The sequence below is a fragment of the Pristiophorus japonicus genome, chromosome 20 (genome assembly GCF_044704955.1).
Source record: "Pristiophorus japonicus isolate sPriJap1 chromosome 20, sPriJap1.hap1, whole genome shotgun sequence".
Taxonomy (NCBI): Eukaryota; Metazoa; Chordata; class Chondrichthyes; family Pristiophoridae; genus Pristiophorus; species Pristiophorus japonicus.
The window spans coordinates 90,786,664-90,858,298 of record NC_091996.1 but is presented as its reverse complement, the minus strand read 5'-3'; the positions used below and the strand labels follow the sequence as shown (position 1 = coordinate 90,858,298).

Genomic DNA, 71,635 nt, shown 5'->3' with positions numbered 1-71,635 from the left:
GGAGACCTAAGGGTCGCCTGCACACTGCAGGTAACCCAGTATAAAAGGGAGCTCACCTCATTGTGTCCGCACTCAGGGAGCTACAATAAATGGACTAAGGTCACAACAGTTCAAGTACAATACCCTATCTCGTGGAGTCTTTACTAGAGGGCTTGCATACGTTTTGGTTGTCGTCTTTGCTGGGGTTAGCAGGTCCCTGACGAGGCCATGGGTGTTGGGCCCACAACTGCTGAGCAGGATGGCTCTGCACTTATCAGCCAGCGAGGTCGGTGTGTCTCCAGCCAGGTTGTTCTTGATGAAGAAGTGTTCAAGCCTTTCCACAAAGGCATCCCAATCTTCCCCATCAGCGAATTGTTGAAAGTTGCTTAGGTTAGCCATGTTGCATGTGGAAATTCGTAATCTCGTCGCCAGTTGTTATATATGTAAGCACTCTCGTAATGACTCCACAAGGTAGGGTATTGTACTTGAACTGTTGTGACCTTAGTCCATTTATTGTAGCTCCCTGAGTGCGGACACAATGAGGTGAGCTCCCTTTTATACTGGGTTACCTGCAGTGTGCAGGCGACCCTTAGGTCTCCACCAGTAGCGCCCTCTGGTGGTACAGGTATGGTGTATACAGAGTGAAGATACATTCAGTGGTTTAATGTTACAGTACATACATTATACATATACGACACTAACGTTGGTGCATCTGTCCACCCAGGGGATTTGTAGGGGATTAACATCTCAGCTGAATATATGGCACCTCTGACCGTACAGCACTCCGGGACTGTCAGCCAGGATTTACATGCTCAAGTCTCTGGAGTGGAACTCGAACCCACAACCTTCTAACTCAGAAGACGAGAATGCTGCCCACTGAGCCACAGCTGACACTTGAGATGGGCTTGCTATAAGTGGGTGGCCAAAATGAGATTCATTGCCTCCTCAACTCATTCATTGAGCCTGTGAAGTGATGGGTTTCTTTAAATGATGAAAGGGTCCTCAATCTCTATGGCTGTTAATTTTTTAGTGAAAAGTAGATGTATTTTTGGACAATAAACATCAAAAGGGTCCTTTAGAAGTGTGTGGGTGTGTGTGTGTGTGTGAGTAAGAATATGTAACCATTCCTAATCGCCAATCACTGTATAACCCTCATCATCATAGGCAGTCCCTTGGAATCGAGGAAGACTTGCTTGCACTCCTGAAGTGAGTTCTTTGGTAGCTGAACAGTCCAATATGAGAGCCACAGACCCTGTCACAGGTGGGACAGATAGTGGTTGAGGGAAGGGGTGGTTGGAACAGGTTTGCCGCACACTCCTTCCGCTGCCTGCGCTTGGTTTCTGCATGCTCTCGGCGACGAGACTCGAGGTGCTCAGCACCCTCCCGGATGCACTTCCTCCACTTAGGGCAGACTGGTCTTTGGCCAGGGACTCCCAGGTGTCAGTGGGGATGTTGCATTTTATCAGGAAGGCTTTGAGGGTGTCCTTGTAACGTTTCCTCTGCCCATCTTTGGCTCGTTTGCCGTGAGGGATCTCCGAGTAGAGCACTTGCTTTGGGAGTCTCGTGTCAGGCATGAGGACTATGTGGCCTGCCCAGCGGAGCTGATCGAGTGTGGTCAGTGCTTCGACGCTGGGGATGTTGGCCTGAATGAGGACGCTGATGTTGGTGCACCTGTCCTCCCAGGGGATTTGTAGGATCTTGCTGAGACATCGTTGGTTTATAACCCAACTACCACTTGTGAGCGGTGTCTCAGTGGGCAGCTCTCTCGCCTCAGAGTCAGAAGGTCGTGGGTTCAAGTCCCACTCCAGAGACTTGAGCACATAAATCCAGGCTGTTGTAATGTAAGAAACATGGCAGCCAATTTGCGCACAGCAAGCTCCCACAAACAGCAATGTGATAATGACCAGATAATGACCAAAAAAGTTAGTTTGCAGGTGCAGCAGGTAATCAGGAAGGCGAATGGAATGTTGGCCTTCATTGTGAGAGGGATGGAGTACAAAAGCAGGGAGGTCCTGCTGCAACTGTACAGGGTATTGGTGAGGCTGCACCTGGAGTACTGCGTGCAGTTTTGGTCACCTTACTTAAGGAAGGACATACTGGCTTTGGAGGGGGTACAGAGACGATTCACTAGGCTGATTCCGGAGATGAGGGGGTTACCTTATGATGATAGATTGAGTAGACTGGGTCTTTACTCGTTGGAGTTCAGAAGGATGAGGGGTGATCTTATAGAAACATTTAAAATCATGAAAAGGATAGACAAGATAGAGGCAGAGAGGTTGTTTCCACTGGTAGGGGAGACTAGAACTAGGGGGCACAGCCTCAAAATACGGGGGAGCCAATTTAAAATCGAGTTGAGAAGGAATTTCTTCTCCCAGAGGGTTGTGAATCTGTGGAATTCTCTGCCTAAGGAAGCAGTTGAGGCTGGCTCATTGAATGTATTCAAGTCACAGATAGATAGATTTTTAACCAATAAGGGAATTAAGGGTTACGGGGAGCGGGCGGGTAAGTGGAACTGAGTCCACGGCCAGATCAGCCATGATCTTATTGAATGGCGGAGCAGGCTCGAGGGGCTAGATGGCCTACTCCTGTTCCTAATTCTTATGTTCTTATAATCTACTGTTTTTAGCGATGTTGATTGAGGGATAATTATTGGCCCCTGGACACTGGAGCGAACTCCCTCAATTAGCATCACGAAAAGCAGATTATCTGGTCGTTGCAGTATGTGGCAACATACGAAATAGGAGCAGGAGTAGGCCATACGGCCCCTCGAGCCTGCTCCGCCATTCAATACGATCATGGCTGATCCGATCCTGGACTCAGGTCCACTTCCCGCCCGCTCCCAATAACCCCTGAATCCCTTATCGTTTAAGATACACAGGGAGCTGTTACTCCTTATTGGGAGCTTGCTGTGCGCAAATTGGCTGCCGCGTTTCCCGCGTCACAACAATGACTACACTTCAGGAAAGTACTTCATTGGCTGTAAAGTGCTTTGAGACCTCCGGTGGTCATGAAAGGTGCTATATAAATGCAAGTCTTTCTCTCGGGGGTGGGGGGGGGCTGGTAACCCACAGACAGGGGGTCTGTGCGTTTCACAGACTGACTCAAATACCCCACAAAGAGATTTACTCAGGAACCCATCAGAGTCATCAGCGGAAGAGGACGGGGCCCACAGCAGCGGCAGACACAGAGAGGGAGATAAGGACGGACGGTCAATGAGCAAGGCGACTCACTGCACAAGTGTTCTCAGATGTGACAATCTAATCACTTGTCTCTCACTGTTTCCTCACTGGCTTCTGTTGATAATGTTTTCCAAAGCAGCCTCGTGCCCCAAGTGCCCTCGACTTCCCTCTTTACCAGAGCATACAGAGCCTTACTGTCCTGTGTATACACTTCCCCTGTATATACACCTCCCCTGTGTATACACCTCCCCTGTGTACTTGTGCATGAAACACAAAAGGATAGTATGCAGGTACAGCAAGTGATCAGGAAGGCCAATGGAATCTTGGCCTTTATTGCAAAGGGGATGGAGTATAAAAGCAGGGAAATCTTGCTGCAGTTATACAAGGTATTGGTGAGGCCACACCTGGAATACTGCGTGCAGTTTTGGTTTCCATATTTACGAAAGGATATACTTGCTTTGGAGGCAGTTCAGAGAAGGTTCACTCGGTTGATTCTGGGGATGAGGAACTTGATTAATGAGGAAAGGTTGAGGAGGTTGGGCCTCTACTCATTGGAATTCAGAAGAATGAGAGGTGATCTTTTCAAAACGTATAAGATTATGAGGGGGCTTGACAAGGTGGATGCAGAGAGGATGTTTCCACTGATGGGGGAGACTAGGACTAGGGGACATAATCTTAGAATAAGGGGCCGCCCATTTAAAACTGAGATGAGGAGAAATTTCTTCTCTCAGAGGGTTATGGATCTGTGGAATTCGCTGCCTCAGAGAGCTGTGGAAGCTGGGACATTGAATAAATTTAAGACAGAGCAGGCATTGACGACGAGATTCAACATTGCTGCCAGTGCAGCCTTTGGCCGCCTGAGGAAAAGAGTGTTTGAAGACCAGACCCTCCAAACTGCCACCAAGCTCATGGTCTACAGGGCTGTAGTAATACCCGCCCTCCTGTGTGGCTCAAAGACATGGACCATGTACAGCAGACATCTCAAGTCGCTGGAGAGATACCATCAATGATGCCTCCGCAAAATCCTACAAATCCCCTGGGAGGACAGACGCATCAACATCAGCGTCCTCGCCCAGGCCAACATCCCCAGCATTGAAGCACTGACCACACTCGATCAGCTCCGCTGGGCAGGTCACATTGTCCACATGCCAGACACGAGACTCCCAAAGCAAGCGCTCTACTCGGAACTCCTTCATGGCAAATGAGCCAAAGGTGGGCAGCGGAAACGTTACAAGGACACCCTCAAAGCCTCCCTGATAAAGTGCGACATCCCCACCGACAACTGGGAGTCCCTGGGCCAAAGACCAGTCTGCCCTAAGTGGAGGAAGTGCATCCGGGAGGGCGCTGAGCACCTCGAGTCTCGTCGCCGAGAGCGTGCAGAAAGTAAGCGCAGGCAGCGGAAGGAGCGTGCGGCAAACCACTCCCACCCACCCTTTCCCTCAACCACTGTCTGTCCCACCTGTGACAGGGACTGTGGTTCCTGTATTGGACTGTTCAGCCACCTGAGGACTCATTGTATGAGTGGAATCGAGTCTTCCTCGATTCCGAGGGACTGCCTATGATAATGAGACCTGAGTTCATGATTGGATCAGCCATGATCTTATTGAATGGCGGAGCAGGCTCGAGGGGCCGTATGGCCTACTCCTGCTCCTATTTCTTATGTTCTTATGGAACAGCAGCACAAGCTAAATAATAGAGACCAAAAGAGCTTTGGGATTATTCTAAATGCAATGAGATGCCTGAATGGGAGAGTTAATGGGCTGGAGGGATTTGTCTTTGATGGTGAGAGTAAGCCTCCTGAGATTGACGCCCCCCCCGGTCTGCGAGCGCTGTCAGGTCGGGCCGGGGAACGGAGGGAGCAGTGTGGAGGCCCACTGCTCCAGGAAGCAGCACGAGCTGGAGCAGGAGAGCAACGGCAGTGAAGAGGGACCTCACCAAGATCCAGGTCGGTGATTGGAGCGTGGGCAGACACAGCCGGAGCGGCGAGGTCGGGGCGAAGGAGCGGCGAGAGATTGTAGTGGGACGTGATCGGGGCCCAGGAGAGGCGAGAGTTCGGGGGCCCAAAAGAGGCGAGGGGCCCAGGGGCAGCACGGGCCCAGCCCACACTGTGCGATATGTGCGCGCACTAGGGTCCGTGCAGCAGAGCTGGTCTTCAGTCGTCCTGGTTAACCCTTGCCACTGGACCAAGACCTAGCTCTGTCAAGCCCGTGTGGTGGCTGGTGTGCAACGGCCACCCCACGGTAAAAAAATCCACGCACAGGCATCTTCCACCCTTCAGGATCTAGTTTGGGATCTGGAATATCCAGTCCCTCATTGAACCATCTGTGAACGTTTTGACATGGAAGCAAGTCATCCTCGCTTCGAGGGCCTGCCTGTGATGATGATTGATTGTGGTGCAGAGTACAAAATATTCATTGTAATGCAGGATGACACTTTTAATCCTTAAGATCTTGTAATTGCAAAGACGAAAGGAGTTGGAAAGAAACCAGGTGATATGCCCGATACACACGAGCAGAGCCCATTAGAAAATCGGAATAAATTAAATGCACTTGACTCGAGGCATGCTGCATGTTGACCAGGGGAGATAGCAACTCCCCCCCACTTTTAAATAAAAGCAAGGGCTTTGGTACAGGGAACACAGAAACCTGTATGGATAAAGAGACGATGACATCGAAAGCACACAAACAGGCCATTTGGCCCGCCCAGTCAATGCCGACATTTATACCCCACACCAGGCACCTCGCATCATAATTAACTCTCCCCCCCCTTCCTCCCCAGGCTCGCTCACTATCCCATAGTCCTCTATTCCCTGCCCCTAAGTATCAGTGGATATCTCTCTCACCTCAGAAGGTCATGGGTTCACTAATGTCCTTCACTGTCCTTACCCAGTCTGGGGCCTTCTTGAAAAGAGAAGGCTGAGGGGGTGAGCTAACAGAGGTCATCAAAATGATGAAAGGTTTTGATCGAGTGGATACAGAGAGAGTGTTTCCACTTGTGGGGAAGAGCATAACTAGAGGCCATTAATACAAGATAGTCACCCAGAAATCCAATGGGGAATTCAGGAGAAACTTCTTTACCCAGAGAGGGGTGAGAATGTGGCACTCGCTGCCACAGGGAGGGGTTGAGGCGAATAGTATCGATGCATTTAAGGGGAGGCTGGATAAACAGATGGGGGAGAAGGGAATAGAGGGTTATGCTGATAGAGTTAGATGAGGAAAGACGGGAGGAGGCTCGAGTGGAGCATAAACTCCGGCATGGACTGGTTGGGCCCAATGGCCTGTTTCTGTACCGTACGTCCCATGTGAAAAAAAAAACCCGAAGGCAGAATTATTGATTAAACGCTGAATAATGGAGACATTTCATTAGAACGCTGCCTCTGCACTGGGGTGGCTGGAGGAGCCTGCTGTAATCAGAGTGGCAGTGTTCAAAGAAGCTCGTTTCTTGATAGCAAGCTAATTACATTGATTAGAAAATAGCATCAAAGTGACACAAGGGTTTCTCCGAGAAATCATAACTCGATTTCTGTGAGTGCTGCCAAGACGCAACTCCACTGAGAGTGTCTTAATTGTTGAAGTAGGAATATTGAAAACTATCATCGAATACTAAACGTGAGCCCCTTGACATACAAATGTCGCAGGAATCTAATGAGGTACAAATACAGTCAGGTGCTTTCTGCTGCCTGACAGACTGAAGCTTTGTATTTCGTGGACTGCGTTCGCTGCTCACGATGTGCTCTCCTCTACGGCGGGAAGACATAATGCCGATTGGGTGCCCACTTTGCGGAACACCTCCGCAAAGCGGGACCCCCCCCCCCATCCCCCACTCCGCCCTGCTCCCACTCTGACCTCTCCCTCCTCGGCCTCCTACCATCAGAGGCAGTCCCTCAGAAATCGAGGAAGACTTGCTTCCACTCTTAAAATGAGTCCTTAGGTGGCTGAATAGTCCAATTCGGGAATTACAGTCCCTGTCACAGGTGGGACAGACAGTGGTTGAAGGAAAGGGGTGGGTGGGACTGGTTTGCCGCACGCTCCTTCCGCTGCCTGCGCTTGCTTTCTGCGCGCTCTCGGCGACGAGACTCGAGGTGCTCAGCGCCCCTCCCGGATGCACTTCCTCCACTTAGGGCGGACTGGTCTTTGGCCAGGGACTCCCAGATGTCGGTGGGGATGTTGCACTGTAACAGGGAGGCTTTGAGGGTGGTCCCTGTAACGTTTCCTCTGCCCACCTTTGGCTCGTTTGCCGTGACGGAGTTCCCAATAGAGCGCTTGCTTTGGGAGTCTCGTGTCTGGCATGCGGACAATGTGGCCCGCCTGTGATGGTAGGAAACCGAGGACGGAGAGGTCGGAATGGGAATGGGACAGAGAATTAAAGCGACAGGCGACTGGAAGCTCTGGGGGGGTGGGGGGTGGTGTCACGCTTGCGGACTGAACGGAGACCTACACTGTTCCAACGACGCTCAACGCCAGCTCGAGGAACAGCAGCTCATCTTTCGATGACGCACTCTACCATCTTCTGGACTCAACATCGAGTGCAACAATTTCAGACCATAACCTCTGCCTATCTTTTGTTCCCTTAAATCTCTTTTTTTTACAACCCCCCCCCTCCACTTTCTGTTTCCCACGGCAACTGGTGATGATTCCGCCACTCACACCCTCTCTAGACACATCTTTTGTTTCCTAACTTGTGCCGTTAACATCTCAATCCGGCCCATCGTCCCCTTTTGTCTCTCTAACCTCTCCTGCCTTCCCCCCTATCACCGACCTTCCCTTTTGTTCTCCCCTGCCACTCCCCCTTTCACTGCCCCTGCACTTCCTTAACAATCTGTTACATTTCCGACTTTTGCCAGTTCTGACGAAGGGTCATCAACCTGAAACATTATCTCTGTTTCTCTCTTCACAGATGCTGCCTGACCTGTGGAGTATCTCCAGCATTTTCTGCTTTGAGTTCAGATTCCAGCATCCGCAGTATTTTGCTTTTGTATTGAAGATTTGTGGTCTGTCTAACTGCGATGTTCCAGTGCGTTATATTTTTGAATGAGGGGTGTAATTTTAGATAGACAACAAGCGAGAGCTTTAGTCCAGGGGAACCTGGCCATTGTATACCTTGGCTGTCCTTGATAGTGTCAGCCGTGGCTCAGTGGGTGGCACTCTCTCACCTCTGGGTCAGAAGGTTGTGGGTTCGAGTCCCACTCCAGGTACTTGAGCCCATAAACCCAGGCTGACACTCCCAGTGCAGTGCTGAGGGAGCGCCGCACTGTCGGAGGGGCAGTGCTGAGGGGGCGCCGCACTGTCGGAGGGGCAGTGCTGAGGGAGCGCCGCACTGTCGGAGGGGCAGTGCTGAGGGAGCGCTGCACTGTCGGAGGGGCAGTGCTGAGGGGGCGCCGCACTGTCGGAGGGGCAGTGCTGAGGGAGCGCCGCACTGTCGGAGGGGCAGTGCTGAGGGAGCGCTGCACTGTCGGAGGGGCAGTACTGAGGGAGTGCCGCACTGTCGGAGGGGCAGTGCTGAGGGAGCGCTGCACTGTCGGAGGGGCAGTGCTGAGGGGGCGCCGCACTGTCGGAGGGGCAGTGCTGAGGGAGCGCCGCACTGTCGGAGGGGCAGTGCTGAGGGAGCGCTGCACTGTCGGAGGGGCAGTACTGAGGGAGTGCCGCACTGTCGGAGGGGCAGTGCTGAGGGAGCGCTGCACTGTCGGAGGGGCAGTGCTGAGGGGGCGCCGCACTGTCGGAGGGGCAGTGCTGAGGGAGCGCCGCACTGTCGGAGGGGCAGTGCTGAGGGAGCGCTGCACTGTCGGAGGGGCAGTGCTGAGGGAGCGCCGCACTGCTGGAGGGGCAGTACTGAGGGAATGCCGCACTGTCTGAGGTGACGTCTTTCGGATGAAACATTAAACCGAGGCCCCGTCTGCCCTCTCAGGCATACTTAAAAGATCCCAGGGCGCTATTTCGAAGAAGGGCAGGGGGTGGGCGTTCTCCTCGATGTCCTGGCCCATATTTTTCCCTCAACCAACGCTCGCTTGTTGGAGATGGTCATTGCCCGGCATTTGTGTGGCGCGAATGTTACTTGCCACTTATCAGCCCAAGCCTGGATGTCGGCCAGGTCTTGATGCATGAGGGCATGGACTGCTTCATTATCTGAGGAGTTGTGAATGGAACTGAACACTGTGCAGTCATCAGCGAACATCTCCACTTCTGACCTTATGAAGGAGGGAAGGTCATAGAATCATAGAAGTTTACAGCATGGAAGGAGGCCATTTCTGCCCATCGTGTCCGCGCCGGCCGACAAAGAGCCATCCAGCCTAATCCCACTTTCCAGCTCTCGGTCTGTAGCCCTGTAGGTTACGGCACTTGCGAGAGGGATGGAGTACAAAAGCAGGGAGGTTCATTGCGAGAGGGTTGGAGTACAAAAACAGGGAGGTTCATTGCGAGAGGGATGGAGTACAAAAGCAGGGAGGTCCTGCTGCAACTGTACAGGGTATTGGTGAGGCCGCACCTGGAGTACTGCGTGCAGTTTTGGTCACCTTACTTAAGGAAGGATATACTAGCTTTGGAGGGGGTACAGAGACGATTCACTAGGCTGATTCCGGAGATGAGGGGGTTACCTTATGATGATAGATTGAGTAGACTGGGTCTTTACTCGTTGGAGTTCAGAAGGATGAGGGGTGATCTTATAGAAGCATTTAAAATCATGAAAGGGCACCGAGTTGATAAGGAATTTCTTCTCCCAGAGGGTTGTGAATCTGTGGAATTCTCTGCCCAAGGAAGCAGTTGAGGCTAGCTCATTGAATGTATTCAAGTCACAGATAGATAGATTTTTAACCAATAAGGGAATTAAGGGTTGCAGGGAGAGGGCGGGTAAGTGGAGCTGAGTCCACGGCCAGATCAGCCATGATCTTGTTGAATGGCGGAGCAGGCTCGAGGGGCTAGATGGCCTACTCCTGTTCCTAATTCTTATGTTCTTCGGTTATGTATGTTCTTATAGCACTTCAGGTGCACATCCAAGTACTGTTTAAATGTGTTGAGGGTTTCTGCCTCTACCACCCTTTCAGGCCGTGAGTTCCAGACCCCCACCACCCTCTGGGTGAAGAAATTTCCCCTCAAATCCTCTCTAAGCCTGCTACCAATTACTTTAAATCTATGCCTCCTGGTTGTTGACCCCTCTGCTAAGGGAAATAGACCCTTCCTATCCACCCTATCCAGGCACCTCATAATTTTATACACCTCAATAAAGGACTCCCCTCAGCCTCCTCTGTTCCAATGAAAACAAATCCAGCCTATCCAATCTTTTTCCTCAAAGCTTATTGATGGAGCAGCTGAAGATGGTTGGGCGTAGGACACTGCCCTGAGGAACTCCTGCAGCGATGTCCTGGGGCTGGGATGATTGGCCTCCAACTACCACAGCCAACTTCTGTCATCCGATGGTGCTCGCCGGGAGCAGGCGGGGCAGCGGAAGGAGCAGCGTGGCTGCACATGCTGGAGGCAGTGACGAGGGCGACTGGGATTGGACGTTACCATAACCCAGGTTGGTGATTGGAGCGTGGGCAGGTACAGCAGGAGCGGCGAGGTCGGGACAAAGGAGCGGCGAGAGATTGTAGACGGACGTGTTCGGGGCCCCAGGAGAGGCGTGAGTTCGGGGCCCAGGAGAGGCGGGGGCCCAGGAGAGGCGAGGGCCCAGGGGCAGCACGGGCCCAGCCCACACTGTGCGATATGTGCGCGCACTAGGTCCGTGCAGCAGAGCTGGTCTCCAGTCGTCCTGGTTAACCCTTGCCACTGGACCAAGACCTCGCTCTGTCAAGCCCCGTGTGGTGGCTGGTGTGCAACGGTCACCCCACGTTAAAAAAATCCACCCACAGGCATCTTCCACCCTTCAGGATGCAGTTCGGGATCTTGAATATTAGGTCCTTCATTGAAACACCTGTGAACTTTTTGGCGTGGAAGCAAATCATCCTCGATTCGAGGGACCGCTTATGATGATGATGATTCCGTCATGTTGAGCCCTCAAACATAGAAACATAGAAACATAGAAAATAGGTGCAGGAGCAGGCCATTCGGCCCTTCGAGCCTGCACCGCCATTCAATATGATCATGGCTAATCATGCAACTTCAGTACCCCATTCCTGCTTTCTCTCCATACCCCTTGATCCCTTTAGCCATAAGCGCCACATCTAACTCCCTTTTGAATATATCTAACGAACTGGTCTCAATAACTTTCTGTGGTAGAGAATTCCACAGGTTCACAATTCTCTGAGTGAAGAAGTTTCTCCTCATCTCGGTCCTAAATGACTTACCCCTTATCCTTAGACTGTGATCCCTGGTTCTGGACTTCCCCAACCTCGGGAACATTCTTCCTGCATCTAACCTGTCCAATCCTGTCAGAATTTTACATGTTTCTATGAGATCCCCTCTCATTCTTACAAATTCCACTGAATATAAGCCTAGTCGATCCAGTTTTTCTTCATTTGTCAGTCCTGTTATCCCGGGAATCAGTCTGGTGAACCTTTGCTGCACTCCTTCAATAGCAAGAATGTCCATCCTCAGATTAGGAGACCAAAACTGTACACAATATTCAAGGTGTGGCCTCACCAAGGCCCTGTACAACTGTAGTAAGACCTCCCTGCTCCTATACTCAAATCCTCTCGCTATGAAGGCCAACATGCCATTTGCCTTCTTCACCGCCTGCTGTACCTGTATGCCCACTTACAGTGACTGATGTACCATGACACCCAGGTCTTGTTGCACCTCCCCTTTTACTAATCTGTCACCATTCAGATAATAATCTGCCTTCCTGTTTTGACCACCAAAGTGGATAACCTCACAATTATCCACATTATATTGCATCTACCATGCATTTGCCCACTCACCTAACCTGTCCAAGTCACCCTGCAGCCTCTTAGCATCCTCCTCACAGCTCACGCCGCCACTCAGCTTTGTGTCATCTGCAAACTTGGAGATATTACACTCAATTCCTTCATCTAAATCATTGATGTATATTGTAAATAGCTGGGGTCCCAGCACTGAACCTTGCAGTACCCCACTAGTCACTGCCTGCCATTCTGTAAAGGACCCGTTTATTCCTACTCTTTGCTTCCTGTCTGCCAGCCAGTTCTCTATCCATGTCAGTACATTACCCCCATACCATGTGCTTTAATTTTGCACACTAATCTCTTGTGTGGGACCTTGTCAACCTGAACAATGCATTCATTCCCTGTCAGCCTGACTAAACGTCAAGCAGTCAGACCTGCAACGCGCTCTCTGGCTCTTTGCAAACGCCACTGAGATTTGCATAAGGTCTCAATGTAGGCCTGGGTTAGGCAGCACGTAGCCCGTTGGTTTGATGAAGAGGAAGCTGAAAGAAGTCATTCATGCGCAAGGTTCTCCCTGCGTGGTCTTTGTGCTGTGCCAGCTGAAATATCACTTGGCCACACTCCAGGTTCTCCTTCCATCAAGAGCCCATCATCCTGTATAGCTGCAGCATTCGCTCCTGGTGTGTCTCCACACAGTGCTGCTTCTCCAGCTCGCATGGCCACTTAGTGCACATTAACTCTCCCGGTCCTGGGCTGCATTTTCCATGTAAGAGTGGGTTATTCATTCATTAGGATGTGGTCGGCTTTTATCGTCCGTCTCTGAATCGCCCCGACTGAGTTACCCGCTGGGCCACTGCAGAGGGGCAGTTAACGGCCAACCACGTTGGTGTGGGACTGGAGTCACTTGTAGGCCCAGAAACATAGAAAGGTAGAAAATAGGAGCAGTAGTAGGCCATTCAGCCTGCACCACCATTCAATATGATCGTGGCTGATCCTCTCTCTCAACACCATATTCCCGCTTTCTCACCATACCCCTTGATGCCTTTTGTGTCTAGACATCTATCTATCTCCCTCTTAAATATATTCAGTGACTTGGCCTCCACAGCCTTCTGTGGTAGAGAACTCCACGGGTTCACCACCCTCTGAGTGAAAACATTTCTCCTCATCTCGGTCCGAAATGGCCGACCCCTTATCCTGAGACTGTGACCCCTGGTTCTAGACTCCCCAGCCAGAGGGAAACATCCTCCCCGCATCCAGTCTATCCAACCCCGTCAGAATTTTATACGTTTCAATGAGATCCCCTCTCATTCTCCTAAACTCTAGTGAATACAGGCCTAGTTGACCCAATCTGTCCTCATACGACAGTCCTGCCATCCCAGAATCAGTCTGGTGAACCTTCGCTGCACTCCCTCTACGGCAAGTATATCCTTCCTAAGGTAAGGAGACCAAAACTGCACACAATACTCCAGGTGTGGTCTCACCAAGGCCCTGTATAACTGTAGTAAGACATCCTTGATCCTGTACTCAAATCCTCTTGCAATGAAGGACAACATACCATTTGTCTTCCTCTACGCATAAGGACAGCAGGATTCCTCCCCAAAAGGACAATGGGAAATCCCACCCCAGATGTGGAATAGGGCCATGCACCCCTCAAAGGGAGCAGAACACTGGCGAGTCCTCCTCCTTCTTCTTAGGCAGTCCCTCGGAGTCGCAGAAGAAGTCCACACAAATAAAGGAGTTCTCAGGTGGCTGATGAGTCCAATGCGGGACCTACAGTCTCTGTCACAGGTGGGGCAGAGGGTGGTTGGAGGGACGGGTGGGTGGGGTGCTTGATTTGCCGTGTGCTCCTTCCGCTTGGCCTCCGCACGTTCTCAGCGACGAGACTCGAGGTGCTCAGCGCCCTCCCGGATGCACTTCCTCCACTTAGGGCAGACTGGTCTTTGGTCAGGGACTCCCAGGTGTCAGTGGGGATGTTGCACTTTATCAAGGGAGGCTTTGAGGGTGGTCCTTGAAGCGTTTCCTCTGCCCACCCGGGGCTCGCTTGCCGTGAAGGAGTTCCGAGTAGAGCGCTTGCTTTGGGAGTCTCGTGTCGGGCATGCGGACAATGTGGCCCGCCCAGCGGAGCTGATCGAGTGTGGTCAGTGCTTCGATGCTGGGGATGTTGGCCTGGAGAACACTGACGTTGGTACGCCTGTCCTGCCAATGGGGATTTGCAGGATCTTGTAGAGGCAGCGTTGGCGGTACCTCTCTGAGTGCAGTGTAGAGCAGACGCACTACAATGCCCCTCCCCTTCCATTAGTTTGGTGAGTTCACATCCCACCGAGGCAGCTGGGGGAATTTAAATTCAGTTAATTAAATAAATCTGTTATTAAAAAGCTAGTATCAGTAACGGTGACCATGAAACTACCGGATTGTCGGAAAAACCCATCGGGTTCACTAATGTCCTTCAGGGAAGGAAATCTGCCGCCCTTACCCGGTCTGGCCGATATGTGACTCCAGACCCACAGCAATGTGGTTGACCCTTAACTGCCCTCTGAAATGGCCCAGCGAGGCACTCAGTTGTACTAAATCGCTACGACAAAGTCAACACTGTGGGAGCACCTTCACCACACGGACTGCAGCGGTTCAAGAAGGCGGCTCACCACCACCTTCTCAAGGGGCAATTAGGGATGGGCAATAAATGCCGGCCTTGCCAGCGACGCACACATCCCAGGAACGAATAACCGAAATAAAAGCCAGACCTGGTGAGGGCTGAGGCAGGATTTAGAACTCAAGTTCGACTTGAATAACCAATCCAGTAAGGCCCTTGCTGCGTGGCAGTGCCCGAAATGGGTGGCAGAACCTAGTCTTCTGCGGTAACCTGCAAGGGAATAATTGGCCTCTGTCTACCAGCTGGTCCGGTGCGGTGAGATACCTACAGCATTTCTACAGCACTGTTCCCACACCTCAAGACGTCCCAAAGTGCTTCTCAGCCGATGAAGCACTTTTGAAGTGTAGTTACTGTTGCAACATAGGAAACGCGGCAGCCAATTTGCGCACAGCAAGCTCCCACAAACAACCCTGAGATAAATGACCAGGCTTATATTCACTGGAAATTAGAAGAATGAGAGGGGATCTCATAGAAACATATAGAATTCTAACGGGATTAGACAGGTTAGATGCAGGAAGAATGTTCCCGATGTTGGGGAAGTCCAGAACCAGGGGTCACAGTCTAAGGATCAGGGGTAAGCCATTTAGGTCCGAGATGAGGAGAAACTTCTTCACTCAGAGTTTTGTGAACCTGTGGAATTCTCTACCACAGAAGGTTGTTGAGGCCAGTTCGTTAGATATATTCAAAAGGGAGTTAGATGTGGTCCTCACGGCTAAAGGGATCAAGGGGTATGGAGAGAAAGCAGGAATGGGGTACTGAAGTTGCATGATCAGCCATGATCATATTGAATGGTGGTGCAGGCTCGAAGGGCTGAATGGCCTACTCCTGCACCTATTTTCTATGTTTCTATGTTTCTATCATCTGTTTTAGAGATGTTGTATGAGGGATAAATATTGGTCCAGGATACCGGGTGCAATCTATTTGCTTCACGGGTTTTTTGCTTAAGAATTCATAGCAACACATTGCTATTAAGAACTAGTTGGTTTATTAACAAAGGTTTAACAATCACGTTGCACATTACCAGTTCATCCACCAGGCTCACAACTGCATACCTCATCGTGGATCCCCCGAACCCAACTGGCTGGGGTTTTATTGAGTCTTGTGAACATCACCTGACTGGCTAAGCCACTCCCAATGCAACAGCTCTACAACTATTTGAGTAGAAACTTTAAATCAAGTGTCTGGAACAGCTCCACAATTATTTTTGTGAACCTATAAATCAAGTGCCCCCTTGTTAAAGGGGCATTAAAATCGGCAAATTAAACAAATTGACTTTTAAATCTTAACGATCAAATTAAAATTTGGTTGCCGGGGGTGATGATGCACTCCAGTCCCTCCGGCGCCCACCTCTCGCGGAAGGCCGCGAGCATACCAATGGACACCGCGTGCTCCATCTCCAGGGACACCCTGGCTTGGATGTAACCGCGGAAGAGAGGCAGGCAGTCGGGCTGAACGACCCGCTCGACCGCCCGCTGCCTGGTCCGGCTGATGGCCACCTTGGCCAGGCCCAGGAGCAGTCCCACGAGGAGGCCCTCTGACCTGCCCGCTCCGCAACAGCTCTACAAACCTGTGATCACCCTCACGGGTGCAGACGTTACACATGGGATCTTTTACGTCTCCTGAGAGGTCAGATTCGGTTCAAAATCCCATCCGAATGATGACGCGCCCAACAGCTTCCTCCTTATGTGGGCTCGGCGTCAAACTTTGTTTGGTAATCGCTCCTGTGGAACGCCTTGGGACGTTTTACTATGTCAAAGGCGCTATACAAACGCAAGTTGTTGTTGAATTGGATTCTGCTGACGGGTTGGGCCCATTGGTGGTCTTGAGGCTTAACTGCAACAGGATTGAATGGAAAGGGTTGGTAGGCCAGGTGATCTCATTCAGTAGAGTGGGTACAGAGGAGATTTGCCAGGATGTTGCCTGGACTGGAGAATGTTGGCTATGAGGAAAGATTGGATAGGCTGGGCTCTGTTTTCTTCGGAACAGCGGAGGCTGAGGGGAGACCTTATTGAGGTGTATAAAATTATGAGGGGCCTGGATAGGGTGGATAGGAAGGACCTGTTTCCCTTGGCAGAGGAGTCAACAGCCAGGGGGGCAGAGATTTAATGTAAGTGGGGGGAGGTTTAGAGGAGATTTGAGGGGAAATGTCTTCACCCAGAAGGTGGTGGGGGTCTGGAACTCACTGCCTGAAAGGACGGTAGAGGCAGAAACCCTCACCTCATTGAAGTGCCGTAACGCACAGGGCTACGGACCCAGAGCTGGAAAGTGGAATTAGGCTGGGTGGCTCTTTGTCGGCTGGCGAGGACACGATGGGCCGAAATGACCTCCTTCCATGCTGTAAACGTCTATGATCCTACGGTTCAGCCCCTCAGTTTCCGACAGCGGTATGAGATCGGGCGCCGGCCCCTTTTGTTTGAGGACGTTGCAGGCGCCATAGAAATGCAAGCTGCCGTTGCTGGCGGCAGACATCTGCCGGGTCCGTGGTGACTCAGCTCTGGCCTGCCGCGCCGTGCCATCAGTTTCCTGCGTCTGTTTCACTTACAGTTCTTGCACTAATCATTAACTTGCACGCGCTCTTCCTAAATGAAGGAGGTGTCTCTCGGTAATTTCACAGCTCCGCTTCCTTTGGCTGCGGCTCCGATTATTTCAACATGCCCTCTCCGTGTGTGTTGTCCCAGTCTGCCCCGTGCTCCCTCTCATTATCACATATCTGAGCTTGAGCCACTACACCCCAGTGCGTATTCCATTAGCAGCACTGTTCGCTCCGACAGTGCTATTTCAGTCGAAGTGTTACCGACTGATGCTTTGCTCTTCAAAGTGAGTGATTTTTGTGTTGGGCACGGAACCTTTTCTGGCCCCTGTGTCGACATCAAACACTCCCAGGGCAGGTACGGCACGGGGTTAGATGCAGAGTAAAGCTCCCTCTACATTGTCCCATCAAACGTTCCCAGGGCAGGTACAGCACGGGGTTAGGTACAGAGTAAAGCTCCCTCTACACTGTCCCATCAAACACTCCCAGGGCAGGTACAGCACGGGGTTGGATACAGAGTAAAGCTCCCTCTACACTGTCCCATCAAACACTCCCAGGGCAGGTACAGCATGGAGTTAGATACAGAGTAAAGCTCCCTCTACACTGTCCCATCAAACACTCCCAGGGCAGGTACAGCACGGGGTTGGATACAGAGTAAAGCTCCCTCTACACTGTCCCATCAAACACTCCCAGGGCAGGTACAGCACGGGGTTAGATACAGAGTCAAGCTCCCTCTACACTGTCCCATCAAACACTCCCAGGGCAGGTACAGCACGGGGTTGGATACAGAGTAAAGCTCCCTCTACACTGTCCCATCAAACACTCCCAGGGCAGGTACAGCACGGGGTTGGATACAGAGTAAAGCTCCCTCTACACTGTCCCATCAAACACTCCCAAGGCAGGTACAACTTGGGTCAGTTGATAGCACTCCCACTTCTGTGTCAGAAATCTGTCGATTCAAATCGCCCCAGGATTTAAGTAGGTATCTTTTTATATTATTCAGTATTGGGATAGGAGCATCACTTGGTGAGGTCATCAATTATTGCCAATTCCTCACTGTGCTTGAGAATGTGATGGTGGACCACTACTTGACCACATGCAGTCCATGAAGACGGCGAAGAAGGAACGGCCGATATATTTCCCAGTCGGGCTGGTGTGTGACTTGAAAGGGAACGTGGAGGGGGTGGTGTTCCCATGCTCCTGCTGCCCTTGTCCTTCTAGGTGGTGGAGGTCGCGGGTTTGGGAGCTGGCTGCCGAAAATGTCTGCCCTCCTCCATTTCTGCCCTCAAGCGTCCCTGATTATAATCGCTCAACCATTGGTGGCCGTGCCTTCATGGCGAGCGGGGCAGGGAAGTGGAGCTGAGTCCATGATCGGATCAGCCATGATCGTATTAAATGGCGGAGCAGGCTCGAGGGGCCGAATGGCCGACTCCTGCTCCTTTTTTTTATGTTCTTTTGTTCATCTGCCTGGGCCCCGAGCTCTGGAACTCCCTGCCTAAACCTCTCCGCCTCTCTACCTCTCGTTCCTCCTTCAAAACGCTCCTTAAAACCGACCTCTTTGACTCAGCTTTTGGTCACCTGCCCTAATTTTTCCTTAAGCAGCCCGGTTTCAATCTTTTATCTTATAATACCCCTGTGATGCTGCCCTGGAACGTTTCACTATGTTAAAGGTGCTATATAAATGCTGGTTGATGTTGTTGTTTTTTTGCCTATCCAGGTGGGGTGCAGTGGGCGTTCTGACGTTTAACTGCAACAGGACTGAGTGGAAAGGTTTGATGGACCAGCTGGCATCTTTGGCATGCGATGTTTCGGAGAGATGTGGTCAGGCACAGCATGAGAGAAAGTCTTTATCTTAGATTCTTGCAAATGAATGGCTGCATTAGTTCTTCAATGTAGGTTGACTAATGAGTCGATCAGCCTGATATTAAAGCCTCATTAACTGTTCATCCCACTTCCTGCTCCTTCCATGCCAGCTTGTTTGAGATTTGATGTGCAAAACTTGATTCTTATTCTTTTCAAGTGAAGGTTTGTGGGGAGGTTTTCCCATGGCCTGCTCATTTAGCACACAGAGTCAGAGGGAAAGGCGGAGAGGAAGAGAGAGTCACTGAGAGAGAGCAAGGCACAGAGTGAGAGAGACATAGACAGAGAAATAGAGACAGAGCCATAGAGAGACAGAGAGAAATAGTGAGAGAGAGCACAGAGAGAGACAGAGAGAGAGAGCAAGACAGAGAGAGAGAGAGAGAAAGGCACAGAGTGAGAGACAGAGAGAAATAGAGAGTGAGAGAGAGCGAGACAGAGAAATAGAGAAAGAGACATAGAGAGACAGAGAGAAAGAGTGAGAGAGCACAGAGAGAGAGAGACAGAGAGAGAGCAAGACAGAGAGAGAGAGAGAGAGAAAGGCACAGAATGAGAGACAGAGAGAAATAGAGTGAGAGAGAGCGAGACAGAGAGACAGAGAAATAGAGAAAGAGACAAAGAGAGACAGAGAGAGAGTGAGAGAGAGCAAGACAGAGAGAGAGAGAGAAAGGCAGAGTGAGCGACAGAGAGAAATAGAGAGAGCGAGACAGAGAGACAGAGAGAGAGACAGAGAGAGAGAGACAGAAAGGAAGGACAAAGAGAAAGATAGATAGAGAGAGAGAGACGAAGAGAGATAGAGGGAGAGAGAATAGACAGAGAGAGACAAAGAGATAGCGAGAGGGAGAGAGATAGACAAAGAGAGAGAGGGAATAAACAGAAAGAGAGGGAGATAGAAACAAAGAGAAAAAGAAACAGAGAGGAACAGAAAGAGACAGAGAGACAGAAAGAGGGAGAGAATGACAAGAGGCAGGGACTCAGGCGGGCGAACGCGACATATATCGAAGGAGCAGGTGGAGGGAGATAAGGGAGAAGGAAAGTATTGGGTGCAAAAGAGAGAGAGGGAAATAAAACAGAGTGCAGGGAAGGGAGTTAAAGGTAACGGGGAGATAGAGGGGGATAAAAAGGGAGAAACAGCAGAGAGAGCGGGCTGAGAGTAAGAGAAATATTACACACACACACTAAACCGATTGTCCAAACGGTGCAGCCGGCAGTGGTCCAGACACTCGCATCTCACTGCATTGCAAACACAAGCTTCCCTTCCCCCCTCTCCTCTTCTCCCTCCCCCCCGCCCCCCACTCTGCCACCCAGCCTTCATTTCTCTCTCATTTCACTTCCACCAGCCGGAGCTTCGCAGAACTCTTCTGCCTGCCGGACAAGAAAGCGAGGGAGCGAGAGAGATCTTCGCCTTCAAACTGACCGGAGCTTCGAATTTCACCCTAGGACTGAGCACACACCTTCCATTTCACCCTGAAACTGACCACACACCTTCCATTTCACCCTGAAACTGACCACAAACCTTTCATTTCACACTGGAACTGACCACAAACTTACCAATTTCACCCTGAAACTGACCACACACCTTCCATTTCACCCTGAAACTGACCACAAACCTTTCATTTCACACTGGAACTGACCACAAACTTACCAATTTCACCCTGAAACTGACCACACACCTTACATTTCACCCTGAAACTGACCTCGCGCCTTCCATTTCACCACAAAACTGACCACAAACCTTCCATTTCATCCTGGAACTGACCAGAGGTGAAATAAGCTTCCAGGAAGATTGGTTCATCCCAATGAGAGGAGGAAGAGAGTTGCTTGCCTAATAATTGTTGGGTTTGAGGCGAGGAGCCTGCGTTGATGGGGCGGAGGCTGATGCTGTCCTTCTTCCTGATGAGGTCCACGTTACTGGCTTGACCAGGGTGTTGGGGAGGGGGGTGGCGGAGGGGGAACATGAGGCATTCGGCGAAATTCCTGTCCCACAGCTTGGCCGGGTCCAATGCGTCTGGCTTCTCCGAGGTGGACCCGTTCCCGGCTTACAGGGACTACAACGGATCCGCCTTCAGCAACTTCTCGCTCGACCTGCTCAGGAACCTGCTCGACTCGGTCAGGCACGGCACCGACGCGCAGAACCTCACCGTCCAGGCCCTGCTGGTGGTGGCCTACGCCATCATCATTGCCATCTCCCTCTTCGGCAACCTCCTGGTGTGCCAAGTGGTGGCGAAGAGCAAACGGGTGAGCACCGCGACCAGCCTCTTCATTGCCAACTTGGCCATCGCCGACCTGATGATCACCCTGCTCAACACACCCTTCACTCTGGTAGGTCCGAAGTCATTCGTCCGTTCACTGGGTGATGGGGGGGGGGGGGGATGGAGTATAAAAGCAGGGAAGTCCTGCTACAACTGTAGGTGAACCCACATCTCGATAAGATAAGGAGGTTGACTTTTGAGGAAAGGTGAGCAGGTTGGGCCTCTACTCATTGGAGTTCAGAAGAATGAGAGGCGATCTTATCGAAACGTATAAGATTATGAGGGGGCTTGACAAGGTGGATGCAGAGAGGATGTTTCCACTGATGGGGGAGACTAGAACTAGGGGGCAAAATCTTAGAATAAGGGGCCGCCCATTTAAAACTGAAATGAGGAGAAATTCGAGGGTTGTAAATCTGTGGAATTCGCTGCCTCAGAGAGCTGTGGAAGCTGGGACATTTAATGGATTTAAGACAGAGATAGACAGTTTCTTAACTGATAAGGGAATAAGGGGTTATGGGGAGCGGGCAGGGAAGTGGACCCGAGTCTATGATCGGATTAAATGGCGGAGCAGGTTCAAGGAGCCGTATGGCCTACTCCTGCTCCTATTTCTTATGTTCTTATAATGTGATATTGTGATAATGACCAGATAATCCGTTTGTTTTTGTTATGTTGATTGAGGGATAAATATTGGCCTCAGGACACCGGCGAGAACTCCCCCGCTCTTCTTCGAAATAGTGCCATGGGATCTTTTACGTCCACTTAAGAGGGCAGACGAAATCTTGGTTTAATGTTTCAACCGAAAGACGGCACCTCCGACAGTGCAGCACTCCCTCAGAACTGGAGTTTCAACCGAGATTTATGTGCTCAAGCCCTTGGAGTGGGACTGGAAGAGTTGAATGGGAGAGGGGGGGCGAGGCAGGGGGGAGGCTTGAAGATTACATTTGTTGCAGGCTTTCATCCCCCTCCCCTTTTCAGTTATGGTGAGAATGAAGTTTGATTTATAATTAAAACTTGAAGAGATGTGAATCTGAATCTAACCCCGTGCTGTACCTGCTCTGGGAGTGTTTGATGGGACAGTGTAGAGGGAGCTTTACTCTGTATCTAACCCCGTGCTGTACCTGCCCTGGGAGTGTTTGATGGGACAATGTAGAGGGAGCTTGACTCTGTATCCAACCCCGTGCTGTACCTGCCCTGGGAGTGTTTGATGGGACAGTGTAGAGGGAGCTTTGCTCTGTATCTAACCCCGTGCTGTACCTCCCCTGGGAGTGTTTGATGGGACAGTGTAGAGGGAGCTTTACTCTGTATCTAACCCCCTGTACCTGCCCTGGGAGTGTTTGATGGGACAGTGCAGAGGGAGCTTTACTCTGTATCTAACCCCCTGTACCTGCCCTGGGAGTGTTTGATGGGACAGTGTAGAGGGAGCTTTACTCTGTATCTAACCCCGTGTTGTACCTCCCCTGGGAGTGTTTGATGGGACAGTGTAGAGGGAGCTTTACTCTGTATCTAACCCCGTGCTGTACCTGCCCTGGGAGTGTTTGATGGGACAGTGTAGAGGGAGCTTTACTCTGTATCTAACCCCGTGCTGTTCCTGTGCTGAAGATTACAAATGATCTGGAACGACCATCAGTAACACTCCTTTAACCTGAGAAGGTCAAAAAGAAAATCTCCACCTTGATGTATTTTAATGTAATGTACAGCCAGCCAGCTGAGCCCAGAGATCGACATTAACCTTTTACTCCCCTAGTCAGTCGATTCCAGGCATGGATTATAATTCTTTGGCTCACCCCTTTCCACTGCCAACCACAACTTGCATTTAGATGGTGCTTTTAACATAGAAAAATATCCCAAAGTGTTTGATAGAGGCAGATGTACAATTGATAATGAATCAGAGAAGGAAATATTAGGAAGGCTGACAAAAGCCTTGGTTAAAACGGAGTGTCTTAAATAGGGAGAGTGATATGGGGAGCAGAAAAGTTTAAAGGGGGAATTACAAAGTGTGAAATTTTTGAGGAGGACCTGTGTTACCTCCAGACTTGCCTATTCCAATGCACCCCTGGCTGGCCGCCCACATTCTACCCGACGCAAACTAGATTTGATCCAAAGCTCGACTGCCTGTGTTCTAACTCGCACGGAGTCCCGCTCACCCATCGCCTCCTGTGCTCGCTGCCCCGTGTCCTAACTCGCACCGCGTCCCGCTCACCCATCACCCCCTGTGATCGCTGACTCTGTGTCCTAACTCGCACCGAGTCCCGCTTACCCATCACCCACTGTGCTCGCTGCCCCGTGTCCTAACTCGCACAGAGTCCCACTCACCCATCACCCACTATGCTCGCTGACCCCGTGTCCTAACTCGCACCGAGTCCCGCTCACCCATCACCCCTTGTGCTCGCTGCCCTGTGTCCTAACTCGCACCGAGTCCCGCTCACCCATCACCCCCTGTGCTCGCTGCCCTGTGTCCTAACTCGCACCGAGTCCCGCTCACCCATCACCCCCTGTGCTCGCTGCCCTGTGTCCTAACTCGCACTGAGTCCCGCTCACCTATCACCCCCTGTGCTCGCTGCCCTGTGTCCTAACTCGAACCGAGTCCTGCTCACCCATCACCCTCTGTGCTCGCTGCCCTGTGTCCTAACTCGCACCGAGTCCCGCTCACCCATCACCCCCTGTGCTTGCTGACCCCGTGTCCTAACTTGCACCGAGTCCCGCTCACCCATCACCCTCTGTGCTCGCTCCACCATGTCCTAACTCGCACCGAGTCCCGCTCACCCATCACCCCCTTGCTCGCTGACCCCGTGTCCTAACTCACACCGAGTCCCGTTCACCCATCACCCCCTGTGCTCGCTGCCCGTATCCTAACTCGCACAGAGTCCCGCTCACCCATCACCCCCTGTGCTCGCTGACCTACATGGCTTGAGGTAGAGGGACTATGGCTTGAGATGAAGGAGACCATGGCTTGAGGTAGAGGGACTATGGCTTGAGATGAAGGGACCATGGCTTTAGATAGAGGGACCATGGCTTGAGATAGAGGGACCATGGCTTGAGATAGAGGGACTATGGCTTGAGATGAAGGAGACCATGGCTTGAGATAGAGGAACCATGGCTTTAGATAGAGGGACCATGGCTTGAGATAGAGGGACTATGGCTTGAGATAAAGGAGACCATGGCTTGAGATAAAGGAGACCATGGCTTTAGATAGAGGGACCATGGCTTTAGATAGAGGGACCATGGCTTGAGATAGAGGGACTATGGCTTGAGATAGAGGGACCATGGCTTGAGATAGAGGGACTATGGCTTGAGATAAAGGAGACCATGGCTTGAGATAGAGGGACCATGGTTTGAGATAAAGGAGACCATGGTTTGAGATAGAGGGACCATGGTTTGAGATAAAGGAGACCATGGTTTGAGATAGAGGGACCATGGCTTGAGATCGAGGGACCATGGCTTGAGATTGAGGGACTATAGCTTGAGATAAAGGAGACCATGGCTTGAAATAGAGGGACCATGGCTTGACATAGAAGGGATGCAATTTTAACGCTGACCTTAATGCCGTTCCTTAGGTCCGCTTTGTGAACAGCTCCTGGATCTTTGGAACGACCATGTGTCACATCAGCCGATTCGCCCAATACTGTTCGCTCCATGTCTCCACGCTGACCCTGATGACCATTGCCCTCGACAGGTACCAGGTATGTTAAGGCAGCTTCATGGCGCGTGCCTTTTTTTGTTGAGAATGTCTGGTGTCGTCTCTTTCCCAAGGTCAGCCAGTGAAAACGCTTCCTCCATGTTAGTACAGCCAGTCAAATCGAGCAGTGGGGTCGGGTAGTTTATCAGCCGTGGTGCTGGATGAGAGGTTCTGAGTTCCAATCCCACTGTGGCAAGTCGAAAAACTAATTTTCATAAATCCAGCAATTTGTGGGCCGGTTGACCAAAAGAATTGACCACTAATGCTGCCATTTGTTATAAAACCCCAATGGGTTCACGAATGTCCTTAATGTCCCAGGGAAAATCCCAAGCTGAAGAGACGACCTCGGAGCACCCTAAGAGCGGGGCGGGGGTTGGAAAAAAATCACAAGAAACATTCCCAATTCCGTGCTCATCCCACATAGAGGTCGCAAATTTAAAAAATAAATAAATCACTTACCTCATGCAGTCATTCCTTCGCTCGCCGTGGCCGGAACAGCTCGGACTGCCCGCTTTCCCCGGCGGTCCCACTAGGGGGCGCTACAGGGTCACAAATCACCGCGCTGTCGATACCACGGGACGTTGCACATGGGCTCGACGCTCCCAGGCGGTACTGCTCCCTGCCCCCGCAAAACCTGCACCAAATTCCCCGGCGGGGGGGGGGGGGGGGTGGCACTGGAAGCTGGCCTGCCCGGCCGGAACCCATTTGCTTACCGATTACCGCCCCCTCCTGGCCCGACGGAAATCCGGCCGCTGGAATTTGGTGGCAGACCAGCCGCGATCTCATCGAATGTCGGGAACAGGCTCGAGGAGCCGAACGGTCTCCTCCTCCTGTCCCAATTTTCCTACAATTCCTACACAGCGAGTCGCTTTGATCTGGACTGCGCTGCCTCCAAACGCACACACTCGCAGTGGAACACACAGAGTGCGTTCAGTGGGCCACGGATTGAGCTGGACTTGAGTCACTCCGTCGGCTTGCCGTGGATGTTACCGCGCATGTTACTCGACCAGGGCCAACACCCCCCAGCATCGAAGCACTGGCCACACTCGACCAGCTCCGCTGGGCGGGGCCACATTGTCCCGCATGCCCCGACACGAGACTCCCAAAGCAAGCGCTCTACTCGGAACTCCTACACGGCAAGCGAGCCCCAGGTGGGCAGAGGAAACGTTACAAGGACCACCCTCAAAGCCTCCCTTGATAAAACGCAACATCCCCACCGACACCTGGGAGTCCCCTGGGCCAAAGACCAGTCCGCCCTAAGTGGAGGAAGAGCATCCGGGAGGGCGCTGAGCTCCTCGAGTCTCGTCGCCGAGAGCGTGCAGAAAGCAAGCGCAGGCAGCGGAAGGAGCGTGCGGCAAACCAGTCCCACTCACCCCCTTCCCTCAACCACTGTCTGTCCCACCTGTGACAGAGACTGTAATTCCTGTATCGGACTGTTCAGTCACCTGAGAACTCACTTTTGGAGTGGAAGCAAGTCTTGCTTTGATTCTGAGGGACTGCCTATGATGATGAGATAATCACACTCACCTCTCGATGTTTATTTTGTAGGCCATTATGCACCCTTTGAAACCTCGCTTGTCAGTGCCCAGAGGAATCATCTGCATCGCCAGCATCTGGATCCTGGCTTCCTGCTTCTCTTTGCCTCACGCTATTTACCAGAAGTTATTTCGCTTTGTGTACAGGTTAGTGTCACCTCAAACTGTGCGACCTAGCAACACAGAACACCGGAATGACACCCGGACTCCAAGGGTTAAGTTACGAGGAGAGATTACACAAACTAGGGCTGTACTCCCTGAAATTGAGACGGTTAAGGGGGGATTTGAAAGAACGTAAGACTTGCATTTATATAGTGCCTTTTTCACGACCACCGGACGTCCCAAAGCACTTTACAGCCAATGAAGTACTTTTTGACATATCGTCACTGTTGTAATGTGGGAAACGTGGCAGCCAATTTGCGCACAGCAAGCTCCCACAAACAGCAATGTGATAATGACCCAGATAATCTGTTTTAGTGATGTTGGTTGAGGATAAATATTGGCCCCAGGACGCCGGGGAGAACTCCCCAGCTCTTCTTTGAAATAGTGGCCGTGGGATCTTTTACGTCTACTTGAGAGAGCAGATGGGGCCTCGGTTTAACGTCTCATCTGAAAGATGGCACCTCTGACAGTGCAGCACTCCGTCAGTACTGCCCCTCTGACAGTGCAGCGCTCCCTCAGTATTGCACCTCCGACAGTGCGGTGCTCCCTCAGTACTGCCCCTCCGACAGTGCGGCGCTCCCTCAGTACTGCCTCTCCGACAGTGCGGCGCTCCCTCAGTACTGCCCCTCCGACAGTGCAGTGCTCCCTCAGTACTGCCCCTCCGACAGTGCAGCGCTCCCTCAGTATTGCCCCTCCGACAGTGCGGCGCTCCGTCAGTACTGCCCCTCCGACAGTGCGGCGCTCCCTCAGTACTGCCCCTCCGACAGTGCAGCGCTCCCTCAGTACTGCCCCTCCGACAGTGAGGCGCTCCCTCAGTACTGCCCCTCCGACAGTGCGGCGCTCCCTCAGTACCGCCCCTCCGACAGTGCGGCGCTCCCTCAGTACTGCCCCTCCGACAGTGCGGCGCTCCCTCAGTACTGCCCCTCCGACAGTGCGGCACTCCCTCAGCACTGCACTGGAATGTCAGCCTAGGTTCATGTGCTCAAGTCCCTGGACTGCGGCTTGAACCCACAACCTTCTGACTCAGAGGCGAGAGTGCTACTTTTTCACAGTGATCAAACAGTTGATCAAAGTTTTCAAGATATTACGGGGAACAGATAGGGTAGACAGAGAGATCCTGTTCCCGCTGGTTGGGGAGTCTGGGACTAGGGGCAGAGTCTAAAGATTAGAGCCAGACCTTTCAGGAGTGAAATTAGGAAACACTTCTACACACAAAGGATGGGAGAGGTTTGGAACTCTCTTCCGCAAACGGCAATTGGTGCTGGATCAATTGTTAATTTAATTCTGAGATTGATAGATTTATTAACCAAAGGTATTAAGGGATACGGGCCAAAGGCGGGTATATGGAGCTAGGTCGCAGGTCAGCTATGATCTCATTGAATGGCGGAACAGACTTAAGAACAAACATAAGAACATAAGAAATAGGAGCAGGAGTGGGCCATACGGCCCCTTGAGCCTGCTCCGCCATTCAATAAGAGCATGGCTGATCTGATCATGGACTTGAGGGGCTGAATGACCTCCTCCTGTTCCTGTGTTCTTACAGAGAACCAATAAACTTACTGCCCTGCTGCTCAGGGGCATTGGCTTTTAGGGTTATCTGCAGTCAACTGGGAAGAATGCCTCACGACAAGTGCATACCTCTGAATCCTATCACGAGCCCAATTGAATGGCACAATCATCGTGGTCACCCTGGATTACTGAGGAACTGGCAGTTCAGGATCCCATTACCGAACCTTCCAGGGAAGATTGAATTTGGTTCCAACTCCCAAATCTCGGTTGTGTCATCTTGAAGCCAACTTGAACCCCCCCCGCCCCAAAGAGATCCTTTCTTAAAGCTAAGAAGATCTTTTCTAAGATTTAAGATAAATGACAAATTATAAAGCCAGGCAGGAGATGATCGGGAGCTCGTTGCCGGCCTCTCCCTGCCTGCCTGCAGGTACAGCATGAGCCATGAGGTCGGGGCGAAGGAGCGGCGAGAGATCGCAGAGAAGACGTGATCGGGGCCCAGGAGAGGCGAGAGTTTGGGGCTCAGGGGCAACACGGGCCCAGCCCACACTGTGTGATATGTGCGAGCACTAGGTCCGTGCAGCAGAGCAGGTCTCCAGTCGTCCTGGTTAACCCTTGCCACTGGACCAAGACCCAGCTCCGTCAAGCCCCGTGTGGTGGCTGGTGTGCAACGGTCACCCCACGTTAAAAAAATCCACCCACAGGCATCTTCTACCCTTCAGGATGCAGTTCGGGATCTGGAATATTAGGTCCGTCATTGGAACACCCGTGAACTCATCCCCTTTTCGGCGTGGAAGCAAGTCATCCTCGATACAGGAGACCGCTTATGAAGAAGAAGGAAGCCAATTCAATAGTGACTTTTGAAAGGGAGTTGGATGAATGCTTGGGGAGGGGTGAAATTGCTCCATTTATTGTGCCCCGTTAGGCACCTCCGGGGGGGGGGCACTAACAGGGCACAATGCCGTTTTTGCCCAGGGGAGAGGGGGGTGCTATTGTCCTCCGGGAAACCTCCGGGAGGTTTTGGTGGTGGGGGGGAGACGCTGTCCCGGCAGCGGCGCGTTCCACGGTTAGCGTCCCGGGCCGGCGCGCAACGGGCCATGATGTAACCGCCGTGCGCGCTGACCCCTCATCGCCCCGTGCCGACTCTCCCCCCCCCTCCCCCCCCCCCCCACCGCCCCGGAAGGGGAAATTGCCCCGCGGGTCGCCAAGCTGGCGGACATCTGCTCCCGGGGCATTGTTTAAAATGGCGCCCGGGGCCGCCATCTTTGCTCTCGGGCCGGAGCGAGCGCGGGCCCCGTGCCGCCGTCGTGCGGCCTGCAACTCCGCCTCGGGCGCCGGGCTGCTGTCCCACCGGTCGCACGTGAAGCCGGTGGCCCAGTGGCGGCCACTAAAGGCCCGTGTGGAGGTCCCAGCGGCCCCCGCCCCCCCCCCCCTCCCTTCTGGTAGCTTCCTGGTAGCGCCGAACTCTTCAGTGTGACACGGGCGCCTCGGGGAGCCCCCCCCCCCCAACGAGGGGGAGCGCCTGAGACAGCGCTTTTGAGGGGGCGCAAAGGGCAAATCCATGCTGGGGCGGCGGGACTTACATAAGAAACATATCAAATAGGAGCAGGAGTGGGCCATTCGGCCCCTCGAGCCTGCTCTGCCATTCAATACGATCATGGCTGATCTGATCATGGACTCAGCTCCATTTCCCCGCCCGCTCCCCATAACCCTTCACTGCCTTATCGGTTAAGAAACCGTCTATCTCTGTCTTAAATTTATTCAATGACCCAGCTTCCACAGCTCTCTGAGGCAGAGAATTCCACAGATTTATATCCCTCTGAGAGAAGAAATTCCTCCTCATCTCAGTTTTAAATGGGTGACCCCTTATTCTAAGATCGTGCCCTCTAGTTCTAGTCTCCCCCCATCAGTGGAAACATCCTCTCTGCATCCACCTTGTCGAACCCCCTCATAATCTTATACGTTTCGATAAGATCACCTCTCATTCTTCTGAATTCCAATGAGTAGAGGCCCAACCTCCTCAACCTTTCCTCATAAGTCAACCCCCTCATCCCCGGAATCGACCGAGTGAACCTTCTCTGAACTGCCTCCACAGCAAGTATATCCTTTCCTAAATACGGAAACCAAAACTGCACGCATTACTCCAGGTGTGGCCTCACCAATACCTTATATAGCTGTAGCAAGACCTCCCTGCTTTTATACTCCATCCCCTTTGCAATAAAGGCCAAGATTCCATTGGCCTTCCTGATCACTTGCTGTATCTGCAGACTATCCTTTTGTGTTTCATGCACAAGTACCCCCAGGTCCCGCTGTACTGCGGCACTTTGCAATCTTTCTCCATTTAAATAATAACTTGCTCCTTGATTTCTGCCTCCCGTACAATTTTGGCCCACAAATTCCCCCCACCCCCCCGAAAGAAACATTAATATGGTAAGATAGCGATTACTGTGTTTGCTTGGTCGTGATGTGTAACGAATTGAAAATCTTCAGCAGCCCCGACAAGTGAATGTTGTCAGAAATGTGACATTTGTCGCATTTCTCCCGTCCTTTCTCTCCTCTCTCCGAATCGCTGAATGGTCCCGCCAACCAGGTGTGACAGTCGGAGGGTTAAACATCCTTCCGGCTCGCTGTAATTGGAGGGGTGGGAGAGAGTGGGTGGTTAAATCTTGCGAAGCAATCACTGCGTTTTAGATGTGCAACATAGGTTTGTGCATTATTCAGTGATAAATGGCGCTGAAATGGGATCATTCCGCCCTCTTCAATCACAGTGGGCTTGGTGGGCCGGACAATGCCGTTGATTGCAGGAATGGTGATTACCAAACGATAGGCTCCAATTTACTCTCCGACCAACTCCTGACCTGTGAAGCGCAGGCAACTCCCCCAGCGACGCACAATAATCACGAAGGAGGTATCCTCCGTCTCCCCGGAATGCAGAAGAATGAGAGGCGATCTTATCGAAACGTATAAGATTATGAGGGGGGGGCGGCGCTGGACAAGGTGGATGCAGAGAGGATGTTCCCACTGATGGGGGGAAGACTAGAACTAGAGGGCACGATCTCAGAATAAGGGGCCGCCCACTTAAAACTGAGATGAGGAGGAATTTCTTCTCTCAGAGGGTTGTAAATCTGTGGAATTCGCTGCCTCAGAGAGCTGTGGAGGCTGGGACATTGAATAGATTTAAGACAGAGATCGACAGATTCTTAACCGATAAGAGAATAAGGGGCGCGGGCAGGGAAGTGGAGCTGAGTCCATGATCGGATCAGCCATGATCGCATTAAATGGCGGAGCAGGCTCGAGGGGCCGTATGGCCGACTCCTGCTCCTAGTTCTTATGTTCTTATGTCTTCTGCACACCTGTCAGTCGCCTCCCTCAGCAGGCACAACAGGCACACCCGAAATTGTATAGGGTCCTGCTGAGACCACACCTGGAGTACTGTGCACAGTTTGGGTCTCCTTACCTAAGGAAGGATATACTTACCATAGAGGGAGTGCAACGAAGGTTCACCAGACTGATTCCTGGGATGGGGGGATTGCCCGATGAGGAGAGATTGAGTAGACTAGGCCTATATTCTCTAGAGTTTAGAAGAATGAGGTGATCTCATTGAAACATACAAAATTCTTACAGGGCTCGACAGGGTAGATGCAGGGAGGATGTTTCCCCCCGGGCTGGGGAGTCTAGAGCCAGGGGTCACACAGTCTCAGGATAAGGGGTCGGCCAGTTAGGACGGAGATGAGGAGAAATTTCTTCACTCAGAGGGTGGTGAATCTTTGGAATTCTCTGCCCCAGAGGGCTGTGGAGGCTCAGTCTTTGAGTAGATTCAACACAGAGATCGACAGATTTTTGGATAGTAAGGGAATCGAGGGATTATGGGGATCGGGCGGGAAAGTGGAGTTGAGGTCGAAGATCAGCCGTGATCTCATTGAATGGCGGAGCAGGCTCGAGGGGCCGAATGGCTGACTCCTGCTCCTATTTCTTATGAGATACTCGAAGGGTTAAATTACCGGCAAGGAGACAAGTCTCCCATCCCTCACCGCCTGTGTTTTGTTTCACGGCTGAATCCCCAGACCTACGATGCAGGGAAGGTCTCAGCGACTCGGGACATTCCCATCGCTTCCCACACTGGCCGTGTTTCACGGCAAGTATTTAGAACTGGCGGCAAACCGTTTAAACTACGTCCATCTGAATCTGACCGCACAATGCTGGTGCACAAATGCCCCAACATAATGGGCCAGATATTAGTGGAGCAGGAACTCGAACGTTAAACATTTATGCTGCACCTAACTTGGTTGACCAGGTGAGGGAGAGGAGGTGAGGGAGGTGAGGTGAGGGGGGAGGAGGTGTGGGGGAGGAGGGGTGAGGGAGAGGGAATTAGGCTGAGGGAAGGGAGGTGAGGGGGGAGGAGGTGTGGGGAAGGAAGGTGAGCAAGAGGGGGTGAGGGAGAGGGGGTGAGCGAGAGGGAATTAGGCTGAGGGAAGGGAGGTGAGGGGGAGGAGGTGTGGGGAAGGAAGGTGAGCAAGAGGGGGTGAGGGAGAGGGAGTGAGCGAGAGGGAATTAGGCTGAGGGAAGGGAGGTGAGGGGGGAGGAGGTGTGGGGAAGGGGGGGTGAGGGAGAGGGGATGAGGGAGAGGGAGTGAGGGAGACGGGATGAGGGGGAGGAGGTGCGGGGGAGGGGGTGATGGAGAGGGGATGAGGAAGGGGAGGGAGAGGGGGTGAGGGAGGGGAGGTGAGGGAGAGGGGGTGAGTGAAACATCTCAAAGCCCTTCACAGGACTAGTTATCAGACACAATATTTGACATCGAGCTACGCAAGGAGATATTAGGACATGGTCAAAGAGTTCGGTTTTAAGGAACATCTTAAAGGAGGAAAGAGAGGTAGAGAGGTTTAGGGAGGGAGTTCCAGAGCTTGGGGCCCAGGCAACAGAAGGCACGGCCACCGATGGTGGAGCGATTATAATCAGGGATGCTCAGGAGGGCAGAATTAGAGGAGCGCAGACATCTCGGGGGTTGTGGGGCTGGAGGAGATTACAGACATTGGGAGGGGCGAGGGCCATGGAGAGATTTGAAAACAAGGATGAGAATTTTGAAATCGAGGTGTTGCTTAACCAGGAGCCAATGTAGGTTAGCGAGCACAGGGGGTGATGGGTGAGCGGGACTCGGTGCGAGTTAGGACAGGGGGCAGTGAGCACAGGGGGTGATGAGTGAGCGGGACTCAGTGCGAGATAGGACACGGTGCAGCGAGCACAGGTGGTGATGGGTGAGCGGGACTTGGTGCGAGTTAGGACACGGGGCAGTGAGCAGAGGGGGTGGTGGGTGAGCGGGACTCGGTGCGAGTTAGGACACGGGGTCAGCAAACACAGAGGGTAATGGGTGAGCGGGACTCGGTGCAAGTTAGGACACGGGGTCAGCGAGCACAGGGGGTGATGGGTGAGCGGGACTGGGTGCGAGTTAGGACACGGGGCAGGATCAGTGGGACCACTAGCCACTAGATGGCGGCACTGTTGGAGGCCATTGTGCTGCACGCACGTGTGTGCAGCCCAAGCAGAAAAGGCCAGCCATTTTGTATATTAGTCACTTTGGGCCTTAATAAAACAGAGCCCAAGGTTATACCTCTTGGAGTTAAACAGTACTCAGTCTAACAGTTATTGCATACATAACAACCACAAACACCCCTCAGTGGGCAGCACTCTCACCTTGCAGTCAGAAGTTTGTGGGTTCGTATACCACTCCAGCAACTTGAGCACGTAAAAAAAATCCAGGCTGATACTCCCACTGCAGTGCTGAGGGAGCCCCGCACTGTCGGAGGGGCAGTGCTCAGGGAGCGCCGTACTGCGCTGTCAGAGAGGCAGTACTGAGGGAGCGCCGCACTGTCGGAGGGGCAGTACTGAGGGAGCGCCGCATTGTCGGAGGGGCAGTACTGCGGGAGCGCCGCACTGTCGGAGGGGCAGTACTGAGGGAGTGCCGCATTGTCGGAGGGGCAGTGCTGAGGGAGCGCCGTACTGCGCTGTCAGAGAGGCAGTACTGAGGGAGCGCCGCACTGTCGGAGGGGCGGTACTGAGGGAGTGCCGCATTGTCAGAGGGGCAGTACTGAGGGAACGCCGCACTGTCGGAGGGGCGGTACTGAGGGAACGCCGCACTGTCGGAGGGGCGGTACTGAGGGAACGCCGCACTGTTGGAGGGACAGTACTGAGGGAGCGCTGTACTGCGCTGTCAGAGAGGCAGAACTGAGGGAGTGCCGCATTGTCGGAGGGGTAGTGCTCAGGGAGTGCCGCACTGTCGGAGGGGCGATACTGAGGGAGCGCCGCACTGTCGGAGGGGCAGTACTGAGGGAGCGCCGCACTGTCGGAGGGGCAGTGCTGAGGGAGCGCCGCACTGTCAGAGGGGCAGTACTGAGGGAGCGCCGCACTATCGGAGGGGCAGTACTGAGGGAGCGCCGCACTGTCGGAGGTGCCATCTTTCAGATGAGACGTTAAACCGAGGCCCCGTCTGCTCTCTCAGGTGGATGTAAAAGATCGCAGGGGCACTATTTGGAAGAAGAGCAGGGGAGTTCTCCTGGGGCCAATATTCATCCCTCAACCAACATCACTAAAATAAGATCATCTGGGTCATTGTCACATCGCTGCTTGCGGGATCTGTGTTCCCCACATTACAACAGTGGCTGCACTCTTAGGTCGGGATTTTCAGCTTTGATGGTCTCGGGGCGGTAATGGTGGCAGGGCGGTAAAGTTAGCGCCCGGGAACAGTTTGCGCCTCAGTGGGTAAGTTTGGGCAGCGCTAAGGGAGGCGTTGTACACCTCTCTCAGGGTGTTAGCGCAGGAAGCTCCCGAGCTAAAGAATCGGGCCGGGAGCGTTCCCAGAGACGCTTGGGGCTGGGAAAGAAAAATAACATTCCCACGACACAGCCCACGCCACCACAACCATAAATCACCAAAAGGATTAAAAGAACAACCGATCGCCCTTACCTCAGGAGTCCGTCGCTCACCTCTCCGCTGTCGGGATGGTGGGCCCGCCCCGATTTCCCAGGCGGTCGCTGCGGGGCGGGTGGGAGACAAAACTGGCGCCCGGTGTCGCCACCAGGGGGCGTCGCACACACACCGGGCGCGGCTCTGCCGGGCGGTGCTGCTCCGCGCCGCGGCTAAACCCGACCCCGAGGATCGCCGCGGGGCGCTGGAGGCAGACCGCTCGCCCGGAACACCTCACCCCCACCCCCCGCCATTGCCACCGCTCCGGGGCGTAAAACGGGAGGCGGAGAGGAAATCCAGCTCCAAAAGTACTTCATTGGCTGTAAAGCACTTTGAGACAGCCAGTAGTCGTCAAAGGCGCTATATAAATCCCAATTCTTTTCTTTTTCCCATCAGCCTCCACAGCTCTCTGAGGCAGAGAATTCCACAGATTTACGACCCTGTGAGAGAAGGAATTCCTCCTCATCTCAGTTTTAAATGGGCAGCCCCTTATTCTGAAATATGCCCCCTAGTTCTAGATTCCCCCACGAGGGGAAACACCTTCTCTGCATCTACCCTGTCCAGCCCCCTCAGAATCTTATATGTTTCAATAAGATCACCTCTCATTCTTCTAAACTCCAATAAGTACAGGCCCAACCTGCTCAACCTTTCCTCATAAGACAACCCCTTCATCTCAAGAATCAACCGAGTGAACCTCCTCTGAACTGCCTCCAATGCAAGTACATCCTGTTGTGTACCTGTAAAGCATGCACTCCCATGTTCCGCCACCAGGGAGCTCATCCCCTGAAGTCCCAAGGGATCCCAGCATCCCTTGGGAGCACTGTTTGCTAGTGCTGTTGGGGAGGAGTTAAACTAATATGGCAGGGGGATGGGAACCAATGCAGGGAGACAGAGGGAAACAAAAAGGAGACAAAAGCAAAAGACAGAAAGGAGATGAGGAAAAGTGGAGGGCAGAGAAAGCCAAGGCAATGAACAAAAAGGGCCACTGTACAGCAAAATTCTAAAAGGACAAAGGATGTTAAAAAAACAAGCCTGAAGGCTTTGTGTCTTAATGCAAGGAGTATCCGTAATAAAGTGGATGAATTAACTGTGCAAATAGATGTTAACAAATATGATGTGATTGGGATTACGGAGACGTGGCTCCAGGATGATCAGGGCTGGAAACTCAACATCCAGGGGTATTCAACATTCAGGAAGGATAGAATAAAAGGAAAAGGAGATGGGGTAGCATTGCTGGTTAAAGAGGACATTAATGCAATAGTTAGGAAGGACATTAGCTTGGATGATGTGAAATCTATATGGGTAGAGCTGCAGAACACCAAAGGGCAAAAAATGTTAGTGGGAGTTGTGTACAGACCTCCAAACAGTAGTAGTGATGTTGGGGAGGGCATCAAACATGAAATTAGGGGTGCATGCTATAAGGGTGCAGCAGTTATAATGGGTGACTTTAATATGCACATAGATTGGGCTAACCAAACTGGAAGCAATACGGTGGAGGAGGATTTTCTGGAGTGCATAAGGGATGGTTTTCTTGATCAATGTCGAGGAACCAACTAGGGGGAGGCCATCTTAGACTGGGTGTTGTGTAATGAGAGAGGATTAATTAGCAATCTCATTGTGCGAAGCCCCTTGGGGAAGAGTGACCATAATATGGTGGAATTCTGCATTAGGATGGAGAATGAAACAGTTAATTCAGAGACCATGGTCCAGAACTTAAAGAAGGGTAACTTTGAAGGTAGAGGCGTGAATTGGCTAGGATAGATTGGCGAATGATACTTAAGGAGTTGACTGTGGATGGGCAATGGCAGACATTTAGAGACTGCATGGATGAACTACAACAATTGTACATTCCTGTCTGGCGTAAAAATAAAAAAGGGAAGGTGGATCAACCGTGGCTATCAAGGGAAATCAGGGATAGTATTAAAGCCAAGGAAGTGGCATACAAATTGGCCAAAAATAGCAGCGAACCCGGAGACTGGGAGAAATTTAGAACTCAGCAGAGGAGGACAAAGGGTTTGATTAGGGCAGGGAAAATGGAGTACGAGAAGAAGCTTGCAGAGAACATTAAGACGGATTGCAAAAGTTTCTATAGATATGTAACGAGAAAAAGGTTAGTAAAGACAAACGTAGGTCCCCTGCAGTCAGAATCAGGGGAAGTCATAACGGGGAACAAAGAAATGGCGGACCAATTGAACAAGTACTTAGTTCGGTATTCACTAAGGAGGACACAAACAACCTTCCGGATATAAAAGGGTTCAGAGATAGTAAGGGGGAGGAACTGAGGGAAATCCTTATTAGTCGGGAAATTGTGTTGGGGAAATTGATGGGATTGAAGGCCGATAAATCCCCAGGGCCTGATGGACTGCATCCCAGAGTACTTAAGGAGGTGGCCTTGGAAATAGTGGATGCATTGACAATCATTTTCCAACATTCCATTGACTCTGGATCAGTTCCTATGGAGTGGAGGGTAGCCAATGTAACCCCACTTTTTAAAAAAGGAGGGAGAGAGAAAACAGGGAATTATAGACCGGTCAGCCTGACATCGGTAGTGGGTAAAATGATGGAATCAATTATTAAGGATGTCATAGCAGCGCATTTGGAAAGAGGTGACATGATAGGTCCAAGTCAGCATGGATTTGTGAAAGGGAAATCATGCTTGACAAATCTTCTGGAATTTTTTGAGGATGTTTCCAGTAGAGTGGACAAGGGAGAACCAGTTGATGTGGTGTATTTGGACTTTCAGAAGGCTTTCGACAAGGTCCCACGCAAGAGATTAATGTGCAAAGTTAAAGCACATGGGATTGGGGGTAGTGTGTTGACATGGATTGAGAACTGGTTGTCAGACAGGAAGCAAAGAGTAGGAGTAAATGGGTACTTTTCAGAATGGCAGGCGGTGACTAGTGGGGTACCGCAAGGTTCTGTGCTGGGGCCCCAGCTGTTTACATTGTACATTAATGATTTGGATGAGGGGATTAAATGTAGTATCTCCAAATTTGCGGATGACACTAAGTTGGGTGGCAGTGTGAGCTGTAAGGAGGATGCTATGAGGCTGCAGAGCGACTTGGATAGGTTAGGTGAGTGGGCAAATGCATGGCAGATGAAGTATAATGTGGATAAATGTGAGGTTATCCACTTTGGTGGTAAAAACAGAGAGACAGACTATTATCTGAATGGTGACAGATTAGGAAAAGGGGAGGTGCAACGAGACCTGGGTGTCATGGTACATCAGTCATTGAAGGTTGGCATGCAGGTACAGCAGGCGGTTAAGAAAGCAAATGGCATGTTTGGCGTTCATAGCGAGGGGATTTGAGTACAGGGGCAGGGAGGTGTTGCTAAAGTTGTACAGGGCCTTGGTGAGGCCACACCTAGAGTATTGTGTACAGTTTTGGTCTCCTAACCTGAGGAAGGACATTCTTGCTATTGAGGGAGTGCAGCGAAGGTTCACCAGACTGATTCCCGGGATGGCGGGACTGACCTATCAAGAAAGACTGGATCAACTGGGCTTGTATTCACTGGAGTTCGAACAATGAGAGGGTACCTCATAGAAACGTTTAAAATTCTGATGGGTTTAGACAGGTTAGATGCAGGAAGAATGTTCCCAATGTTGGGGAAGTCCAGAACCAGGGGTCACAGCCTAAGGATAAGGGGTAAGCCATTTAGGACCGAGATGAGGAGAAACTTCTTCACCCAGAGAGTGGTGAACCTGTGGAATTCTCTACCACAGAAAGTTGTTGAGGCCAATTCACGAAATATATTCAAAAAGGAGTTAGATGTAGTCCTTACTACTAGGGGGATCAAGGGGTATGGCGAGAAAGCAGGAATGGGGTACTGAAGTTGCATGTTCAGCCATGAGCTCATTGAATGGCAGTGCATGCTCGAAGGGCTGAATGGCCTACTCCTGCACCTATTTTCTATGTTTCTATGTTTCTATATAAGTCGGCCCCTAAGGCCTGTTCCTCACTCTGGAGTGTCTTATTAAAGACTGAGGTCACTGTTACTTTAACCTCCCTGGGTGCAGCCTCATCTGTGTTAGGAGCACAATACATCCCTCCTTAAATAAGGAGACCAAAACTCTACACAGTCAGGGTCGGATTCAGGGTCTGATGGGCCTGGGGCAAACTGGTCCACATGGGCCGATAGTTCTGTTTGTTCATGGTCATTACATGACGTATATGATTCTGATTCTGAGTATGAAAACGTAGGCCGGTATATTCAACAATGAAAGCATTTATTCTGTATCAAGTCGGTATATATTCTGGGTCCGGTAACATTACAATACTAGATTCCTAAACATGTATGCAAATTTCTCTCAATAACATGTGAATTAAAACAGGCTAGTGCATATTCTGTTCTGTCTATCAGAACATTAGTGTATTTAAGTACTTCTGTATATCGGTACATTAGTGTATATAGGTACTTCTGTATATTGGTACATTAGTGTATGTCGGTACATTGGTATATAGATACATTAATGTATATCGGTACATTAGTGTATATAGGTACATTAGTATATATAGGTACTCCTGTATATCTGTACATTAGTGTTTATAGGGACTTCTGTATATCGGTACATTGGTGTATAGGTACATTAGTGTATATCGGTACATTAGTGTATATAGGTACATTAGTGTATATAGTTACTCCTGTATATTGGTACATTAGTGTATATAGGGACATTAGTGTATATAGGGACATTAGTATATATAGGTACTTCTGTATATCTGTACATTCGTGTCTATAGGTACATTAGTGTATGTAGGTACATTAGTGTATATAGGTACATTAGTGTATATCGGTACTTCTGTATATCGATATAAATAAGTGAATCTATTTTCCTTGGTCTTGTTTTCTCTCTCTTATTGTCGATTCTATTCAGCCTATTTGGGAGGCCTTGTATTTTATTTCCTACATTTATTTGTTGGACCTGTGTTGTTGGGGCAGGAGCCCCGTGGTTATTCCGCCCCTGCACGCCCCTTACTCCAGGTGTGGCCTCACCAACGCCCTGCACAGTTGTAGCAGGACTTCCCTGCTTTTATACTCTGTTCCCACCCTTGGCGATATATTGACCGTATTTCTCCCTTTTCCAGGGAAACAACAATCAGAGGCCTCTGCGTCCCTGCCTTCCCACAGCCCTCCGACGTGTTCTGGAAGTACTTGGACCTGGCCACCTTCGGCCTGCTTTACGCCCTGCCCTTGTTGGTCATCAGCGTTGCCTACGCCGCCGTGGCCAAGAAGCTCTGGCTGTGCACGGCCATCGGCGACGTCACCCTGGAGCAGTACGCCGCCCAGCGTCGCAAGAAGAAGAAGACCATCAAGATGATGATGCTGGTGGTGGTGGTCTTTGCCGTTTGCTGGTTCCCCCTCAACTGCTACGTGGTGCTGGTCTCCAGCCAGCTCATCCGCACCAGCAATGCTCTCTACTTCACCTGCCACTGGCTCGCCACCAGCAGCACCTGCTACAACCCGTTCATCTACTGCTGGCTGAACGACAAGTTCCGCGCCGAGCTGACGTCCCTGCTGGGCGTGTGCAGGAGGACAAAGGGTTCAGAGGTCAGGGTGGCGCCCATTGTCTCCGTCAGAGCCACTGGGAAGGCCTGGCCGGAGGACCAGAGCTCTTACAATCCTCGCCCGACTGCGGCAGATACGAGTTCCGAGTTGCCTGGGCTGGGCTCCAACGATGGAGACGTATGTATATCTTTCGCCCCGCTCGTACCTTCCTGTGGGGTTGAGCGGTCGGTTTGATGGGTGGTTTTTCTTACAAGGTGTCGGCCGTGGCTCGGTGGGCAACGCACTCATCTCCGAGTCAGAAGGTCGGGGGTTCGAGTCCCACTCCAGACACTTGAGCAGAAAAATCTCGGCCGCGCTCCCAGTGCAGTGCTGAGGGAGCGTCGCACTGTCGGAGGGGCAGTGCTGAGGGAGCGCCGCACTGTCGGAGGGGCGGTACTGAGGGAGCGCCGCACTGTCGGAGGGGCGGTACCGAGGGAGCGCCGCACTGTCGGAGGGGCGGTACTGAGGGAGCGCCGCACTGTCGGATGGGCGGTACTGAGGGAGCGCCGCACTGTCGGAGGGGCGGTACCGAGGGAGCGCCGCACTGTCGGAGGGGCGGTACCGAGGGAGCGCCGCACTGTCGGAGGGGCGGTACCGAGGGAGTGCCGCACTGTCGGAGGGGCAGTGCTGAGGGAGCGCCGCACTGTCGGAGGGGCAGTGCTGAGGGAGCGCCGCACTGTCGAAGGGGCGGTACTGAGGGAGCGCCGCACTGTCGGAGGGGCGGTACTGAGGGAGCGCCGCACTGTCGGATGGGCGGTACTGAGGGAGCGCTGCACTGTCGGAGGGGCGGTACTGAGGGAGCGCCGCACTGTCGGAGGGGTGGTACCGAGGGAGCGCCGCACTGTCGGAGGGGCGGTACCGAGGGAGTGCCGCACTGTCGGAGGGGCAGTGCTGAGGGAGCGCCGCACTGTCGGAGGGGCGGTGCTGAGGGAGCGACGCACTGTCAGAGGGGCAGTACTGAGGAAGCGCCGCACTGTCGGAGGGGCAGTACTGAGGGAGCGCCGCACTGTCGGAGGGGCGGTACTGAGGGAGCGCCGCACTGTCGGAGGGGCAGTACTGAGGGAGCGCCGCACTCTCAGAGGGGCAGTGCTGAGGAAGCGCCGCACTGTCGGAAGGGCAGTGCTGAGGGAGCGCCGCACTGTCGGAGGGGCGGTGCTGAGGGAGCGCCGCACTGTCGGAGGAGCAGTACTGAGGGAGCGACGCACTGTCGCAGGGGCAGTACTGAGGGAGTGCCGCACTGTCGGAGGGGCAGTGCTGAGGAAGCGCCACACTGTCGGAGGGGCAGTACTGAGGGAGTGCCGCACTGTCAGAGGGGCAGTACTGAGGGAGCGCTGCACTGTCGGTGGTGCTGTCTTTTGGATGAGACATTAAACCGAGGCCCCGTCTGCTCTCTCAGGTGGACGTCAATAATCCCACACCGCAATTTTGAGGAGGAGCAGGGGGAGTTCTCCCCGGTGTCCTGGGACAATATTTATCCCAGCTTCAACATTGCTAAAAACAAAATGATCTGGGTCATTATCACATTGCTGTTTGTGGGAGCTTGCTGTACGCCAATTGGCTGCCGCGTTTCCCACAATACAACAGTGACTACACTGCACATCATTGGCTGTAAAGTGCTTTGAGACGTTCGGTGGGCGAGAGAGGTGCTATATAAATGCAAGTCTTTCTTTTATATAGAAGATGGCAACAGAGTTGAGGCAGCGACATCGGGAACTCCCGCCATGCCCCCACCTGCTGGCCAGAGCTTGTAACTACACTGTTATAGGCACCTGTTTACATACAAACAGCATCCTCATTTGAGGGACCGCCTATGATGATGATGATGACACACAAACATTTCCATTCTAAATTTATAGATAAATATAACATTATATAGTATTTACAGCATAGAAACAGGCCATACTATTCACCTCAACCCCTCCCTGTGGCAGCGAGTTCCACATTCTCACCACTCTCTGGGTAAAGAAGTTCCTCCTGAATTCCCCATTGGATTTATCGGTGACTGTCTTATACTTACAACCGCTCATTCTGATCTCCCCCACAAGTGGAAATATCTTCTTGACGTCTACCCTAACATCGGGCCCAAATTTCCCCATGAGTTGCACTGTTTGTTTTGGTGTAACGTGATTTTTCTGATATATCTTTTTCGTTGCAAATATGGCCATTTAATTTGCGCCAGTGTAAGTGAGTTAGTTAGGTATTTTGTTGGGTCAGTTTATTTTTCAAAAGGGGGCGTTCCCAGCCACTTACGCCACTTAAGCCAATTTGGCCAGAAAAAAGTTGTACTAAGCTAACTTAGGGCAGCGTATGTGTCCACTTTTGTCCGTACAGAAAGACCTTACTTACAGTTGAGGAATCGGCGCAAGTAACTACATTTAAAGCACCACCAAGTACCAAGCAAAGCACAGAAAGTAATAAGCAGTTAATTAACAAATAAAATAGAAGGAACCCTGCCTCTAAAGCACCAAGACCAAAGTAATAAGCAATCAATAAATAACAAATAAAACATAGAAGTCCTACCTTAGGGAACGTAACGGGCCGCCGATGAGGAAGCCCATTTGGCCAGGGCTAGAGATGTCATGTTTTGGCCCCTCCCACACAGCCTGCAACGCGCATTTGCCGAAACGGCCTGCCAGGAGCTACTGCACATGCGCGCAGACTCCAGCGTGCATGTGCAGAGGTCCCGGCACTGTTTTCAGCGCCGGGACCGAGCTCCGCCCCCCCCTCCCTTTCTTCTGCACCATGCCAGCTCCACGGACGGCCCGAGAACCGGCCACGATCGCACGGATTTTTGGGGGGCGCTGCTGCTGATCTAAAATGTCGGCGGGGCGCTCGGAGATGCGCCGAAAAAAAACCGGAGGGCCAAATGTGGGCCCGTAGAAACGCAGAAATCTACAGCGCAGAAGGAGGCCATTCCAGCCCATCGTGTCCGCGCCGGCCGACAAAGAGCCGCAGCCCTAAGGTTACATATAAACCTATGAACTATGACGGACAGGTTAAAAAGCACCCAGCCCAACCAGTCCGCCCCACACAACAGCGACACCCCTTACACCCGAGACATTCTACACTCCACCCCAACCGGAGCCACGTGATCTCCTGGGAGGGCCAAAAACCAGATTAAAAACCCAGGCCAACTGGGGGAAAAAAAAATCAGGGAACATCTTCGACCCGTCCAGGTGATCGAAACTATCGAACCCTTTATAATTCAAAGGCCGCAGTGCTGTGGGAGTGCCACGGTGAGTGTCGCAATATGTGCTGCAGTGCTGAGGGAGGGCAACAATGCTCTGGCGAGAGAGCGCAGTGCTACTGAGAGAGTGCCACATTGTCACATCTGTAATGTATGCACCTGTGAGCATGCTCACAGGTTTGTGGGGCTGTTGCATGGTGAGTGACTTAGCCAGTCACGTGATGTTCACAAGACTCAATAAAACACCGGCCAGTTGGGACTAGGTCATCCACGATGAGGTATGCAGTTGTGAGCCTAGTGGTAATGTGTAGTGTGATTGTTAAACCTTTGTTAAGCAACGCCTCGATTTCAAAACTCTCCTCCTTGTTTTCAAATCCCTCCATGTCCCGCGCCCCTCCCTATCTCTGTAATCTCCTCCAGCCTCACAACACCCCCCGCCCCCCTGAGATGTCTGCGCTCCTTTAATTCTTCCCTCTTGAGCATCCCTGATTATAATCGCTCCACCATCGGTGGCCGTGCCTTCAATTGCCTGGGCCCCAAGCTCTGGAACTTTCTCCCTAAACCTCTCCATCTCTCTTTCCTCCTTCAAGATGTTCCTTAAAACCTACCTCTTTGACCAAGCTTTTGGTCACCTGCCCTAATTTCTCCTCATGCGACTCGATGTCAAATTTATTATCTCATAATACTCCTGTGAAGCGCCTCGGGACGTTTCACTATGTTAATGGCGCTATATAAATACAAGTTGTTGTTGTTAATAAAACCAACTGGTTCTTAATACACGTTGAACCTCCTCTTATCCGGAACCCTCGGGACCTGGCCTGTTCCAGATAAGGGATTTTTCCGGACGAGGGGTGGTCACGTTAAATTGGATGGTACCGGTACTGAGCAAGGGGATATCGGGGCTGGCTGGCTTGCGGCTGGGAGTGCGGCAGAGAGATCATGGGGGGCGGGGGCGGTGGATCGCGGGGTCAGGCCAACGATTGTGGGAGTCGGCAGCGAGGAAGGACTTCAATTTGTTCATGTCGGAGTTCTGCACATGCGCCACCCGGTGGCCGGGAATGGTTGTGGACGAGGGGTGGTTCCGGATAAAGGAGTTCTGGATAAGGGAGTTCTAGATAAGGGAGTTCTGGATTAGGGAGTTCTGGATAAGGGAGTTCTGGGTAGGGGAATTCTGGATAAGGGAGTTCTGGATTTGGGAGTTCTAGATAATGGAGTTCTGGATAAGGAAGTTCTGGATAAGGGAGTTCTGGATAAGTGAGTTCTGGATAAGGGAGTTCTGGATAAGGGGGTTCTGGATTAGGGAGTTCTAGATAAGGGAGTTCTGGATAAGGGAGTTCTGGATAAGGGAGTTCTGGGTAGGGGGATTCTGGATTAGGGAGTTCTGGATAAGGGAGTTCTGGATAAGGGAGTTCTGGGTAGGGGAATTCTGGATAAGGGAGTTCTGGATTTGGGAGTTCTAGATAATGGAGTTCTGGATAAGGAAGTTCTGGATAAGGGAGTTCTGGATAAGTGAGTTCTGGATAAGGGAGTTCTGGATAAGGGGGTTCTGGATTAGGGAGCTCTGGATAAGGGAGTTCTGGATAAGGGCGTTCTGGATTAGGGAGTTCTGGATAAGGGGGTCCTGGATAAGGGAGTTCTGGATAAGGGAGTTCTGGATAAGGGAGGTTCAACCTGTAACAATGAATTCTTAAGCAAGGAACCCATGAAGCAAATATATTACAGCGGTCCTTTGGATGAGGTGTTAAACCAAGGCTGGCTTTGGTTGGATGTTAAAAGTGCTGTAAACGGGGAGACAGACGGGCTGGTAATCTGGAGTAGTGTGATCGGATAGGCTGAAGTACCATCTGCTTCCAAACTTACCCAATTGTCTTTCTCTCACAGGCAAATACATCGAACCACAGGAACATGTGATGACCATGTGGAAATGCCAAAGCCACAAATACTTCAGTCGCTCCCAGAAACGGAAGCCAAACTCCGGTTAGTCCACCTCGTTCTACCAGAAGATTTATGAAGCAAAGATCCATACAGCCCAAGTCCAACCAAGATTTGTATATCGCCAACCCCGCTTCCCCCCCACCATGTCCGTGGCACATTCCAGGACCAGCTATGAGGCCCCACAGTACGACCTGACGGATCAAACCTTCCCCGCAAACAGTGGACAACCATCAAACCGCCTCAGAGCCGGTCACGGTCGATTGTGAGTGGCTCAGCCAGTCATGTGATGGTCACCAAGACTCAATAAAACCCCAGCCAGTTGCGCCTAAGTCATCCACGATGAGGTATTCAGTTATGAGCCTAGTGGATGGACTGGTAATGGGAAGATTAAAGCATCCCCCATCATGCGACTGCGGAGCTCCTAATCAGACCCTGGAGCACATCATTGGAGCACTACCCTCGGAGGGAATTCGCAGGCAGCCTCCAGGATATCCACGCTGTTACACCGGAGGCTTTGGCCGAGATATCCGACTTGGATATTGACGTTTGATTTGCTTTGCTACGACCACACGAAAGAAGAAGAAGAAGAATATATGAGGCAAGGTCTTGTTGCCTGTTTGGCCGCACCTCTCTCGCCTCTTGGCCACCAATCTCGCTCCGTCACAATCCTCAATGTATTTATTGATACGGTGTCCGTTGTTATTTGAGATTTCCTCCCGTGGGTATCCTAAGATGCAGCTAAGTCTGCCTTACATGATCTTCTCGCACCCTCGCTGTGTGGAAACTGAGACTCTGAGATGTGACAGTTGACAAAGCAAAATGAGAAATCGTCTCGTAGTAATTTACAAGGGGTAATTTTGACAGTAAACCGTGTAAACCAAATATGGTGACAACAGGAAGTGGGGTTTGTGGACAGGAAGTGCAGACTCCACACCAGATGTGTAATATATATATTTTTTATTATTCATTCCTGGGATGTGGGCATCGCTGGCAAGGCTGGCATTTATTGCCCATCCCTAATTGCCCCTTGAGAAGGTGGTGGTGAGCCGCCTTCTTGAACCGCTGCAGTCCGTGTGGTGAAGGTGCTCCCACAGTGCTGTTAGGGAGGGAGTTCCAGGATTGTGACCCAGCGACGATGAAGGAACGGCCGATATATTTCCAAGTCGGGATGGTGTGTGACTGGGAGGGGAACGTGTTCCCATGCGCCTGCTGCCCTTGTCCTTCTAGGGGGTAGAGGTGGCGGGTTTGGGAGGTGCTGCCCAAGAAGCCTTGGCGAGTTGCTGCAGTGCATCTTGTCAATGGTGCACACTGCAGCCAGGGGGCGCCGGTGGTGGAGGGAGTGAGTGTTGAAAGTGGTGCGTAGCGTGCCGATCAAACGGGCTGCTTTGTGGTGGTGAGCTTCCATTTCAGAGGGGGCAGTTAAGAGTCAACCACATTGCTGTGGGTCTGGAGTCACATACCGGCCAGACCGGGTAAGGGCGGCAGATTTACTTCCCTGAAGGACATTAGTGAACCGTGATGGGTTTTTTACGACAATCCGGTAAGTTTCATGGTCACCATTACTGAGGCTAGCTTTGTTAAAATTTCCAGATTTATTTAATTAATTAATTAACTGAATTTAAATTCCCCAGCTGCCATGGTGGGATTTGAACTCGTGTCTCTGGATCATTAGTCCAGGGTCTGGATTACTAGTCCTGTAACATAACCACTACGGTACGGTACCGTACCTCTCTATATAAATACCATGCATGCATTGTAATCAAGGTCAATAGATGATGAATCTTATTAGTTTGAAAGGAGATAATTGACAATTATTACAAATGCACTGTCCCGTGTTCTTCTGGCTTATACAGATTAGGAAGGACACAGGTTTGATGGGTGCTCCGCCATGAAAGGAGTGGAGGTGGAGGAAAAACTGGAGGGAATTCCAGAGCTTAGGCACTAGTCAGCTGAAGGCACGGCCGCCAATGACCGCGGGAAGGAAATCAGGGATGTGCAAGAGGACCAGAATTGGAGGAGTGCAGAGATCTCAAGGGGGTTTCGCAGCTCATGAAATGCCTTTTGGAAGTGCAGGGAAACGCGGCAGCCAACTTGCTGTGCAAGCTGCAATGGGTCAGCTTTGCTTTTGCAAGGCCTGCTACTTCGTCACTCCCGTCACACCAGCGGCAGGTCGGGGCCATAAAAGGAGCGGAGGTGCGGCGGCCTGGGAGAAGCGTGGAGGCCAGTTCAAGGAGCAGCGAAGAGTGCCGTCACCAAGATCCAGCTCGCTGATTGGAGCGTGGGCAGGTACAGCAGGAGCGAAGGAGCGGGGCGAGATTGTAGACGGACGTGATCGGGGCCCAGGAGAGGCGAGAGGTCGGGGCCCAGAAGAGGCGAGGGCCCAGGGGCAGCACGGCCCAGCCCCACACTGTGCGATATGTGGGCGCACTTGATCCGTGCAGCAGAGCAGGTCTCCAGTCATCCTGGTTAACCCTTGCCACTGGACCAAGACCTAGCTCTGTCAAGCCCGTGTGGTGGCTGGTGTGCAACGGCCACCCCACGTTAAAAAAATCCACCCACAGGCATCTTCCACCCTTCAGGATGTAGTTCGGGACCTGGAATATCATTGAAACACCTGTGAACTCATCCTTTTTTGGCGTGGAAGCAAGTCATCCTCGATACGAGGGACCGCCTATGATGATGAGGTACTTGTGTACTCCCGTGTTCCATACCTCGGGAGTCTATTATCAGCAAGGGCAGACATCGACAGCGAGGTTCAACACCGCCTCCAGTGCGCCAGCGCAGCCTTCGGTCGCCTGAGGAAGAGAGTGTTCGAAGACCAGGCCCTCAAAGCTGCCACCAAGCTCATGGTCTACAGTGCAGTAGTAATACCCGCCCTCCTGTATGGCTCAGAAACGTGGACCATGTACAGTAGACACCTCAAGTCGCTGGAGAAATACCACCAACGATGTCTCCGAAGGTTCCTGCAAATCCCCTAGGAGGAGAGACGCACCAACGTCAGTGTCCTCGACCAGGCCAACATCCCCAGCATTGAAGCACTGACCACACTCGACCAGCTCCGTTGGGCGGGCCACATTGTCTGCATGCCCGACACGAGACTCCCAAAGCAAGCGCTCTACTCGGAACTCCTTCAGGGCAAACGAGCCAAAGGTGGGCAGCGGAAATGTTTCAAGGACACCCTCAAAGCCTCCTTGATAAAATGCAACATCCCCATCGACACCTGGGAATCCTGCAGAGAGCAAAATTCACCAGAACACCTCCCCCCCCCCCCACCACGCCTATGTTTGGGCTCATTCGAAAGGAAATTTAATTTGGGACTATCTACTAAAAAGTTTGGAACTCTAAAGTGCTTATGGAAGAAACCACGAACTTTAATGGAATTATGAACTTTTACAAGACAAATTCAAGCCTGTGGGCGGACCTCGGGAACAAAGGAAGCCCACTTGATTATTGGAACTGTCTGGGTGTCAGGACTGAGGTAACCTGTCTGGAAGAATGAGTATTTGGAAATCTTCCTCCACAAGAGACATTACCATCACAGTATCACCCAGAGATAGCTCCCCATCAACATGGGTCTGGACAAACCATTTCAGCATATACATCACAAAGAGGCCCAACCCAGCCTGTATGCGAAAGACTAACCACAAAAGGACATTGCAATTAGCAAACTCATTTTTCCATCAGGAAACGGTTTTCCGAAGATCAACCCACCCAAGGCATATCAACTTTAATGAGCCCGACAAAATATTACACAGAAGAACCAAGCCCGGCAAAATTATTCGAAGGATTGTGAACAGATTGGGCGGCAAGGTTAGAACACTGAAACCGTATAACTGGCCAATGTTTTCAACAGAGAGAGAGGAGAGGAGCGAGAGGAGAGAGAAGTGGGGGAGAGAGGTGGTCGCTACTACCTCATCAAGACAAGGAGAGAAACCAACATGACAAGTTGTAAAACTAACTTCTCCAGCCTCGAAGTCTTGAAGTCCTGAAGGAAGGAAGAACATCACCATCGACCATTAACTATTAAAAGGATTGGTAAGGATAAGTCCCTGACTGCCCTGGAGTCTAACCTCGCTAGAATTAGGTATTGGGAGGTGTAATTTTACTGCAACCCCCCTGTGAATGTGTAGTGTATGGTACTTTATTAGAGTGATTGTAAGTTTGTCCACGTATTTTATTACTCGCGTAATAAGCCTGTATTACCCTGCCTGTAATAAAACCAAAGTTCTTTGCATCAAACCAGCGTCCCCTGCACTTTTGTCACACCCCCCAAATAAATTCAGAGTACAGAACCTAAGGGAGGGGGAGCGATTCGAAACTGTTCAAGTTGGTCAGAAGGGGAACCTGACTCCCTCATAGAGACCACACAAACACACCCCAACACCCCCCCCACCCCCCCATTTACAATCCCTGGCCCAAGACCGCACAACGTGGAGGAAGTGCATCCGGGAGGGCGCTGAGCAACTCGAGTCTCGTCGCCGAGAGCGTGCAGAAATCAAGCGCAGGCAGCGGAAGGAGCGTGCGGCAAACCAGTCCCACCCACCCTTTCCCTCAACCACTGTCTGTCCCACCTGTGACAGGGACTGTAATTCCCGTATTGGACTGTTCAGTCACCTGAGAACTCACTTTTAGAGTGGAAGCAAGTCTTCCTCGATTCCGAGGGACTGCCTATGATGCTGATGTACTGACGGAAACGTACTGTGGGCAAAACAACCCAGGGAAGGCACTTACCGGAGCAGTGAAAGTAACCAGGTTTTGTGCTCTCGTTTTCGAATATCTCAGAAACAAGATAAAACATGAATTCTTCCAGTTTAACTTTACAATCGAAAATGAGGTATTCTGTGTCGCTGGAATCCTCCAGTCAGCACGGACAGCTAGACATGCAATCAGGTGACTCAGAGTCCGCCATCAAAGGTGGTGAATACAAGGCCATTGTTGGCACTGCGGGGGGTGATCATCGTTTCCAATAATGCTACTTCAAAGGATATATTTGCAAGGGCTGTGGAACAATGGAACACCTCCAATGTATGTGCAGCCGAGCTGCAAACCCTGCTAATCCTGCGAACCACCATGTTGCAGAGGAGGACAGATCCACGGTGGATCACGACGAACCAGAGCCTCAGACCGAGGAGGCACAGGTCTATGGGGTGCACACATTTACCACACAATGTCCCCCGATAACGCTGAAGGTTGAACTAAGTGGACTCCCGGTGTCCATGGAGCTGGACACGGGCGCAAGCCAGTCCATAATGAGCAAAAAGACTTTCAATAAATTGTGGTGCAGCAAGGCCTCAAGGCCAGTCCTGACTCCCATTCGTACTAAACTGAGAACGTATACAAAGGAACTGATTCCTGTAATCAGCAGTGCTACCGTAAAGGTCTCCTGCGATGGAGCAGTGCTCGAGTTAGCACTCTGGGTGGTACCGGGCGATGGCCCCACGCTGAGATCTGTAATAAAGACTATGGTCACACTTACTTTGAGCTTTCAGTATCGAGTTTGACTCTTTATTCAAGGCTTAACACATAGAATCATAGAAGGTGGCCGTTTGGCCCATCATGTCCATGCTGGTATCACAGTGACAATCACAGTGACGGGCTGAGATGAACTCAAGTAAAGAAAGAAAGGCTTGCATTTACATAGCGTCGTTCATGACCAGCGGACGTCCCAAAGCGCTTTGCAGCCAATGAAACATTTTTTTTTGAGTGTAGTCACTGTTGCAATGTGGGAAACGTGACAGCCGATTTCCGCACAGCAAGCTCCCACAAACAGCAATGTGATAATGACCAGATAATCTGTTTTAGTGATGTTGATTGAGGGATAAATATTGGCCCTAGGATACTGGGGATAACTCCCCTGCTCTTCTAAGTAATAGTGGCCTCGGGATCTTTTACATCCACCTGAGAGAGCAGATGGGGCCTCGGTTTAAGGTCTCATCCGAAAGACGGCACCTCCGACAGTGCGGCACTCCCTCAGTACTGCCTCTCCGACAGTGCGGCGCTCCCTCAGTACTGCACCTCCGACAGTGCGGCGCTCCCTCAGTACTGCCCCTCCGACAGTGCGGCACTCCCTCAGTACTGCCCCTCCGACAGTGCGGCACTCCCTCAGCAGTGCCCCTCCGAAAGTGCGGCACTCCCTCAGTACTGCCCCTCTAACAGTGCGGCGCTCCCTCAGTACTGCCCCTCCGACAGTGCGGCGCTCCCTCAGTACTGCCCCTCCGACAGTGCGGCGCTCCCTCAGTACTGCCCCTCCGACAGTGCGGCGTTCCCTCAGTACTGCCCCTCTAACAGTGCGGCACTCCCTCAGCAGTGTCCCTCCGACAGTGCGGCGCTCCCTCAATACTGCCCCTCCGACAGGGCGGCGCTCCCTCAGTACTGCCCCTCCGACAGTGCGGCGCTCCCTCAGTACTGCCCCTCCGACAGTGCAGTGCTCCCTCAGTACTGCCCCTCTGACAGTGCGGCACTCCCTCAGTAGTGCCCCTCCGACAGTGCGGCGCTCCCTCAGCAGTGCCCCTCCGAAAGTGCGGCGCTTCCTCAGCAGTGTCCCTCCGACAGTGCGGCGCTCCCTCAATACTGCCCCTCCGACAGTGCGGCGCTCCCTCAGTACTGCCCCTCCGACAGTGCGGTGCTCCCTCAGTACTGCCCCTCCGACAGTGCGGTGCTCCCTCAGTACTGCCCCTCTGACAGTGCGGCACTCCCTCAGTACTGCACTGTGGAGTGTCGGCCTGAATCTTTGTGCTCAAGTCCCTGGAGTGGGACCTGAACCCTCAACCTTCTGACTCAGAGGCGACGGAGAGAGACACGGCTGGAACTCAGTGGGGAAGGACGGGGATGGAGAGGAATGAGTTTTTATATTTTGTAATGTATTATAGATGCTACATTTTTTGATTGATCTATGTTTGTGAATTCTGCCATCGTCAGGAAAGGATGAGTTCGAGAGGCACCTGTTCAAACTTGGAAGGATATTCTTAATAATAAAGCTAATTTAATCTTTTGGTTAAATGAATCGATGTTGCAGAGATATTTGGTAAGTCAGGAAAGATTTAAGCAACAGCAACTTGTATTTATATTGAGCCTTTACTGTAGTTAAACAACGCCTCGATTTCAAAATTCTCATCCTTGTTTTCAAATCGCTTCATGGCCCTCGCCCCTCCCTATCTCTGTAATCTCCTCCAGCCCCACAACCCCCTGAGATATCTGCGCTCCTCTAATTCTGCCCTCCTGAGCATCCCAGATTATAATCGTTCCACCATCGGTGGCCATGCCTTCTGTTGCCTGGACCCCAAGCTCTGGAACTCCCTCCCTAAACCTCTCCACCTCTCTACCTCTCTTTCCTCCTTTAAGACGCTCCTTAAAACCGACCTCTTTGACCAAGCTTTTGGTCACCTGTGCTAATTTCTACTTATGTGGCTCGGAGTCAAATTTGTTTTATCTGATAATACTCCTGTGAAACAGCTTGGGACGTTTCACTATGCTAAAGGTGTTATATAGTGTGGAAATGTATTTTTATCTAAGCTGATACCATACGGTATTTGTGTGCCCTTTGCAATATATATATAACAAAATGGAGTCCTGGCCCTTCCAGAACTTTCTGCATTTTAGCAGTCAGCTTGCATAAACAGCTAAACCTGGTTTTGAGATGGCTGATGGCCATCAGACAGCTAGGAGACAAGTCATGCTGAGACAAGTACCCCACCCTTTCCTATGTACTCCATTCCACTAGCCACTATCTCTTGTAGACACCTCATCCTTTTGATGTAAACGATAAACTGACCAGGAAATTGAACAATCCTGACACAATACAAGACAGGTGATAGCCCATTACCTATGACTCATGGAGTAATGCCGGCTGGCCCAACTGATAACCCTGACAAAAGGAAATATCTGGAAACCATGTCAGGACCAGGATATAGTAATTAACTCTTTATCTGTATTCACTGACTGTGAGACAGAGCAATACACAGGGAGAGGCCATAATTTGGGTTTTACTGTATAAATATCTTGTGAAACTGTACCATTTCGGAGGTGTTCACTTAGCCCTTGACTGAGTGTAACCTGCCCCTTGCTAGCAAGCGAATTAAAAAGAAACTTCTGCCGGAGCTGTAAGTGTCGGAGTCATTCTTTTCGGAGGTCGAGATTTCGACAGTTACTTCTTGGAGGTTCCACCGAGATGCATACTCTCTGTCCTGTGAGTAAAATGGATACAGGCATAGTGCCTCTCCAGTGAAAGGCTTCAGTGGCCAAACAAGGTGAGCCTTTTGCTCACAAGAGGTTTCTTCACTGTTGAATCGCATATGTAATCTGTTGTCCACAGGGGAGGTACTGCAACCTACGAGACTTGACATTTAAAAGCTAAAGGTATTTTTTATAACCATTTCTTTCTCAGCTCGCCAGCAGAAGAGAACAGGTTCTGGAAAAGAATCTCGAAACAGCCCGGGGAAGGTTTCAGTAGGTAAGGGAGCGCTAGTCGATCGAAAAAGGTTCCTGAAGGTTCTTATATGATAAGATTTTTATTGTTTTAAAGGAAAAGCGCTAATCGATCGAAGGTTCTTATGTGATAAGATTTTTATTGTTTTTAATTCGGAAGGGGTTCTTATGTGATAAGAGTAGAGAAAAAAAAAAGAAAGCGCAATCGATCAAAGGTTCTTATGTGATAAGAGTTTGGGTATGGAACCATAAGTTTTATCAGTTTTTTTATTAGGATAAGTTAAGGACTCGGTCTGTAGTGGCGTACATCGCAGACTGAGAATTTGTTTAGATAAGGTGTAAGGTTATGATTTGTATACTCACGGGAATATTGTTTGTTGTCCTTGTTATACTGTTGTGTGCAATAGCTTTGTGAGAGATTGCCATTAGAGAAACGGGAAGAGTCACTAGGGAAAATTGTGATTCGGAAAAAAAAAACAAGGATTGATTAAGAGAAGAAACAGTAACTGATTGATCAACTACGGTTGGTTCGTGCCAACATATCTCACACACCCAGACTGAGCCCGAATTAAGAGCCTTTTCAGGCCACGTAACGGCCAGGAGAGGTGGGCGTAGAGAACTCGGTTGGCCGAAAGGATTGTGAGATCAGAAACTGGAAAATCTTAATCATCCAGAATGGGTGCCGGAGCAAGTTAAAACACCACAAAAGGCACACCAGCTTATGTCATGCTCCAGAATTGTGGTCAGTCTTCAATTGACCAAAGAAACAAAAACGGTAAAGTGGACTAAGGGTGAAAACAGGCCATTTCCACCCGATGGTTCATTTAATTTAGAGAGAACAACATGTCTAGAGGAGTGTCTTATAAACAGAGATCCAGGTAGAAGAGGAAAAAAAAAGGAAAGTAATAGAAAAGGCCTGGGTTCTGATTCTTCAAGCCCATGTAAAATTAACAGAGGAAGTAAATCAAATGTAAAATTAAAAAAAAGAGAACCTGAAAGTGACTTATGGATTCAAAAAAAAAATAAAGCTAGCAAAAAAAAAGCTTTATTGAATGGAGAGAGACTTTTGTGAATGTCTTGTCTTTGAATGAGAGTGCTTCTGTGTTTTTTCCTTGTGTCTGGAAACCTGTTTGGAAAGGTTGTGGAGCTGCCTGTTTGTTTTAGCTCCACCCACTTTTTCAAACAAAGTGAAGTTTTTTAACCCTTCATAGTGTTGTCCTGTATGTGGGAAGTTTAAGACATTTTAAGTTAGAAGCGCAGGTGTGGATTTATTCGGATGAGAAGTTACGGAGCTAGGAAATGCACAAAGGATAGGTTTGTTGAGACATGGTCCCGGTGGTTAAAAGTTGTAATGCCTTGGGAAGTTGTAATGCCTTTTTTTAAAAAAAAGCCTTTGTGGGTCTCTCGAGGTGCAGGCTGGGGGAGTACACTCTCATTGTCCTTGGTGTAAAATCTTGGTACAAAAGCTTCTAGCTCAGTAAGAGGATTTTTTTTAGATAAAGAGTGGCAGTACAATATTTGAATTGGGATTTTGAGATATTTCAGGTGATCTCCTTGATCAACATTTTGGGTGTATTGGAAAAATCTTGGGTTTGGAAGCCTTTTAATAAGATTAGAAAACAAGTACTTTACATTCTGTGATCTGGGAATCACTATAAGCATAAATGAGAAGTCCGTGTAACACACCGATTCTTCTGGTTCAGAAGCCCAATAGTGACAAATGGAGGTTTGTCAATGACCTACGAGCTGTGAATGAATCTACTATATTCTCACAATGCTTAAAGAAGGATTTGGAATGAAGTATCCCGGAATGCTTTCCAGAGTCTTAAGCAGCCCCTCACTTCAGCACCAGCCTTGGGATTACCAGATTACACTAAGCTATTCAACTTATTTGTGCATCACAAAATCGGGTTTTGCACAATCTGTTTTGACTCAGTTACATGGGGACAGGCAGCGACCGGTAGCATATTTCAGTACCCAACTAGACCCAGTGGCACGCGGACTACCAGGATGTCTTCCTTCGTTGGCAGCAGCTTATTATGCTATGCAACAGGCTCAGACAATAACTCTAAATCATCAGACCTTTTTGTGTATCCCACACTCTGTCGAGATTTTACTTACTAAATGTGCCACCTAACACCTAACCTCTGCAAGAACCACTAAATATGAAGTCGAACTATTATCAAATCCAAACCTTATCAAAAGATGCACTACCTTAAATCCAGCCACTCTACTCCCCACGGAAGAAGACGGCGAACCCTATTCATGAGAAATGGTAACCGAATTAGTGACTAAACCACGTATCAATCTAACAGATGTACCAATGTGTAACCCTGATCTAGTGTACTATGTTGACGGATCAGCCCTACGAAATGATAGGGGCCAACCTAGAGCGGCTTATGCAATTGTAACTCAGTTTAATGTTGTCGAAACAGCCTCTCTTCCAGACTCCTTTTCAGCCCAACAAGCCGAATTGTTTGCGTTAACTCGAGCCTGTATTCTGGCTGAAGGACACACAGTTAATATCTACACTGACTCCAGGTATGCTTTTGGGGTATCACATGACTATGGACAAATTTGGAAGATTCGCGGGTACCTGACTTCTTCAGGAACCCCTATCAAAAATGCACAACAAGTGGAAAATCTTCTGCGAGCCATTCAATGCCCCTTGAAACTTGCCATTATCAAATGCCAAGCACATACAGGCCAGTTGAATGAGGTGGCACTTGGGAACGCCAGAGCTGATAATGCAGCTAAGTCAGCAGCTCTGTCAAAAGGGGGGATGCAGGTGTCATTGTTCCCACTAAGGAAAAATAATTGCTCAGACCCGCCACCCACTATTAATGACGTGCTGACCTTTCAGACACAGGCCAGTACGGAAGAGGTGGTGACCTGGACAAAGGATCAATGTTATAAAAATCCAGAAGGAATATGGGTTCATCACGACGGCCGCGTGGTGGCCCCTAGATCCTTACTTCCATGGATTGCCCGATGTGTTCATACATTCACACATGCAGGCAAAGGGGGATTGGCAGATGTATTTTGGCAACTTGGTACGCACGAGGTATTTCGGCAATTGCAAAACAAATCTGTGAAAATTGTGTTACCTGACAGACAATGAATCCGGGTAAGACGGAAAAAGTAGATTCTGCCTCCCACCTAAATCCAATCGGGCCTTTTGGTACATTTACAAATGGATTTTATTGAATTACCTACGTGTATGGGATTCAAGTATGTATTAGTTATTGTAGATGTGTTCTCTAGATGGATTGAAGCCTTTCCATGTAAAAAGGCCGATGCCACTACTGTTGCTAAATGTTTGTTAAAGGAAATCGTACCGCGCTTCGGAATCCCTGCTAAGCTTTTTAGCGATAACGGATCACATTTCACGGGAACTGTTATAAGAGAAATGTGTAAAACTTTGCAGATTAATCAACGTTTTCATTGCAGTTATCATCCACAATCAGCTGGACTTGTTGAAAGATATAATGGAATGCTTAAAAATAAGCTGGCAAAACTATGCAATGACACTGGACTGAAATGGACAGAACTGTTGCCCTTAGCTTTGATGGTAATGCGATCTACAACCAACAGAACAACAGGCCTGTCACCGCATGAGATAGTTATGGGACGTCCCCAACGACTACCTTTTACAGCACCATTTACTGCAAAACAGATGGACATCCACAAAATGGAGGAAAATATGTTGAATAATTGCATTGCACTAACCAAATGTATTTCCAGCTTTCGTTCACAGGTAAAGGAAGTTCAAGTCAAGCCAGCGGAAGGGAAGTGTCATAACCTGGAGCCCGGGGAATTCGTTTGCATCAAAATCTTTAAAAGAAAAAGCAGTCTACAGCCAAGATTCGAAGGACCATACCAGGTCTTGCTGGCGACTAATACTGCAATCAAGGTAAAGGAAAGACCAACATGGATCCATGCGTCCCATTGCAAAAGGGCACCCGACCAGGAGGAAGGGAAGAAGGAACCAGAGGAACAGAAAAAGGAAGACTGAATAAGGAACTGTATGGACTATGGGGACTGATGGTGCTGGGCTTGACAGGGTTTTACTTCGCATTATTGATTATACCGGCGTACAGACACGCCACCGAAGGGAATTGCACGTAAACGTATTTATGGCACTGAGTCGTAGGTATGCTCACGAAAGAAACTTGTCGAGTTGTTGGATATGTTCCCATGTACCTGTCCACTCCGAAGGGGGTATTCCCCTGAGATCTGTCCCCTTTAACGAATCAGAAATGGTAGAATGGTTGACAGTGCAAAATAGGACAAACCTAACTAAGGGGCCAGAAACGAAGGAGCAAACAGAATGGAGGTCGGCAGGGTATAAACTTACAGCCTTCCAGGGATGGTACCAGCCCAATTATGATAATAACCATCAGCCTTCCTTCCTAAGCATTACTCCCAGAATAGAAAATCCCGAAGGTATAATATGCCTAGTGAGTAATGAGACTAAAGGACCAGAAATGGGACGCAGCAAGTGTTCCCAAATGACTAAATGGCAAGCCACAACTAATCCCACTGATGGGAGAATGATAGCAACCGTTGGCTGGACAATGGTCCATAACAAAGCCCCAGGTAAAGGGTGGGAAGGTGAGACCACTCGAGTAGGGATAGTGCGAAAGGACCAGGAGCTGACGTCCTATAATTGCACCTACTTTATTTGTGGCCATAAAGCCTACCCATGGTTACCAGCCAACTGGACAGGGTCCTGTTACTTAGGATATGTGGTACCCCTTATCAGATCAGTAAAGACTCTAAGGGAGGCCTATGGAAGTCACAGATTTAAACGGGATTTGACATGGCTAAATGGAATATTCAAGGTAATGGTGCCACCCTATGGAATAGTATCAGCCGAATGGCAGTTACAGGAACTGGCTAACTTAGTCGAATCAGTAGCCAACACAACTTCCCAAGCCTTTGAAGGGGTGAATGACGAAATGGTAGCTATTCGAACAGTGGCTCTCCAAAATCGTATGGCCTTAGATTATCTCCTAGCCAAGGAGGGAGGGACATGCGCATTAATAGGTGGAGAATGCTGTACGTATATCCCAGATAAATCAGAAGAAATCGGCAGTCTAGCTGAATGCATTAGGAAAAAGGTAATAGAGTATAAACAGACAGTTGGCTAGGACGGTATCACCTTGTGGTGTTGGGATCCCTAGGAAGATCTGTGGTATAGGGTTTGATCATATTCCTGCTGATAGTCTTCGCCCTATATCTATTATTTGTCTTGGTTAAGTGTTGCTGTGCCAGAGTGCGAAAAACCATATTACCTACCGAGACCACGGCTAGAGTTATGGTAGCAACAACTACTGAAGGCTCTTGTGTGGAAATGGAAATGGAGAGACTGTACAAGATAAGAATGGATTAAGTTGTCCTTGTGAAGGACAAAATGGGGGAATGTGGAAATGTATTTTTATCTAAGCTGATACCATACGGTATTTGTGTGCCCTTTGCAATATATATATAACAAAATGGAGTCCTGGTCCTTCCAGAACTTTCTGCATTTTAGCAGTCAGCTTGCATAAACAGCTAAACCTGGTTTGAGATGGCTGATGGCCATCAGACAGCTAGGAGACAAGTCATGCTGAGACAAGTACCCCACTCTTTCCTATGTACTCCATTCCACCAGCCACTATCTCTTGTAGAGACCTCATCCTTTTGATGTAAACGATAAACTGACCAGGAAATTGAACAATCCTGACACAATACAAGACAGGTGATAGCCCATTACCTTTGACTCATGGAATAATGCCGGCTGGCCAACTGATAACCCTGACAAAAGGAAATATCTGGATACCATGTCAGGACCAGGATATAGTAATTAACTCTTTATCTGTATTCACTGACTGTGAGACAGAGCAATACACAGGGAGAGGCCATAACTTGGGTTTTACTGTATAAATATCTTGTGAAACTGTACCATTTCGGAGGTGTTCACTTAGCCCTTGACTGAGTGTAACCTGCCCCTTGCTAGCAAGCGAATTAAAAAGAAACTTCTGCCGGAGCTGTAAGTGTCGGAGTCATTCTTTTTGGAGGTCGAGATTTCGACAATAGCTGGCTGATTGAAACCACTGGAAGATGCGACATAGCTCGAAATTAGCCCAGCTTTTCAAATCGGTCAGTGCAAGGACGGGGTGGTGGGCAGGTAGGGGGTGGGGGAAGGGTGCGCAGGGTAAGCACTTATTCAACTTGCCGAAATAGCCATCATGCAAAGTAAGGGTTAAACAGCGCCTTTGGAATTGATGCCTATGGTAATGGCGAACTGTCCAATATAGTCATCGGTCTATGATGAACCATCATCATAGACAGTCCCTCGGAATCGAGGAAGACTTGCTTCCACTCTAAAAATGAGTCCTTAGGTGGCTGAACAGTCCAATACGAGAACCACAGTCCCTGTCACAGGTGGGACAGATAGTCGTTGAAGGAAAGGGTGGGTGGGACTGGTTTGCCGCACACTCCTTCCGCTGCCTACGCTTGCTTTCTGCATGCTCTCGGTGACGAGACTCGAGGTGCTCAGCGCCCTCCCGGATACACTTCCTCCACTTAGGGCGGGACTGGTCTTTGGCCCAGGGACTCCCAGGTGTCGGTGGGGGATGTTGCACTTTTATCAGGGAGGCTTGTGACGTTTCCTCTGCCCATCTTTGGCTCGTTTGCAGTGAAGGAGTTCCGAGTAGAGCGCTCGCTTTGAGAGTCTCGTGTCGGGCATGCGGACAATGTGGCCCGCCCAGCGGAGCTGGTCGAGTGTGGTCAGTGCTGCGATGCCGGGGGTGTTGGCCTGATCGAGAACGCTGACGTTGGTGCTTCTGTCCTCCCAGGGGACAGTGTCAATGGTGGGGACTGCACGGAGCTTGTGAATGAGCATCTCCCGCCCGGGATAGAATCAGAGAGTCATAGAACAGTGTAGCATTCGGCCCATCCAGTCTGTGCCAGCTCTTTGGAGGAGAAACCCAGTCCGTCCCATTCCCCCCGCTCTTTCCCCATACCATGCATTTTTTTTCTCCTTCAAGTATTTATCCAATTCCCTTGCGAAGGCTCCTATTCAATCTGTTTGCACCACCATCATCATCATAGGCAGTCCCTCGAGTCGAGGATGACTTGCTTTCACGTCAAAAAGTTCACAGGGGTTTCAATGAAGGACCTAATATTCCAGATCCCGAACTACATCCTGAAGGGTGGAAGATGCCTGTGGGTGGATGTTTTTAACGTGGGGTGACCGTTGCACACCAGCCACCACACGGGGCTTGACAGAGCCAGGTCTCGGTCCAGTGGCAAGGGTTAACCAGGGCGACTGGAGACCAGCTCTGCTGCACGGACCCAACGGGCACACATATCGCACAGTGTGGGCTGGGCCCGTGCTGCCCCTGGGCCCTCGCCTCTTCTGGGCACCGATCACGTCCCTCTACAATCTCTCGCCGCTCCTTCGCCCCGAGCTCGCCGCTCCTGCTGTGCCTGCCCACGCTCCAATCATCGACCTGGATCTCGGTGAGGTCCCTCTTCGCTGCCGTTGCTCTCCTGCTCCAGCACGTGCTGCTTCCTGGAGCGGCGGGCCTCTATACTGCTCCCTCCGTTCCCCGGCCTGCTCCGATGCTGCTCGCAGGCCGGGGGCCGTGTATCCACCACCCTTTTCCTGGCGGTGCGTTCCAAACCCTAACCACTCGCTGTGTGAAAATGTTTCTCCTCTGGTTCTTTTGCCGTTCACCTTAAATCTGGTTATTGACCCTTCTGCCGTTGAAAACAGTTTTGGTTTATTTACTCTCAATCTCAAACCGTCATGACTTTGAACCCCTCGATCAAATCTCCCCTTAGCCTTCTCTGCTCCAAGGAGAACAACCCCAGCTTCGCCAGTCTATCCCCGTAACCGAAGTCCCTCATCCCTGGAACCATTTTCATCAATCTCCTCTGCACCCTCTCCAAAGCCTTCACATCCTTCCTCAATGTAAGAGAGCTAATGGGCTACTGTGGTACTGCAATGACTGATGTCATCATCATCATCATCATAGGCAGTCCTTCGAGATCGAGGAAGACTCGCTTCCACTCTAAAAGTGAGTTCTCAGGTGGCTGAACAGTCCAATACGGGAATTACAGTCTCTGTCACAGGTGGGACAGACAGTGGTTGAGGGAAGGGGAGGGTGGGATTGGTTTGCCGCACGCTCCTTCCGCTGCCTGCGCTTGCTTTCTGCACGCTCTCGGCGACGAGACTAGAGGTGCTCAGCGCCCTCCTGGATGTTCTTCCTCCACTTAGGGCGGACTGGTCTTTGGGCCAGGGACTCCCAGGTGTCGGTGGGGATGTCGCACTTTATCAGGAAGGCTTTGAGGGTGGTCCTTGTAACGTTTCCGCTGCCCACCTGCCGTGTAGGAGTTCCGAGTAGAGCGCTTGCTTTGGGAGTCTCGTGCCAGGCATGCGGGACAATGTGGCCCGCCCAGCGGAGCTGGTCGAATGTGGTCAGTGCTTCGATGCTGGGGATGTTGGCCCTGGTCGAGGACGCTAACGTTGGTGCGTCTGTCCTTCCCGGGGATTTGCGGGATCTTGCGGAGACATCGTTGGTGGTATTTCTCCAGCGACATTGATTGCAGGTGCTATTGCAACCACTGATGTACATAATAAAAGGTCATGCGGCAAGGTCACATGATGACAGGTTTCCTGCGAAGAGCTATCTTTTATGGAGTGTGCGTGCTTGTGTTATGCATTGATGCTTGAGGTCAGTAGACACCTAGGGGCGCCACTGTCGGAGGTCATCGGGCTGTACGCGCGTGTGCGCGGGCCCTGGTACATAAGAGCGAGTACCATGTCATGTGGGCACTTCGGGCGCGAATAAAGTTGAACCAGGTTTGCACCTGAGTGAGCTTACAGTAACAAGTCTTTCGAGTCATTATCTACATTACAGTTTGCTAGTGAAGAATATGTCGCACGAAAGCACAGAATTGGACACAATACTCCAGCTGTGGCCGTACTCGCGTTTTACAAAGGTTTAGCGCAACATTGCTGATCTGTCTGTTAGTGTTGTCAACTCAGCTCAGGGTCAGGAGAGGGCTTAACCCTTCTGTGAAGGAGGGCTTGTTCAGCAGGATAAACGAGAGGAGTCGGGTGAAAGGTCAGACCTGGGTCCTGTCATCGGATCAAAGGCATTTCTGAAGAACAGGGCAAATCTCATTCTTACCACCATCTTTTGACACAAGAACATAAGAAATAGGAGCAGGAGTAGGCCATACGGCCCCTCAAACCTGCTCCACCATTTAACACGATCATGGCTGATCCGATCATGGACTCAGGCCCAGTTCCTCGCCCGCTCCCCATAACCCCTTATTCCCTTATCAGTTAAGAAACTGTCTATCTCTGTCTTAAATTTCTTCAATGTCCCAGCCTCCACAGCTCTTCGAGGCAGCGAATTCCACAGATTTACAACCCTCTGAGAGAAGAAATTCCTCCTCATCTCAGTTTTAAATGGGCAGCCCCTTATTCTAAGATTATGCCCTCTAGTTCTAGTCTCCCCCATCAGTGGAAACATCCTCTCTGCATCCACCTTGTCAAGCCCCCTCATAATCTTATACGTTTCGATAAGATCACCCCTCATTCTTCTGAATTCCAATGAGTAGAGGCCCAACCTACTCAACCTTTCCTCATAAGTCAACCCCCTCATCCCCGGAATCAACCTAGTGAACCTTCTCTGAACTCCCTCCAAAGGAAATATATCTTTTCATAAATATGGAAACCAAAACTTCACGAAGTATTCCAGGTGTGGCCTCACCAATACCCTGTATAACTGTAGCACCTCCCTGGTTGCCTAGGTTACTCTTTGCCACCTTACTTGAAAGAAAAAACATTGCATTTATATAGCGCTGATCACATCCTCAGTACGTCCCTTAGCGTTCCATGAAGCACTCATGGCGTGTAGTCACTGTTGTCATCATCATCATAGGCAGTCCCTCGGGATCGAGGAAGACTTGCTTCCACTCTTGGCATGAGTTCTTAGGTGGGTCCACAGTCCAATATGAGAACCAGTCCCTGTCACAGATGGGACAGACAGTGGTTGAGGGAAAGGGTGGGTGGGACTGGTTTGCCGCACGCTCCTTCCGCTGCCTGCGCTTGATTTCTGCATGCTCTCGGCGACGAGACTCGAGGTGCTCAGCGCCCTCCCGGATGCACTTCCACCACTTAGGGCGGTCTTTGGCCAGGGACTCCCTGGTCTCAGTGGGGATGTTGCACTTTATTAGGGAGGCTTTAAGGGTGGTCCTTGTAATGTTTCCTCTGCCCACCTTTGGCTCGTTTGCCGTGGATGAGTTCCGAGTAGCGCGCTTGCTCTGGGAGTCTCGTATCTGGCATGCAAACTACGTGACCTGCCCAGAGGAGCTGATCGAGTGTGGTCAGTGCTTCAATGCTGGGGATGTTGGCCTGGACGAGGACACTGATGTTGGTGTATCTGTCCTCCCAGGGGATTTGTAGGATCTTGTGGAGACATCGCTGGTGGTATTTGTAAAGTCCTGGCCCTGCAGTACAGACTCACACGAGGCACATGCTGAAGTCAAGGTCATTCAGGACCTGCACCTTTATTTCACAGTTCTCGAATGCCACACTTGCCTGAGACCTGTCTTTATATACCTGTGCGGAACAGGTATGCAGTGTCTCCTGCAAGTGCACCCCTGGTGGTAATGTATGCTTGTGGTTACAGGTCATAATTAGTTACAGTCATGTATAGCATGGTAAGATACAGTTATGTACAGTAATGTGAGATACATGACAGTATTTCTCCAGCGACTTGAGGTGTCTACTGTACATGGTCCATGTCTCTGAGCCATACAGGAGGGCGGGTATTACTATGGCCCTATAGACCACTTCACTGTTGTGCAGTCGGGAACACTGCAGCCAAATTCACTCACAGCAAGCTCCCACAGACAGCAATGTGACAATGACCAGATACCCGTTTGTCTTAGTGATGTTGTTTGAGGGATAACTATTGGGCCCAGGACATCGGGGATAACTGCCCCCTGCTCTTCTTCGGAATATGTGGCTGTGGGATCTTTTACGTCCACCCAAGAGGGCAGACGGGACCCTCGGTTTAACGGCATCTCCGACAGTGCAGCGCTCCCTCAGTACCGCACTGGAGTACATAAGAATTAGAAACAGGAGTAGGCCATCTAGCCCCTCGAGCCTGCTCCGCCATTCAACAAGATCATGGCTGATCTGGCCGTGGACTCAGCTCCACTTACCCGCCCGCTCCCCGTAACCCTTAATTCCCTTATTGGTTAAAAATCTATCTATCTGTGACTTGAATACATTCAATGAGCTAGCCTCAACTGCTTCCTTGGGCAGAGAATTCCACAGATTCACAACCCTCTGGGAGAAGAAACTCGGTTTTAAATTGGCTCCCCCGTATTTTGAGGCTGTGCCCCCTAGTTCTAGTCTCCCCGACCAGTGGAAACAACCTCTCTGCCTCTATCTTGTCTATCCCTTTCATTATTTTAAATGTTTCTATAAGATCACCCCTCATCCTTCAGAACTCCAACGAGTCAAGACCCAGTCTACCTCAATCTATCATCATAAGGTAACCCCCTCATCTCCGGAATCAGCCGAGTGAATCGTCTCTGTACCCCCTCCAAAGCCAGTATATCCTTCCTTAAGTAAGGTGACCAAAACTGCAAGCAGTACTCCAGGTGCGGCCTCACCAATACCCTGTACAGTTGCAGCAGTACTCCATTCCTCTCACAATGAGTGTGGGGCGAGATTTTTACGCTCAAGTCAGGGGGCCTTAGAGAGGGTGCAGAGGAGATTTACTGACCCTGGTCCCGGGGATAAGGGACTTTAGTTGTGTGGAGAGACATGGTCAAGCTGGGATTGTTCTCCCTAGAGCAGCGAAGGCGAAGGGGAGCGTTAATAGAGGTGTTCAGAATTCTGAGGAGTTTTGATAAGAGTCAATAAGGGTAAGCTGTTAACACTGATAGGAGGGTTGGTAACCAGAGGGCACACAGTCTGAAAATAATTGGCGAAAAAGCCAGAGGGGAGCTGAGGAGAATTTATTTTACGCAATGAGTTATGATCTGGAACGCGCTGCCTGAAAGGGCGGTGGGAGCAGATTCAATCGTAACTTTCAAAAGGGAGTTGGATAAACACTTGAAAAGGAAAGTTTTGTAGGGCTACGGGGAAAGAACGCAGGGGCTGGGGTGGGGGGGGGTGGGGATAGTGGGACTAATTGCTCTTTCAAAGAACCGGCACAGGCATGATGAGCCGATTGGCATCCTTCTGTGCCGCCCCATCCTACAGGTCTCTGGACTGAGACAGAAAGAATTAGGAGCAGGAGTCGGCTATTCGGCCCCTCGAGCCTGCTCCGCCATTCAATGTGATCACGGCTGATCTTCGACCTCAACTCCACTTTCCCGCCCGATCCCTCGATTCCCTCAATATCCAAAAATCTATCGATCTCCGTCTTGAATATACTCACAGACTGAGCCTCCACAGCCCTCTGAGGCAGAGAATTCCAAAGATTCACCACCCTCTGAGTGAAGAAATTCCTCCTCATCTCAGTCCCAAATGGCCGACCCCTTATCCTGAGACTGTGACCCCTGGTTCTAGACTCCCCAGCCCGGGGGGAAACATCCTCCCTGCATCTACCCTGTCAAGCCCTGTAAGAATGTTGTATGTTTCAATGCGATCTCCTCTTGTTCTTCTAAACTCTGGAGAATATTGGCCCAGTCTGCTCAATCTCCCCTCATAGGACAATCCCCCCATCCCAGGAATCAGTCTGGTGAACCTTCGTTGCACTCCCTCAATGGCAAGTATATCCTTCCTTGGCATTGAAGGGAACAGAATACAGTGAAAATTGAGGCCATAAAGTAGCTGGTTAAATAGTGGCGTCCTGAACTGAGACACGGTGAATTGCTTTCGCGTCTGGGGCAATCGGAGGAAAAATGCGTCTCCATTGTTGCTACGGCAACAGTGAATCAAAGCCACTTTGCTCTGGGCGAGTGTGCAAGTGAGAGAGGAAAAGGTAGCAGCCTCCATTTGAGCCCATCGTGCAATGGACTGAAAGCATGGGCATTGGGCCAGCCATCCCACCAATCGGGGCGATGCACAGGGGGAAGGCCCGGTTGCATGGCAACGCCCCAGGCGGCCGTCTCTCAGGACACCGGCACAGGCGAGACGTCTGGTCTGCTCCCCACGCCCTCAGACCTCCACGCCAGCAGGAGGCGCCACCAAGGCTTCCGAGCAACAAGCTCCATGCATGCCAGCCAACAATGAGGCCACCAGCCAGAAAGAAAGACTTGCATTTATACCGCGCCTTTCATGACCACCAGGCATCTCAATGCGCTTTACAGCCAATGAAGTACTTTTCGAGTGTAGTCACTGTTGTAATGTGGGAAACGCGGCAGCTAATTTGCGCACAGCAAGCTCCCACACACAGCGCTGTGGTTGAGGGTTAAATATAGACCAGGACACCAGGGATAACTCCCCCGCTCTTCTTCAAAATAGTGGCCATGGGATCTTTTATACCCACCTGAGAGGGCAGATGGGGCCTCGGTTTAAGGTCTCAGCTGAAAGACGGTATTTCCGACAGTGCGGCGCTCCCTCAGTACTGTCCCTCCAACGGTGCAGCGCTCCCTCAGTACTGCCCCTCCAACAGTGCGGCGCTCCCTCAGCACTGCCCCTCCGACAGTGCGGCGCTCCCTCAGCACTTCCCCTCCGACAGTGCGGCACTCCCTCAGCACTGTCCCTCCGACAGTGCGGCGCTCCCTCAGCACTTCCCCTCCGACAGTGCGGCACTCCCTCAGCACTGTCCCTCCGACAGTGCAGCGCTCCCTCAGCACTGTCCCTTCGACAGTGCGGCGCTCCCTCAGCACTGCCCCTCTGACAGTGCGGCGCTCCCTCAGCACTGCCCCTCCGACAGTGCGGCGCTCCCTCAGTACTGCCCCTCCGACGGTGCGGCGCTCCCTCAGCACTGCCCCTCCGACAGTGCGGCGCTCCCTCAGCACCGCACTGGGAGCGTCAGCCTGGATATTTTTTTGTGCTCAAGTCCCTGGCATGGGACTACGAACCCACGACCTTCTGACTCCGAGGTGAGAGTGCTACCCACTGAGCCACGGCTGACATTGATTGAAGGACCCGACTGTTGCCAACGAACCGGAAGTAATTGCGCATGTGCAGTCTCAGTGTTATATTTTATTTGTTGCCGCCGGACTTCGCAAAATGAGTAATAAAAAAAGCGGGTTTAGAGAAGTGTCCATCTTCCAGAAGAATGAGTGAGGGATATTTCCCCCACTCCGTTTTATAAATTGTCTGGTTGCCACGAAGCCCCTGATGATGTGCGTTCCCGGTTGCTAGGAGCTGACACCCAGCATTCAGCCTCAACCTGCAATCCCGGTTAAGCAACGCCTCGATTTCAAAATTCTCATCTTTGTTTTCAAATCCCTCCATGGCCCTCGCCCCCTCCCTATCTCTGTAATCTCCTCCAGCCCCACAACCCCCGAGATGTCTGCGCTCCTCTAATTCTGCCCTCCTGAGCATCCCTGATAATAATCGCTCCACCATCGGTAGCCGTGCCTTCTGTTGCCTGGGCCCCAAGCTCTGGAACTCCCTTCCTAAACCTCTCCGCCTCTCTCTCCTCCTTCAAGACGTTCCTTAAAACCGACCTCTTTGACCCAGCTTTTGGTCACCAGCGCTAATTTCTACTTATGTGACTCGGAGTCAAATTGATTTGTTTGTCTTATCATCATCATGGGCGGTCCATCGAACGAGGATGACTTGCTTCCACAAGAGTTCACCGGTGTTTCAATGAAGGACCTAATATTCCGGATCCCGAACTACATCCTGAAGGATGGAAGATGCCTGTGGGTGGATTTTTTTAACGTGGGGTGGCCGTTGCACACCAGCCACCACACGGGGCTTGACAGAGCTGGGTCTTGGTCCAGTGGCAAGGGTTAACCAGGACGAGTGGAGACCAGCTCTGCTGCACGGACCTAGTGCGCGCACATATCGCACAGTGTGGGCTGGCCTGTGCTGCCCCTGGGCCCTCGCCTCTTCTGGGCCCCGTACTTTCATTTGCCGCTCCTCCGCCCCGATCTCTCGCCGTTCCTCCGCATCGATCTCTCGCCGCTCCTCCGCCACGATCTCTCGCCGCTCCTCCGCCACGATCTCTCGCCGTTTCTCCGTCACGATCCCTCGCCGCTCCTCCATCACGATCTCTCGCCGCTCCTCCGTCATGATCTCTCGCCGCTCCTCCGCCCCGATCTCTCGCCGCTCCTCCGCCCCGATCTCTCGCCGCTCCTCCGCCCCGATCTCTCGCCGCTCCTCCGCCCCGACCCCTCGCCGCTCCTCCGCCCCGACCTCTCGCCGCTCCTCCGCCCCGATCCCTCGCCGCTCCTCCGCCCCGATCTCTCGCCGCTCCTCCGCCCCGACCTCTCGCCGCTCCTCCGCCCCGACCTCTCGCCGCTCCTCCGCCCCGATCTCTCGCCGCTCCTCCGCCCCGATCTCTCGATACTCCTCCGCCCCGATCTCTCGATACTCCTCCGCCCCGATCTCTCGCCGCTCCTCCGCCCCGATCTCTCGCCGCTCCTCCGCCCCGACCTCTCGCCGCTCCTCCGCCCCGATCTCTCGCCGCTCCTCCGCCCGGATCTCTCGCCGCTGCTCCGCCCCGATCTCTCGCCGCTCCTCCGCCCCGATCTCTCGCCGCTCCTCCGCCCCGATCTCTCGCCGCTCCTCCGCCCCGATCTCTCGCCGCTCCTCCGCCCCGATCTCTCGCCCCTCCTCCGCCACGATCTCTCACCCCTCATCCGCCCCGATCTCTCGCCGCTCCTCCGCCCCGATCTCGTGCAGCTCCTCCGCCCCGATCTCTCGCCGCACCTCCGCCCCGATCTCTCGCCGCTCCTCCGCCCCCGATCTCTCGCCGCTCCTCCGCCCCGATCTCTCGCCGCTCCTCCGCCCCCGATCTCTCGCCGCTGCTCCGCCCCGATCTCTCGCCGCTCCTCCGCCCCCGATCTCTCGCCGCTCCTCCGCCTCGATCTCTCGCCGCTCCTCCGCCCCGATCTCTCGCCGCTCCTCCGCCCCGATCCCTCGCCGCTCCAACGCCCCGATCTCTCGCCGCTCCTCCACCACGATCTCTCGACGTTACTCCGCCACTTGAAATTTATTCAATGTCCCAGCTTCCACAGCTCTCTGAGGCAGCGAATTCCACAGATTTACAACCCTCTGAGAGAAGAAATTTCTCCTCATCTCAGTTTTAAATGGGCGGCCCCTTATTCTAAGATCATGCCCTCTAGTTCTAGTCTCCCCCATCAGTGGAAACATCCTCTCTGCATCCATCTTGTCAAGCCCCCTCATAATCTTATACGTTTCGATAAGGTCACCTCTCATTCTTCTGAATTCCAATGAGTAGAGGCCCAACCTACTCAACCTTTCCTCATAAGTCAACCCCCCTCATCTCCGGAATCAACCGAGTGAACCTTCTCTGAACTGCCTCCAAAGCAAGTATATCCTTTCGTAAATATGGAAACCAAAACTGCACGCAGTACTCCAGGTGTGGCCTCACCAATACCCTGTATAACTGTAGCAAGACTTCCCTGCTTTTATACTCCATCCCTTTTGCAATAAAGGCCAAGATACCATTGGCCTTCCTGATCACTTGCTGTCCTGCATACTAACCTTTTGTGCATGAGTACCCCCAGGTCCCGCTGTACTGCAGCACTTTGCAATCTTTCTCCATTTAAATAATAACTTGCTCTTTGATTTTTTTCTGCCAAAGTGCATGACCTCACACTTTCCAACATTATACTCCATCTGCCAAATGTTTGCCCACTCACTTAGCCTGTCTATGTCCTTTTGCAGATTTTTTGTGTCCTCCTCATACATTGCTTTTCCTCCCATCTTTGCATCGTCAGCAAACTTGGCTCCATTACACTCGGTCCCTTCCTCCAAGTCGTTAATATAGTTTGTAAATAGTTGGTGTCCCAGCACTGATCCCTGCGGCACCCCACTCGTTCATAAATCCAATCGCCGATGGGAAAATGATGCGCGTTTTTTAATTTTAGTTGAATTTCTTCACGATAAAATTATTTCCGACAAGGGGGAGGAAAAAAACCCGGCAGAGTTGTCTTTTACCCCGACCTCCGCGAATGTTGTTGTGTTCGTCTTGTGATCTGGGACTTGTGCGCGGGACGCTTCTGCGCGTCTGCCGGTAGATTCTGGTTCGATGGCGAGAGTCACTCCATAAAGGGGCAAACTGTTTCCAATGGCATAGAAACATAGAAAATAGGTGCAGGAGCAGGCCATTCAGCCCTTCTAGCCTGCACCGCCATTCAATGAGTTCATGGCTGAACATGCAACTTCAGTACCCCCTTCCTGCTTTCTCGCCATAACCCTTGATCCCCCGAGTAATAAGGACTTCATCTAACTCCCTTTTGAATATATTTAGTGAATTGGCCTCAACTACTTTCTGTGGTAGAGAATTCCACAGGTT

At 51.2% G+C, this 71,635-nt stretch overlaps 1 protein-coding gene across 1 annotated transcript; it reads left to right on the top strand.

Moving 5' to 3' along the window:
- Window positions 1-20,942: 20,942 nt before the first annotated feature.
- On the top strand, window positions 20,943-59,483 carry LOC139232831 (G-protein coupled receptor 83-like). Its single transcript, XM_070863324.1, has 7 exons — window positions 20,943-21,308; window positions 24,793-24,918; window positions 26,463-26,596; window positions 40,162-40,763; window positions 45,690-45,785; window positions 47,817-48,029; window positions 59,431-59,483. Exons 1-7 carry the CDS (start codon window positions 20,943-20,945, stop codon window positions 59,481-59,483), a joined length of 1,590 nt encoding a protein of 529 aa, XP_070719425.1.
- The last annotated feature ends 12,152 nt before the right edge of the window (window positions 59,484-71,635 follow it).

Excerpts from the sequence above, each read along its gene's own strand:
- LOC139232831 (XM_070863324.1), top strand. The coding sequence starts at position 20,943 with ATGAGGCATTCGGCGAAATTCCTGTCCCACAGCTTGGCCGGGTCCAAT. Across the intron at positions 21,309-24,792 it reads TCAACACACCCTTCACTCTG|GTCCGCTTTGTGAACAGCTC; the intron begins GTAGGTCCGAAG and ends GCCGTTCCTTAG. Across the intron at positions 40,764-45,689 it reads CTCCAACGATGGAGACGTAT|GCAAATACATCGAACCACAG; the intron begins GTATATCTTTCG and ends TTTCTCTCACAG.